The sequence below is a fragment of the Danaus plexippus genome, chromosome 10 (assembly GCF_018135715.1).
Source record: "Danaus plexippus chromosome 10, MEX_DaPlex, whole genome shotgun sequence".
In the NCBI taxonomy this organism is placed as follows: domain Eukaryota; kingdom Metazoa; phylum Arthropoda; class Insecta; order Lepidoptera; family Nymphalidae; genus Danaus; species Danaus plexippus.
This window is the reverse complement of record NC_083543.1, coordinates 5,137,714-5,209,802: the sequence shown is the minus strand read 5'-3', so window position 1 is coordinate 5,209,802 and position 72,089 is coordinate 5,137,714. Positions and strand designations below refer to the sequence as shown.

Below are 72,089 nucleotides of genomic sequence, written 5' to 3'. Positions count from 1 at the left end.
ATTCGTACTTATGTATACAATGTCAGAGTATTAGATGTTAGATGTTAATAAATATCGAATATCAATTTTCTTCATATTTTTGTTCCAAGATTGGTTATAATTATCCAATATTAATGACTCTTCTATATAAAAGATAATTTCGTTTTAGGATATCTTTTACTTATCTGTCGGGCTCTTTATATTATGATTATATAATGTATATACGCAAAAAATATTATAAGAACGAACTTTTAATACACCTTTGATTACAAAAAGAAATGTATTGATAATGTAATAATGTTTTACCAATGGTTGTTTGTTGAATATATATTAAAATACCATAAAAAATTGTTTTTTAATGTGTCTTACAAAAAATTCTAAATTAAAAAACATTAATCACTAACACATTGTCTTTTACGTTATACAACTGTTATGTGCTTATAAGAAATCTCATCAATGCTCTTTTTGTCTGAAGCAAAAAATTATTTTAAAGATCAATAATTATTTATATTATTTATTGATTAAAATGAGATTGCTTTTGAACTACAGTGTTGTGATAATTTATAAGACTTGTCAAATTTATTGCATTCGCGAGGAAAACCAAAAGTTCACAAAGTTAACAATATAAAGACTTCCATTGCTTAGTTAATAATTTAAGTTTAGAACTTTCAATGGCTGCTATATTCTTAACAGCAATATTTTTTATATTATTAAAATGACTAGTTATGACTTAATAAACCAGTTATGACTAGCTAACCCTTAGGTATACCTACTAACTCAAAAAATATTATCACTTCTAATAACTTACAGAAATCTTTTTGATGTTATTAAAATTTGAGCTATGCCAGTATGTTAATAAAAACTCGGTTTAATGTAAAATATATATGAAAAATATTTTATTTTACTGAAAAGACGCAAAACACAAGTATGTCAATATTAAAAACAATTTATATTTATGAAACCGTGACTTCAAAAGGGTAACTTTATTATTAGAGTATTAATATGTTAGGAGATTTGAGGTCGAAGGAAGATTATGTTTGTATTTGTACTAATTCATTATTAAATGGCTGTAATAAAATTTTAGGAACAAATAGTGAAATAAAATGTTTTTTCGAAAAAGATTTATTTCCTTCGTTAATTTCTTCGATTTCCATGTAAATACCATTGAAAGAAATCAATCGGATATAAAATCGGGAAAACTCTTATTGGCAGAGTGACTTAATAGTTTTATCTTAGATTTAATTAACAGCTTAGTATGATACATATACGGGCATCTCATTAAATAACAATGAACACTGAAAGTTAATAATCGTACTAAATCAACAAATCTTCACTGACTTTACCAGTATTTCTCTGCACATAGATTTAATATTTCACAATTTATCAGTTATTCTTCAATTATATATATATTTTTTTGTATTTAAGTACTTCAACCCAGTAGTAAGCGAGGAGATCTTCGTTAAAAATTAAGTAAAAGTATTTCCATGTATCGATCTTACACTAGCATGCAGTAAAATAATTAATATAGCCTAGATAAGCATCTAATACTAACGAAGATCGGGAATTGTTCAAATTAATAATATATTCTGTCTACTGTAAAAAAATCAATATGAACTGAGAGGTTCGTTTATCTTGTTACCGTTATAACTTTCAAAACAGCATCTCACCCAATGAATGACAAACACTTTTAACAGTCTAACACCAAATATTATTAGAACCTTTAAATCGATTGTTATTGTTTATTTTTATATACAAGTTTCACATTTCAAAATATAACATATTAAGATATCTTCATAAAAAAATTATTAATTAATATTTTGTATTAACAAGCTGACGTCGTTTAATTTTAGGCTGCAAGTCTTAATGACCTCATCTTAAAAGGAATGTTACACCGCGTTCTGTTTTGTCAGACCATGTTTTGGGACTGAAACTTAAAAAAATGGTCCTTGTTAAAAAAAACAGAGCGAGAGGGATTGTTTGTAATTTTTCCGCGTGGATTTTTTGCTTCTAACATATTGCTTAATTATTTACAATATATTGTATGTAAGTATATGAGTGTCTTCGATGTGCTTACTTACAGAGATAATAATTTAATAATCTGCCTGAAGATTCCTTTCCTGAAGAAGATTTAATCATCTGTTCTGAAGGAAGTAGTAGGACCCTTTACATCACTAATGTGTTAGTAATCTAAGAACACGGTCATCAAGCAAATCTTTATTTAAGATTCAAGTAAAATTCAATGCCTCGGAGGTTCTTAGAAATTAAATAATTTTCTATTATGATTAAAACAGAAGTTTCTTCGGTAAAAAAATTATAATTCAATATTCAATTCATCATATTTAAGTTACAAAACAGAAAGTTATAAACAAAAGTCTCTAATTTATTTTTTATTTTTTTAAATTTGAAATTATTCTGAAACAAGATAAAAGAGAAGTACAGTATCTTCTTCATCCTGGCAATTATCCCAGCATTAGCCAGGGTCTGCCTTCCTGCTTAAACTCCTCCACTTTGCACGATCTTTAGCATCCGCGGTGGTAAGTCCATTGGCTCTCATATCCTGTTTCACGGTGTCCAGCCATCGCTTTCTTGGGCGTCCTGGGGGTCTTGCTCCAGGGACCGACATATCAAGGCAAATTTTTCCGACGTAATTCTCAGGCCGGCGTGCAACGTGACCATACCATCTCAGGCGACTCTCTTGAAGCTTATCCGCTACGTCACGGACTCCAAGACTACCTCGGATAAATGTGTTACGTATACGGTTCAGCTCGCGTTACGCCACACATCCACCTCAGCATCTTCATCTCCGTGACGTGAAGCTCCTGAGTGTGCCTGGACAGTGTTGGCCAACATTCGCTTCCATATAAGAGAACCGGTCGGATTATGCTCTTGTATATTATTCCCTTGAGCTTGGTAGGTATTCTGCGATCGCAGACCACACCTGTGACCTCACGCCATTTCGCCCAAGCAGCGCTGATCCGGGCTTGGACATCGTGATCGATGCCTCCGGACTCATGCAGAATAGATCCAAGGTACCTGAACTTTTCCGACTTAACGGCTGGTTCAGGACCTATATGGATAGTGCAAGAGTCCGGGCTTCCGCAAGCCATGTACTCGGTCTTCGTCACATTTAGTTTAAGACCACCGTTCTCAAGCGTACCCTTCCAGAGGTTCACTCTTCGCTCTAGCGTCAACCTGCTCTCATCAATGAGCGCTATGTCATCGGCATACATCATCAGCCATGGAGGCTGTTCCTGGATGTTAGCCGAGACAGTGTCCAGCACTACATTGAACAAGAAGGGGCTAAGAGCCGAGCCTTGGTGAACCCCTACTGAGATCGGAAAGGGTTTTGTATCGCCAACAGCAGTCCTAACCATTGAAACGGAATCGCGGTACATGTCTCTAATGATGTCAATATAGGCCTCAGGGATGCCTTTGAATCGCAATGCCCACCAGATACATTGACGAGGAACGCAGTCAAAGGCCTTCTGCAGATCTAGGAATGCGACATGCAGAGCTCTCCTTTTTTCCCTGTATGCCTCCATCAGAGTTCTGATGGCAAAGATGGCGTCCAAGGTGCCCGATCCTGGCTGAAATCCATATTGACATTCCGAGACAGTACACTCTCGGCGGAGCCTGAGGTTGATCATACGCTCAAAGAGCTTCATGGTATGACTCATGATCTTAACGCCCCTATAACTACCACAATCTTGAACACTGCCCCTGCCTTTGTATATAGGGGTAATGTAACTATAACGCCACTGATGTGGCATAGTCCCAGTGTTCAAGACGCGGTTAAAAAGGTCCGTCAGTATGAGCACACCAAGAGAGCCCAATGATTTCCACGCTTCGATCGGAATATCGTCAGGTCCCACCGCTTTCCGATTCTTCATGCGTCGAAGACAATTCCGAGTTTCGTCAGGTGTTATCGGGGCAATAAGTCCAAGATTAGGAGGTATTTCGGTTGGAAGACTGCACGGATGCTGAGTATTTAGCAACTCCTTGAAGTAGCATCTCCATCTCTCCTTCACAGAGGCATGATTACACAGCAACGTGCCTTGGGAATCTTTGACGCTAAGACATTTTGCGATATCTTGCGTCGCCTTATCCCGAGCTCGTGCCAATTTGTAAATGAGCTTCTGCCCCTCCGCAGTTTCAAGTGTATCATATAATGGTGATAACCTATCACTGCGGGCTCTGGCAACAGCCCTTTTACTGGCACGTTTCGCTGCTATGTACTCTAGTCTGTCTTCAGGAGAGTTTGATTGCTGCCACTTCTTAAAGGCAGTCTTCTTTTCACGAATCACCTCCTGCACTTCGTCATTCCACCACCATGTCTCCTTGTCAATGACCCGTCCTCCCTTAGAAAGGTCTAGAACTCGTTTACCTGCTGTGATAATTGCTGACTGGGCTCGATCCCAAACTTCCTGAGCAGTTTCGGTATTAGTCGACAGATTTTGACTCTCAACCTCTGCCCGAAAGCTGGTCTGCATCGTTCCATTCAGCAACCACCACCTGATGCGAGGCTTACGTTTCTCGGCCACTTTCTTTTTCGGGGTAACGACATAGTCCATGACAAGAAGTCGATGTTGGGCCGTCAGGCTTTCACCAGGAATGACTTTACAGTTAGTCACCTTGCTGATATGACACCGTCTGGTCAGCAGATAATCTATTTGGGTTGAGTGGGACCCGCTCTTATACGTGATAAGGTGCTGTGGAGTCTTTTGGAAGAACGTGTTCACGACGGCTAAGTCAGACGCAATACAGGTTCTGAGAATATTTTCTCCCTCTGCATTGCGGCGACCATAACCAAAACCACCGTGTACACGGTCAAACGTTTCCGCAGCCCTACCTACGTGGCCATTTAAGTCCCCCCCAACTATGATTACTTCAGCAGCTGGTATAGCACGTAGAACCTCTTCAAATTGCTCCCAGAATGACTCTTTTTCGGACCCGCTACATCCAGCCTGAGGAGTATAAGCACTGATCAAGTTAGTAATCACTCCCTCGACCAGTACCCGCACCCGCATCAGGCGGTCGCAGCGACGATCAACTTCAAGAAGACCATTCCGAAACTCCTCAGATAGCACTACCGCTACACCAGCTTTACCTGAAGGCGACCCAGTGTATATCAGCCGGTAACCCTGTCCGATGTTCCGAGACTTATTGCCCTTCCAGCGAGTTTCCTGGAGGAACGCACACTGGACCCGACGTCTCATGAGTACATCTGCGAGTTCTCTGCATCGTCCAGTTAGAGAGCCAATATTCCATGTTGCAAAGCGGAGTTTCCTTTGGGGTACTAACGTCTTTAGCCGTGCCCGTACTTGACACGGTAGCCCTTGCCCACTTATCGCAGGTGTAGGGCGATGTGCCTGCGCGTCGTTTATCGGCGACGCCCTAGCCGTACCCAGTCCATAAACTTTTGCAACCATAAGAGTGGCGGGAGTGGTTTTAACGGAGCGACTGCCGTCTGACCTCCAAAACCCCGTTTTACGGGTAAAACCAGGAAAGGAAAAGATAGAGAATGGGGGAAAGAGGTTAGGAAGGGGAATGAGGGGGGGTACAGGACACCACCTTCATGAAATGAGGATAGAGGTATGAAAGTGGTGGCTCGAGGATCCGGGGTCGCGTACCCGTATGCCCAAGGCTAAATATCGGAAAAATACTTAGTAGGACACCCTCTGGATTAAAGTACAGTATATGTAAATATTAAAATAGATTGAAAATTTATTATGTAAAATATAAATATGGTCGAATAAATAAAATGAAATCAAATGTGAAAATGCTGTTATATTTTTGTATTGAAATTAATTTCAATAATAATTTACAACTGACACTTATAATTTTGTCATTATATATTACGTGGTTGTTTTAGAAACTCCGTTACTAATTTTAAAAAATATAAAAAGAAAAATCTGATAATAAATCTGTCTCTAATATAATAAAAGATTGTGTTCATTTGGCTTCAGGACGGGTCGTGCTATTATTATATTTAGATTATGGCCTCAAAAGTACATATTATTTAAGTTCTGGTTAGTATTAGTTGTCACTAACCTTGTGGACTAATAAAAGCTGTCTTGAATTACTTGTAACCGATTTATATTTCTTCGATATTCTATTTCGATATAACAAAAGTTATCAAAATACTTTTTGTAATGAAGGCCTACGCTTGTTGCCTTTACTCCTATATCAATGCAAAAACAATTAATGTGTTTTTGGGTAGTTAATCTGCGATAAGCATTAGAGCCTATTAAGTCTTAAGTGGAAACATGACTCTCTCCATTTTTAAAGCTATAATTTATCTGACAAAATTTAACATCCCTTTATATTATTTTTACTTTCAGTCGTCCTACTGTAATTGTGTGTCAGCTGATTGATTTTCATTTTAATTAAAAAATTACCCCGTGAGTACCATGAAATAATTGATTACGAAAGGTCAAGACCATGTAGAAATAAATTAATTAAAATAATGGTAGTATTCGAAGAACTCAGTTTCATTTAAAAGTGCACACGGAAAAATCTTAGCTATTGATTAGGTTTGATAACATAAATTTAGAAATAAGGTGTTTTTGTGAAATAATAATATATATAGATAGTTTTATATTGAAGATTTTATTATATAAATCGTTTGAAGGTATACCTTTATTAAAGATGTTCTATATATAGAAGATCTTTAATATACTTTATTTGATTACAAAAAACGTTATTGTATTTTTCATGAAATATTTAAATGTATCCGCATGAATGAACTTTCCTATTTGAGCTGCGGGACTAATTATTATGAATTTTTGGCCGGTCAATTAAACTTCTTTAAAGTTAAATCGATAAAATGGAACGGTAACGGTTAATTTTGATTTTATCTATGTAAGCGTTGTTTTGTAACTGAAACAATCTGTCAGTAAAATCGTTTATAAGAAAAAAAATAAACTAAAAACTAAAAATATCATCCCAATAAATATAGAAGGAAACCATGCTTTTATTGTCAAAGCTTGATTTAATTCTTCACTTCCTCCAATATCTCCGTAAATAGCATTGAAAGGATCATTAAGATCGGAGATCGAACGACGAGAGGTCATTCTGAGATTTATTTAATTTATTTGATTTAGTTGACGGCTTTTGGTTGGATGGATCTCGTTATGATATTAAAAGTTTTAATAAAACAAACATATTTTATCGTTAGATTGATTTATTCAATAATTTATATTACTGATATTTAAATTTAACTTGAAAAGAAAAGCGATAAAAATGTTTTTGAAAACCTAGTTTAAAGCTTTATGATATAATAAATGTATAAACATTCTAGATGATAAAAAAACATGGTTATAGTTATTTTTATTTGTTCAAATTATGGTTTTTAATATAGTAACTTAAAGTGCTATGAGAACTCTAAAAAAACTTTGTATGTATAAAATTGTATAGTTGATTTTCTTTCGTTTTCTATATTGTGATTAAAAACATGGTGTATAAATAAAATAAAAAAATAATGACATATTAAAAAGACGCTACTCAAAACATACTTTGGAATTTAAAAAATGTATTTATATTATAATTATTAATAGTCTGGCCATAAAAATTGTTACAAATGCAAATAAACAAACAAAAAATTTTTATACGAAACCTAATTGTTAACTTATTTTTGCGAAAATATATATAAAAAAATATTTTGTGACATCAAAATAGAGTGAGGCGATAAAAAGAACAAATTCTAAGAAATGCTATCCGAAAACAAAAGATTTAATTTCAGGGTATGGAGATCTTGATCAAATAACCTTCTGTAGAAACAAGCGTTCCGGACTTCGTCAGAGCTATAGATTGGCCATCAGCTAGTTCTTATCCTAATTTAATGTAGGATATGTGAAAAGTTTTAGAGATCAAGGCTCGCTCAAAACGTCATGATAATTTGCCGTTACTGAGACAAACAATCGGCAGAAAAGAATTCTCCTATAGAAACAGTGCGTCCTGCTAGTGTTTATGGGACTTATTGCAGCCAAAGAAGGCATATTTTTTATGTTTTTATTGATGTATCAAACCAATACAGTGTAATAATAATAAAAGTCAAGTACAACGAAAATGTTTTTTTTGCAACATTATATAATTGCAAGACTATGATTTATCCTTACCATGTTAGGTATACCCGTTTTGTAGGTGACTATATTGATTTTTTCAACAAAATAAATAGCCAAAAAAATAAAATTTTGTAATGTTTTTTTTAACAATGATGCAACTAAAAGGACTGTTTACTTTTATTCTATTCAGTCATAATTTTTTTGGAACAACATGAAAATTATAACTTCATGAGCTAAATAGTAAAAGACTATTGAACTAAAAATGTACTTTGAGTGAGGCAGATTACAGTAACCACAATAAAATCTTGTAAATTCCTAAATAAAATTATACAAGTAATTGATAAGTCGTAAATTTCAATACTAAAATTTTGTTTTTTTTTTTAGATTTGTTTAAAAACTTCGAACATCATAAAATGTCTGTAAATTAAAGTTTTTACTTTTGAGAACTAATTAGGTCAAGTATACTTGAAAAATGTTCACTACAGGAAACATTCATTACAAGATAATTTTGTGCTTTAAATCTACGGTGATATCATTTCTATACGTCTCCTATGAATAAAAAAATCCGGTAAACAAGATTATTTTTTCTCCCTTCTTAATTAATTTCAATGAAATTTTCGTAAGTAACATTAATTATTTAAATTATTTATTCTTTTATAGTTTATTTTATGAAAATATAGTTAATTAAAAAACGTGCTAGTGTCTGAAATATTCCTATCCTTCAGCCGTACAATATTATATATATCTGTAGTGTTTCTATGCCTTTAAAGAAAATTTTTACACTTTAGATTATGACAGTTAACAAATTGAATAAAGATGATCCTTAATATTAATTAATTTATCTATATATTAATATTAATATTAATATTAATATTAATATTTAGTTTTATATAGAGTTCTAAAAGTAAGAATGCGAAAGTTTTTTTATGTTTACGATTCCAGTCGATTTTCTGATTGCATCTAATTATAATTATAAATAAATTTAATAATCTTGGTATGTTTTTAAACCTATTTTAAATAGTTTTGAATATATTTATTAAAAATTACGAATATATGTCATGATTACATAGATTAATTTTTTTTTGATTATCACGAAATCCTATCGGAGACAATCTTGACCATAATAATAACCAAATAATATTTTAGTATCTACCAGAGTTTATTTTTAACAATGAGAGAGATGTCAGATAATAAAGTAGTCTTTGATGTAATAAAAGATTGCATCGATCGGAGTTCAGGACGGGTCATGCCATTATTACATTTAGATTAGGACCTTATAACACATTGTTTAAGCACTGGTTACTCACTGACAACCCAATCATTAGCAAACCACTTTTTGTCTGCTTGGTTATTGTTACGTCAAAAAATTTGCATTTGAATAAAATAAAACATGAACTTACGTTAAAATTGTTAACAAAAATATTTATTCCTCTTAGTATAGAAAAAATAAATGTTTTCCAATTTTTCAATCCCACTATGAAATGTTTTGTGAAATTAAAATAATTAATGGAGTGAAAAGTAATTTGAAGTCGCTATCAATAATCGATGTGAATAGTCTCCTTCGAAGTTATGTTGGGTATGTTTACGTAGGACAGGTGGGCCAACTACATAAATACAACTTCAACAAAGATAGTGAGAACAACCAATATAACTACGCTGAGCGGCGTTTTAGTAAAGTTTGTCATCGTTCACACCACAAGGTTTGAAAACAATCAGGTAGTTCTACTTACGCTTACATACAAGTCCAAGAATGGCCACTCCCATTGAGGCTTGCCTATCGGATTCAATTCATTATACGAGTGACACTTCAGCAGATTTGCTAATACTTTACTGTAGTGGTGTATATGCTACAAAAGCTCTAGAACTGAAGTAAGGACTGACTATTTCCGAAGTGGAGACCATAACCCGGTGAACAAAATGTAGAAGCCCTCATAGCTGGACGATGGGACGAGATTAGAGGAGAAGAGCAGAAGGTCAAGCTCAGTGGAGTGTTATTGAAGAAACCTATGTCATAACTAGTCGAAAATCACTACTTGACATATTATCATCATAATGATGGATAATCAGAATCAATGGTCCTAAAAATATCGTTCTAATAAATAAATAAGAAAATCAGGTTGTTTCTGCAAGATCTGCTATATAACTGTAAATAACGTTGAAAGGAATCATTAAGATCGGAGATCGAAGGATGAGAGCTCATTCTCAGTTTTATTTAATTTATTTGACGGCTTTTGGTTGGATGGATTTCTTTATAATGTGTGTGTTGCTTTTGAAATTTCGTCTCCCTATTTATAAGATGATAAGAAATACTAAAGTTCAGTTAGTTTTGGAAAATCTTTAAAATACTTTTAATTTACAAACCAACAAGGACTGTAGCCTCGGAAATTTTGATTGCAGCACGTATAAAGAATATAAATATATATTTTTTTTAATTTCTTAAAAGCTGAATATCGTTGTACAAAAATTTTACTTATGAAATCGCAAACCAAAAACGCTATTAGCTTATACTGTATTTATCTAGATACAAAAATAATGATACCTTTATATATCTACATATATCGTTCATAATGATAAAATAATATTATTCGTACTATATATATAATGTAAAATTTGAAGCTGACTAAGCAAATCATTGCCGATACACTTCTGTAGTAATAATAATGAATCTATCTAATAGCATGTCTTAACATGTTTGTATGTCAAATAAGTGTATTGTTTAATTCGAAATAAATGATACGACTAAATATAATGTTTATTTTCTATTTGTCAATTATTTATCTCATGTTTGTCTGGTCCTAACCAAATATTTAGGAGCGAACAAATCTTTGATTTAAGCGATTTCGATGACTTTGTGAAATCGGCAAACCTTTCATATTATTTGTGTGTTAAGTTTCAAATTTTTTTTCGAATTAACATTTTTTTTAACATACCTTGTAATAAAGCTTTTTCAATATATAGATAATCTTTTTATTAATGATCTAAATTTGTCTGATATTACTATTACAGAATGATATTTTCCCGTAATACACATCATATTTCCTACCATTATTGAAGAAGTTATCTGGATCTCAAGTTACCTCAAGTTTAGTTGGTGTTTATAAATTATATCCTAATATTTTTTTATAACATTTCTTTTATTACACAAAAATAGCTCGTGATTATCTAATCTCTATGTAATATTGTTTTACAATATAGGAAATTATTTTATTTGTTAATGTATAATTACACAGTATTTGTAGTAAATGTATGTGAGCAAAAATTGTAAGTCTAACAAATATTCGCAAATAAATGTCCTTTATTAATTAAAGAATAGCAGTTAACAATGACAAAATAATGGTTCTAATGATGTCGTCGTAACAAATAGAAGTAAAATGCTTTTATCGTAAAAGATTGATTTCCTCCTAAAGGTTCTTCAATTTCGATGTAAATAGCTATGAAAGCAAGTTTTGAAATTGATAATCGAAGTTTAAGAAATCATTGTTAGCGTTATTTAGCGGTTTTATTTTTAATTTGCGCTAACAGTTTATAATATACGAAACGATAAACCAAATAAAAATAAGTTTCTATCCCATAAAATAGTAACTTTTCCTGGCTACAAAACAATAATGTTCCTGGACCATGAAGTTTGCAGCATTAGTGGAACTCTGTGGTAAGTAATATTATTATACAACTAATGAATTCTTTGTATATGATGCGTTATCTATTTTTAATAATTACTACGTCTAGAACATCGGTACTTTCCAAGGGATATTTTTTTCATTTTCAAAATATTTTTATGACTTTCTCATGAAAGTGGCATAATTGTTATAAATATAAAAATTAAAGAAATAAAACGTGTTTGACATATTTATAAAATTTAAAAATATCACAAGGAACGCATACCGTTCGCTATATTGTGTTCGAACAGAGCTTTAATTCAATGAAAGTCTACTGCTAACGTCTACGTATGACATATATATTAGTTTTATCGTCTACTTTTGTTATCGGAGGAAAATCTTTTCATTTCCGATAGCGTTTGCTGCTATGAAGAATTTTTTTATTTCCCAGCGATGACACCAGAAACAGAAAAACTTTTCTGCTCGATTTATATGAACTAACAACGTTGCTCAATTATTTGAAGTATATATTTTCTGTGTATTTGAATGTTTATGATATGTTTCACCAATAGAAATGAAACCTAGTAATCATTTCTGAAGATAATTGAAAGAGCCCGGCATTCTAAGAATTCTAATATGTATACCCTCTCATTCCTTCATTTAGGATAAAAGTTTTTTTCTGTGAAATTATTACAATGTCTTATTCATTATATTGAAACTAAATTAAAAAAAAGATGGTTAAATAGAAAAGTTATAGACAAGTTTAAAAGGGACCTGAATATTTTTCTTTTTCTTTATATTTCTTTTTTAAATAATTTAAATGAGTTATTATATATATATATATGTAGTGAAAATAATATTAACAATTATTCATTATCATGAGTATGTAAATATATTAATATAATATTTCAATGTGATTTGAATGTATATATAATTCAATACATCGAAAAACATTTAAATATTTAAATCATATACTTATATACTCGTATATACATTTCCAGATCCAGAGGGTATTTTATACATTTCAATAACTTTCTAAATATTTATAAGAATTTACTCTGGTGTCTTTCAGATAATAAAGTAGTCTTTGATATAATAAAAGATTGTATCGATCGGAGTTCAGGACGGGTCATGCCATTATTACATTTAGATTACGGCCTTAGGATAATATTGCTTCAGCACTGTTTATTTGTGGTTTGTGTTGTACATCGTTACTGCTATGACAATAAACTGATTGCATTTGTTTAATATTTGGATAAAGATTTGAATTTTGATTTTGAATTTAATTAAAATTAATTGAACTGTTTATTAAGGTGCTGTTTCATAATTACAATTACTACTATTGAAAAACAATTCAGTATAAATATTCATGGAGCAAGTACAAAGAATAAACCGGAATAAAATGTATGACGTTTATTGTAAAAACATTTATTTTAAATTGAAGTGTGTACATTATATTATGGCACTTCGTTTCTATTTAAATAGAAAATATTTTAATATTACTTAAATACGTTACTTTTATTTAATTAAACTATGGATAAAATATAGGTACAACAGTAAATTAATGAATACTGGTTGATAAAACACTTAGAAATAAGCACACATTTCCTATATTTGATTATAAAATAATACATTTGACTTTTATTTTTTTCTTGTAGAGAACATATAAGTGAACGATTCCTGTGATAATCTATTGTAAGTTAAAAAAGAAGCATTTTGGTTGAAATCAGCTTTATGTTTAATTGTTACAATACATCTTGATATTCTCATAGAATTTGGTAATACCTCCATGAAAATATTGAAATCTTGCAAGATAAAGTCTTTGAACTATGGGATTCGATTACTTTACATATAATTTTATAAGTACTTTATAATTTTCAAGTAATATTTGCAGATGGATTTTGTGTTGTGTCAAAAATAATATCATACTCATAATAGCTTCATATAATATTCAGTGTAAACGTAAAATTTTAAGTCACGAACACAACGATTCGTTATTAGTGTTAGTTAAATGGATATTTCACTACAATACAGACAAACTTATATTTAAATGAATCATAAATCGCTACTCTCCCCTTTTCCTGATGTACTGACAAGCGTTGCAACAGTATTTTCTAAAGGGCGGTACTACACAGTTTCGTTCCAGCTGATCACTGGTGAAAAGCTCGCAGTATTGGGTTGCGTCAGTTTCTGGGCAGGGGGCGGGCGGTTTGGGGCACTTTCTGAGACGACAGCGTCGACGTCGCTCTCGGGGCTTCGGTCCACAGAGAGCAGGGTCTGAAGCGGGGCAGGAAAGAGGCCGATGGGAAACTCCGCGGCCACAAGTTGTGGAACACTAAGAAATGGTGGATGAAGAGGAGTTGCTGATTTAAAGAATTTCAGGCATAAAAAAAACGAGTACTAATCAAAATTTTGTTTTGTTAGAATAAAAAAATCTTGCTACAATTGTATTGTTGAACGTTATTTAGTAATATAATGACTCACAGTCTAATATTACATAAACGTAATTAATTTAACAAAACATTATTCTTTGGTCTTGACAATAATATTTCATAAAAATTTTGTCGATTGTCTATGGCTTAAAAGATGTGATCATAAAAAAACATTAATTTTCATATAATAAAAGATCAATAATCACACATCATCAGTAAATAATTATGAGTTTTATCATACCGGTGTCCAAGGCATTTCTTGCCAATAAACAGGACAGGATATCCTATTGCAGGGTTGTGTCTTGGCTGGTTTTGACGCTGGGCAGAGAGCGGGAGATACACTGTGTTTGATGAGTTCATGTTTTGTTGTTACACTGAAAGAAAGAAAACTCTAAAGAAACTGTGGTAATATTTGTGGATTTTTATATCAGATTGTTAACAAGTTTGGAGATCTTTATTTAATTTTTATATCAAATTGCTCGTAAAATTTTAGATTGTTGTAATTACTCCAGATAAAAATAATCAATAATTAATTATAGGTTATAATTTTTTATTTATTTTTATTTTTTTATCGTTAAAAATATCTTTTAGAGTTTGATAATACTAGAAGAATACAATAACATTGCTGGCGCTCATGGTTGCAGTATTATATATTTCCTCGACAATCGTCTTTCATTTCGGTATAAAGACCCTATGTTGTGTGTCAGACTTACATTCTTTACAGTATATCATAAATGAAAAGAGTAAAAATACACTTGGCCACATTTGTAATAAGTACAAATATTTCTGGTTTCATAACTTAAATTTAAATAATAGAAGATAATACTTCATACAAATCTAAATTTATCCTTACATAAACTATGAGGTATTAAAAATGTATACGAAGGAATCCATTTTAATTCAAGAATGATGACATAAAGTGAGTGAGAGAGAAATTGTCTACAAAAACGCATATAGAATAAAAGAAGATGAATAAAAATAAAGGCTTTTTAAATATAAACGAAACTTTTCAGCATTCCGTGGATTCATCGTGCGTGTGCCGGGATGATCGCGTTGCAGGGAGAGCAGCTTTAACAGATCCTGGGAATTACGACCTAGGTTTAGGTTTAAAGGGTTTCTCTAACGCGCGTTAAACACTCACCTCCACCCTCTAAGCTCCTCTCTCTACCTAACCAAATTTGAATTGAACCTACTAGAGCTGCCTTCGAAGTACTTTCCAAGAATGAATTGATGTGAGTTCTGGACAGGCCCAAGTCTTTTAGTAGGTTGTAGAGGGATTTAGCCCTTATACCTCTCGCTCCTATTTCTACCGCGTATAAATCCACGACGAACCAATTTCGAGTGAATTCGTTAGTGAGCTCGTAATATTTGTTGACCTTGATGGTATGGTCTTTGGGGATGTTGGTTTCCCAAGGAACCGTAAGCTCTATCATCACAACGCGCTTTTAAATTTGCGAATACATAAATATGTCTGGTCTGGAGGCCGACGCACAAATATCCTCGGGGATTTTGTATTGTTTTTTATACATATCCATCATTATAGTCCAATCCGAAGCCGTTTTAAGGATGGAGCAAGGCTTGAAATTTGATTTTATAGCTCTAGTGCCCTCTCTCACAAAACCTACTGATCGCTCGTTTGTGGTTATTTCCCTTTGCGCTCTGGCTACGGAAAGACTAACCGCTTCACGTATAATTTCCAGAACCCTATCGTGACGACGCGAGTACGAGTATTGACCGCTATCCAGGAGTACCTTACATCCCACTAACAAATGCTTAGCAGTTAGCAAAGCTGGCGACCAATCATGGATTAAGGTGCGCCATTTTAGTGCTAATGGGATACAAAAATCTCCTATGTCTAACCATACGTTCTGCATTTCTAAACTCATTGCATGTATCTTATATTTATTATTCTCGTCTTCATTCTCGTCTTGCCAAATAAAAGACTTCTAGATATCCATATCTTGGACTTTCTTACTTGATCCTCACCCTACTCTGTTATTTTGTGCTCCTATCATAAACTGCTTGTACAATTGAAGCCTTGACTCTAGCTCTGGAGTATCTTCGTCTTTTGGGTGCGTTGTAACGATGTCATCATGGGATTTCCCCAGGATATATATCTTGGAAACTCTCAGGTGTTTATAGAGCTGCGATGGCCTTTTTAGACTCATCCCAAGACTGTTGCGATCCCTTAATAAAGCCGATGAATCAGTCATTAGCGCGAGCCCGAAACACAACTTCAACATTTTTATGACGCCTGCATCTAACTTTGATACAAGGGTTTTATTAAAATCATAAACCAATTTAAACTTGAAGTTAGGTAATTATCGTAGATCCAAGCTTTTTAAACGTTACTGTTTTTAACGTTCTGTAGGCTATCTACTTTGTTGAGATCGTATAAAACCATGATGACGTAATTATAAATTTATAAAAACATTTGCAGCAAATCAGTTATATTATGGTCTATAAAGTCACATACGCTTATGTAGATTCCATTGTACATGCTCCGAATTCACATGAATCATGTCGACGGTTTATATCTGCTGGCATGAAAGCCAGCAAAACTAAATACCACATTACGTGAGAGATTTCACCAAAACGTATTGTTAGTTCGACATTATTCTATTCTAAACTATTACTTTAAATTTGGACATAAAGCGAAGTTGTATAATATACAGACGACTTTTATATAAAATATCATTTCTCTTTGTTTTTTAAAATATAATATTTATTTAACAAAGAAGCTTGTATTGAAATTAAAAAGTTTATTTATACCTTATATTAGAAGGAATACAAAACAGCTGACGCTCTTGGTAGCCATCTTGACCGCAAGTAGAGCTGCATTCTTCCCACTCAGCCGGAGCCCAAACGTTGTCACAACTAGCGATATAAAATTTAATATATTATAGTCATAATGTCTATGAATTTTCATAACATAAAAGAAAGATAAATAGGTAAAGAGTTTTCTTGCATGAATACTAATCATTAATTATTTATAACAACATCGATAAATTATCGATTCACTCAATGATTCAAGGAATGTTTAATTCAAGATTCAAAAAACTAAATCAGTTTTCAGAATAATCTAAAATATGATGTATGTATATGGAAATTTGTTTTTTTTTTTTTCATGTTATCCTTAACATGAAAAAATTTAAATTGTGCTTTGTTCTATTAAGTTATAAAAAGCGATTTAAGGGTACCCCTGCGATTACAATCGCTACTAGTCACTGTTAATTTTTAAGCGTTTTTTAAGTAGTGAAGATTTTTATCATTATAATTACTATATAACGAGCGAGAAATTATAAACTTCAATATTCAGAAAGGTTATCTATAACATATTCAAAACCATAGATTTAAGTTTGGTTTGCTTTTTTAAATTTTCAATATAATAGTATGTATATTCAAATCGGAGTTTTTTTTTATATGGAATAATCAAACCCAACATGAGAAAAACTTCAGATCCAGTAAAAAAGCTACATTACTTTAATGGGAGCTGAATTTTTCTGATTTCCTTTATAATTTTTTCGTAAAAATCGATACTAACGTGTGTATATAGTTTTAATGTCTACTTTTACATATATACATATATATATATATATGTATATACTTACTATAGTACCTAAATATATTTTTACTTATTACTTACATCTAATCAAATCAAAAACATGTTTACTGATTCAATAAGTAAATAATTGAAGTTTTCAATACAATCTACGGTGAATTACAGTTGAAGTTATAATGTATTGTTGAGTGTAATCGTTGTGGACTATAATCGATAAACGCTTCGTAGACGTTCTCATTCAATATTCATTCAATATACTTAATGTATTCGTTTTTCACATGTTATAAAATTGAAAATGTCGGAACTTTTTTTTAACTCTTTTATATAATTTATTACAATCTGTTACTTTTTTCATGACATGAGTTATAACGACTTTTGAGCGTGCAAAACTTGTGTTTGTTGATTAAGCTACAGTGTAGTTTTGTTTATATAATCAACAAATCAATGACTTAATTTATATAAAGGTAACGTAAGTAAGTAAAGTAACACTTATTGTAAGAAGTTCTAGCGCTTTTAGAACAATAATCGACTTAAGCGGGTAACTTTATCCGTTGATTGAAATTCATCACTTCCTTTATTTTTGTATCGTGTAGGAAATGTGCGTCCAATAATATCCATATATATGGCTATCTCTATTACTCACTGTTTGTAATAAAGTTAAGAATGCGTTTCAGCTTTTTCGGAGACGCAATACATTATGCTGTTATGACTTAGTGGTTATGGTTCTCCTAACTCATTATTTTACCATAATATTCTGTGAGATGCTTGTCATATGATAAATGGAGTTACAGTAGTAGCAGTCAACTATAACTACATGTTTAGATAACTTATAGTTACAGATAAAAAAAAAACTGGCCTCCGGCCCCTAAATTGAAACGTCAAATTAAAAAGTTACAGATAATAAAGTCTCTTCCTTCAGCCGATACACATAAATGTCAAATTAAAAAGTTACAGATAATAAAGTGTTTTTCCTTAGGCTTTAGAAATAAACGTCAAATTAAAAAGTTACAAATAAGCTATAGTCTTTTTATTTCAGCCAATGTAAAAGACTAATTAAATTACTTAATTTCTGTTTACCTGTTTGAGTTGCACGTTTCATATCTCACCGGGCCGCATGACTGACCGCCTCGTTGACAACGTGGTCGTACTGCGCGCAATCCACCACCACAAGATACAGAACACGGACCACGTTCGCTCGACCACCTAGAACAAAGATTTGAAAATGGAAAGCATTCTAAATATTGTTATAAAAATACAGTCAGAATAAGAACAGTGTTGTTTGTTAAACTATATTATATTAAGGTATTAAAATTATGAAATCCCAAATAAATGGCAATGATAATAATTGTCATGCTGTCAGATAAATGATATGTTATAATTAATGTTGTCAAACATAATGGGTTTTCATAAGAAAAGAAAATTATTTCGGTATATTATTAATTATGTGTCAGCCATAAAAAAGAAATATGGACATGTAATATTTAAAATCTAAAAAAATATTTTTTTGTAAATCAAAAGATTTTGTAGGAAAAATGTATCTATTTTTTTTATTATTTACTCCGTAACTTACATATGTAAATTTTGTTTAATACTTTTAAACAAAATTATAATGATCTTACATTTTGAAAAAAGAAAACTTTATTGAATTGAATCGAAACTATGTTTTTCGGATATACTAAGCGGATTTATTATTCCATTTTTCGTTGTCTGAGATATTTCACCTCGTTTGTCTATGATCACGGTTGCTGCAAAGTTATCGAAGCGCCGGGAAATGTAAAATAAAATAAATTGAAGAATATAGTCTTATTTTAAATGTGTACTGACGAAATTCTTAGATATCGTTTAATGAGATGAACCAGGACTGAAGAAATATATTTCGTCCGTTCATTATTTTCATTAAAAAAAAAATAACTTAAACAAGTTTATCTTGTTGGAACATTATACAGTAAAGCATTTAATTAAATTTAAACATTTTACATTCAATGATACAGAGATGGTTCTGCCAATAACTGGATAAAGGCTTTGATCGAAGTGTAAATACATTTGAATAATCCGCAAGGACTTAATCTGTTTTAAGTATTATAAACTTTATAAATGATAAATACCTTGACAAGATAACAATAATAAAATAAAAAATAATAAGACCAGATAAGCTTCAGTATTTCTTAATTTAACTAATAAATACATCGAAGTATTTTTGACGACCTTCTAATCACAAAACAATTCAAAGCGAGTATTTTACGAACAGTCTTATGTGATTTTGTAATCAATTATAATCTAAGTACAATTAGCCACAGTGATCTATCCAGTTTGCTATTCAAATGAGACTGAGAGCGTCAGAGATATTCACTGTACGGTAGTAGGGGTATGTTAGGCTCTTGCTAGATAACAACATGTATTACAGCGAAGTGATAGCTAATCTATAGACTCTATTAACTAACATCTACAGTGATATACTTACTAAGATTATTGTATTACTAGTAGATATTTGACAGTACATTCAAATTATTAAGAACCTTTTTTATGTTTAACACTTAGGATAAAGTGTATTTTATTTTTAAATTTAATAGTTTAGTAATTTGTAATCTATTTAATAATTATTTATCAAATGCTAGTCATTGTTTTTGATTATTTTTTTGTTTTTTTTTTTTTTTTATAATAGTACAATGCCTCTACTATAAATAAAATATCTTTAAAGTTATAAGGGAAATATATAAATTAGGTCATTAAATTACTATGCTGAATGTATATCAATATAAACATTCGTATTTTTCAATTTAATGGAAGAGAAACAGTTTCGTTGGAAACTTAACAATGACAGTTTTAGAGGAAGGAGGCTTAAATCTTATTTTCTTTCAATTTTGCCTTTTAAAGTTTTAAGAGGGTTTCAAGGCTCCCGTCTTTGATTTTTCATTGAAAACAAAAAGTTAATATTAGTTCTAATAAAAAGTGTTTCTATATGCCTATTATATATATATATATATATATATATATATATAAGGTGACACAAAATTTAAAACTATGTTTATAATTTGTTCAAATATGGTATGTGGTGATTTGAAGTCTTTAAGCCCTACAGTTGAAGTTAAATAAAAGAAAGACAATTTTTTATCTCTAACAAAAATCAATGTAAAAAAAATAGTAAGCATTATTAGACAGCAGTGTTGCTTTTAAATATATATATACATTTATGAATATATAATAAATGTATAAAAAATAATACTATCACCCATACCACATAAATCTGGATAAATATATTATTTTATAGGTTAAAAAAAGAAATACCGAGAAACGGTATGGAATACTTAAAAACATTAAAGAATACAGTTTAAAAGATATTTGCTAATCAAATAAGAGGCTTCGGCAAAAATTTACATGTGTCAATATTTTTTGTTAAGGTTGAGGAGAAATATATATGATAACAATAAAAGACCCACCTTTATTCATAACATGAATCTTATCAAATACATATTTTTATGAATAAAAGTATTGCTTTATAATATGGTTAGTATTTCATTAGTGCACGTGCATTAATTAATTATAAAATGTTTCAGGTCCTCATAACTCTCCTTGAATGTTCTTACGCGTCCGGAGTCACCTGCGACTTTAATAACACGATCCTGCCGCTACTGAGTATTATAATACAACCATGAGGAGTGTTTCAACAGACAAATTATTATTACTTTAAAAGTAAACCGGTTTTAGTATGACTTTATTTAGTTTACATGATTAATACCACAAGTTGCAATAGATAGATATACATTATTATTAAGATTACAATAATGCTTAGGATCATTCCTTTCAATTCACAATGAATATGACGACGGAAACATATCTATCAAGCTAGTTGTCAGCAGATGAATTCAAAGACGAATATTGTTTGGGACAGTGAGAAACCTTAGCGAGGGCCTTACAGTCAATTGAATAGAAATAAAATCAATAGCCGTAAGTAATTCCTTCCAAATGAATAAACACTGAAGTAGGCCGCTAAATCATCAAGTATGACTCGCGAGCTGATTACTTGGAAATAATCGATTAACAACATCGCCAAATTTAAGTGGGTGTCTTACTTAACAGCATCATTTAATTAGAAAGAATCTATCTCTGCTTATGCAGAGACATGACAGAGAATGTGATTATGCGAATGTGTTGAAAAGGTCGATTCACTTTTCTGACACGTGTTAGTTTTTAAATAAATTGTAAGGGATAATCGTGAAAAATCTACGCTGTTTATTTTTTCTCCACATCAATTTAAACCAAAAATACTTTAATTCTTAATTCTTAATTTCTTTTTATATTAATTGAGACTATTGTTATTAAAAAAAACTCATCTGAGCTTGTATGAATTACTCTGTCACATTGTTTCACTGTTATAATAAATATTTTTACGTAATCTATAAAACAAAAACAGAAAGAATGAATAGCATTTACAAGTTACCTGTACTCCAAAGGTCTGGTACGACCAGCAGGCGTACTGTAGTTGACAGATACTTCCACAGCGATTGTGTCTTCAGTAGATGTGGTCGGAACAGCCTGCAAATAGGACGTCGAACTCAAAAAAATCAATTAAATTGTTCAGCTTCTTACATATTTTAAGCAATGCTTTCCAAATGATCTATTTTTGAACAAAATATTTTAGTATATAGAATGCATTTTTTCAAATTATTGTATTTTTTGATATATTTTGGACGTAATTATGAAATAATAATTTATTTCATATAAATAGTATAATATTTTAAAACTGTGATTATTGAAGAAGCTATATCTGAAATCGTTATTCAAGATAATATAAGATTATTTGATCCACGACCGCTACAGGGCAACAATAAATCTGTATCAACTGTTCAATGTCCAATTTAAGTTACAATTAAACACTTCATATTATTTCGGTTTGATGTAGAATGTACAAATTCTGTTATTGTCTATTAAAAATATACTGTTTTAATAACTTCAGACAAAGTAAAATTTTGTTAATTATAAGTAGATGTGAATCACTTCATACAGAGTCATATATAATCATAATTAACTACACATGTCATGAATTTAATATCCGATGACAAATAGAAACTAATTTCAAAGTATAGGCTAGTTTCATAAAACTAAATTCTAATTAAATTTAGTGTAGCTAAAACATCTGGTTATAATTAATCTTCCCCAGGACTATAACCATAAGACATATCACTTCGTTTCGCGTTACTCGTCACATACTTGGAATCCGTTTTATTACTCGTATCTTTGATACTTCTTACGCCTTCATTTCGTTATTTCCCAAGAGTTTCTCGAAATAATACAGAACTTGAATAGAGAATGTAGTGTCAAGATAAAATGTATAACTTCAAATATTAATACGATTAATATTTGTATCTAGGGTCATATAATTTTAAGAACATAACTTGTTTTTATACAATGCCACAAATGTACAAAAATCATTTAATGAAAACCTTTGAGGACAAAATAATACATAAAATATCTATATTTTGCTATATAATAAATAATTACCATTATCATTAAATCAGTTTGTAATCTTGAAGTGGATGTTATCATTACGTCTGATTCAGTCTGAGTCCATCTCAAGAGACTACCAGCGGCTGCCACTTCTCCTTCGAGCCCGAAGCGTTCCTTTATGTCTAAAACATTGCTATCCACGTCTATGATCTGCAAGTTCTGTGGCACGTAGTACTTTAAATAATCCTGCCCCTGTTTGTGATTGTCGTCTTGTTTATGATCTATCTCGATGGTTCTAGAATGTTTTGTCAGCTGTAGTATTGGACGGTCACGGCGTCGCTCACGTATCGCGATGTTTAATGGTACGGGGGTAGCTATGTGAACTGAGAGCTGTGCAGCTTCGTGAGGTATTACTGTCAAACGTGTCCAACCTTTATAAAAGAAGGAAGAAAATATACAATTAAGGACTTGCGTTACGTGATTTATTGTTATTGTTAGTATTTAAGAATATTTTAATAGGAATAGCAATAATATGAATGAATAATATTACCTTTGCCCAATTGTCTTGTGTATATGTGAGTGTTATTGTTGCAATAACCATCAGGACACCAGTTGCACACCGGATCCGTTGCATTGCACTGTCCCTTGACGCATGTGCCCTGATATAAAATAGTTAACTTTTTAGGAACAATACAGATTGTAACATATATAACCTAAGTAATAATAAATAATCTAAGTTAACATTGAAATGATGATATGATAAACACACACACACACACACACACACATATGTCCATTCTTATTAATAAAAAACACGCATCAATATACATATTTTGTTGAATGGATAAAGAAAAAAATTAATGAATATTATTACTTCTTAAAAGTATTTAACACAGTATATGTATACTGATTACCTGATAGCAAAGATCGTAAGGCCTCTCATAACTACAGGGAGCCCCATCGGGTAGAGGTCCAAAGTTGGAAAGATTTCCACCCGCGAAATCCACACACCACGTCTCACAGTGATTAGATTCTAATGATGTAATAAATTTAACACACATAATATCTTAAACCAACATATTTTAAAAACTTTCTTTAAAAATACGAAAAAAGGAAACGTTAATTAATTAATAGTAGTCTCTTTAATAAATGACGATATCTTAATTCACATATAAATGAGGTTCATTTTTGAAAATTCTTCTATAAACTACTGTAAACAACAAAACAAACACAAAATAAATTCATACAGTGTAAGTGCAATCAGTTTTTTATCTACATTAATTTATAACATTTCTTATTCGTCAGAAACCAGAGCTCAATTACCGTCATCGGTGATTTTAATAAAGCAAGTACCCAAAAAATGGAAAAACAAATAGAGCAATTTTAAAAATAGAATAGGATTATTATATACCATATAGCAATGGGATTATAGTTGTATGCAAATGTAAATGAACATGTTATATTCGTCTAAAATAGGTTAATACTAGCCACAAACCAATCAATTACATTAAACTAAATCGCATTTAGATTGTATTAGCAACTGGGCGTGTAAGGCATGTGATGACTGAATTAATCTGAGGCTATGTATAATTAACCACACAATGTACAGCACGTGTTTAACATTATAAATTACTGCATTACGTAGTGGTTAATTTGGTATCCATTTATTATTGGAACTTGTCGCATCTTGAACGACTTAAATTTAACCTTGCATACTATTGCCTTTATTTTACTTGACGAGAATTATTTTAAATAACTAGCGAGGTAATCTCATGTTTGAAATGGATTAAAGACCATAGTGGATTATATTTTGATTAGCATTATTACCATCAACGTGTAGATGAGGTATGAAATTTGTTGCCTGTCTGGAACAAGCGTCAGCTCTCGCATCCCTGGTACTAGCACAGGGTGCTCCGGTCCAGCACGTAGATACTTGAGACCCCGCACCTTCGCATAAAGTCGAAGTAACCCTGTTGTAAAAAATTTATGTTATTTTACTATGGAGATTTAAATGAGCATCATCCCATACCCAATGTATGTAAAGTCGAAATATGGTTTTATAAAATAATATCAGAGGTTATTTTCTATCCTGAACTCGATTGCATACACATTGTATATATTATTTCTATGACATTGGTTTCATTTTGGTGTAACTGAAAAGGACAGAACAAAGGACAACGAGTTGGCAATGTTATATAGACATAAATAGATATATGTATATGTCTATATAACATTGTTTATATATAAAGAATCCCTTAAACTTACTTTACCCCTTTTATAAACCTATCCTTACCCTTTATATTTGCATCTCCGTGTCCGTGATCGAAGGCCGTATCCACACTCGGTGTTACAATCGCTCCACGGGCTCCATTCCCCCCACTGCGGTGTTTTGGATTCTACTTCCTTATTCTTATTCTCAACAGCATGACCTGGCATCGGCTCACAGACACGATCCACACACCACTTAAATAAGAACACATTTTTAACATCCGAAAAGACATATTTGTTTTCTCAAAAATGTTGATCTTTGTTACGTAAAGACAAGGACGACGTACAAAGAAAAATTTAACATAATTATATATATATGCGAAGGATTTAAATGTAAGTCAAACATAATGAGATAAGAATAGATCTAAGGCACCTTTGGCCTCCATCCAGGAAATACGCCTAACAAAGGGAATAAATTCATATAATTAGCAAGATAATCAGAACGGTATGTAACCTTCAAACATTATTAAGATGGTGCCAAAAACAACAATGTTAAGCTCATTTGAATTATTCTTTGTTTATACTACAGCAGGACATTTTTATTTTTATAATTATGATATCATCGTTTTGAATACTATTTGTATTTTCAATATGCCTTCTCTAAGTCTAGACCTGTGAATCTAAATTCTGCTTACCTAGTTTCTTCTAGATACAATGGATTATAAGTGAAGAACATTTTAAAACTAGTATATTTTTTACGCGTATAATAATCTTAATCGAATAAACAATCAATAGCGAATCATATATGTAATTGTTTATTGAAAATTTCACGGAAACAACGTTGAGATCGATTCATGGTAATATATATTGGTTTATATAATTGAAATTATAATATGAACATAGCAAATACTACAGATATTTCGATACGAATAAATATAATACGAAATTATATATATTTAAATGACCTTAACAAATAGTTTTAGGTTTAAAGTAACTATTATGATTAGTTAGTATAATGAGAACACTTTAGATCACATTTAGAGCATGTTAAGGTGCAGAGATAGCGTGGCCCGAATAATTAGTTACTTATAATTTCATTTAAATGCATCAACAGGAGTGTATAAGAGATTGCACCGTATACATACACATGTAATATGAAATAAATCAGAAACAATTGAATATCGTGTAGTAATTAAAATATTTTTAATACAAACTATTTTATTCATTTTAACAATACAATTGTCATATATTTAGTAGATCTTGATTCTATCGTGTGCTGAGTACCCATTTACTTTTTAAACACAAAGTCGCAAGTGTAACTGCTTTATTTATTTAAGGATGCATTTTTAAAGTTTGAAATATGCTTAGTACTACGTAAAGTTTCAAAGATATTTCATTTTTCTCCTCGAACCACAAATCAACAAAGAAGCTTGGAAAGGGACTTTATTACATTATTCAAAGAAATTGAAACGTGGTTAATTTGGTTCAAGAAATCGTATAAAGAGTTTTTGAAGAAATTGGCGTGTTTTAAATTGAATTTTCAGTGACGATTGAAGACAGACTAACTAAAATTCGTTCAAACAAAGAAAATGAACGAAAATCTATTACAAATTTTATTTTCGTTCATTGAAAATAAAATTTTTACGACTTCATTGACCGTTTCGCATTGCGTGAGTGTATTAAAATTTGAGCTTTGCTTTTATAGTGTCAAGTTTATTACTAACGGCTCAAAGAATCTATTGAGTTCTAAATTATAAAGGTTGTATAGTAAATGTTAATTTAAACATAACTAGATGTGGTTTATGTTTATCAATAATTAATGTATAAGGAAGCCTATAAACTTACAACATCTAAATGACATAAATTGCTAATATATTGTCGTTCTTTTTAGGAACCTGCACAGTCGAATATTGAATAACAACCACATATTACATACTCGTATACGAGCTTAGAAAGAGCTGTAACGTAGGTGATATTTTATCGTAAAAAGCGAATGGAAAAGCATAATAATAATTTTCAAGACGTAAGTCTCCTGAACGTATAAAAAGCTTATTTACCTTAACAAGTTTTAAATTTCAATACCCTTAAATACGTATGTCAAGCTATTTATGTATTAAACTAACGAAAAATGCACAAATTCAATTCCATGAATTTGGTAGTAGTGAAAGAGGTAAACTAAAGTCTGTGCTCATTTAAGTAAGGATTCCAGTCTGGTACGACTAAAACCAATGGATTTTTTATACTTCGTACATGATAGCCTTCTGCATAATCTTCATTAATAGTATGGAAACAAGAATATATGTAATTTTAAAATTATCTTTCATACAATGAAAGTATTCAACGACTGCTTCACATGAGCTTTTTATTTTGTGAGAGCTATAGATTATTTCGTTGGTATAGTAGTATCAATTTAATATGCGATTCACGAGAATTCCACATTTCAGTTTTCAGTCATCGGTCAATTAATGATATCACTGGCTCTTAATCCAGTAATTGTAGGATAAAAGGCTTGAATAATTTTGAAAGATAGCTAAAGTTCTTACACTGCTAGATGTATATTAACTAGACAAAGCTAAAAACACCAAAAGGAAGACTTTCAAATTAAGATAATAGCATTGTAATCGGTAGATCCGTTTGAGAGCTACGATGTCGCAGGAAAACTCACACACCCATGCACGCTTATAACACCCCTCTTTTTGCCCACAATTTAACAAATTGTAATTGTTTTTATAGTTTTGATTTTGTTTAATTATAAAACTACTTACTTGATTTGTTCCGCAAGGCGTCCCTTCTAATGGCGGCGCTCGTTTTGAACGGCACACATGAGGCATAGCCCGATGAGCGCACCACAGCTTGGCACACGCTGACCGTACTTTCACCGACTTACATACTGAGAATCTGCATCAGATGTATAAAATTATTTGATATTAACAAATTTTAGACATTTTCATCCGTTATTGAATATTGAATATTCATATTTCAAAATTGTTGCTTATAAAAGCGATGTAGTAACAGAAATATTTTTCAAAAAGATTTTTAACTATTATTATCGAAGTTTTGAGATGATCCGGGGGTTTTATGGTGTTATCGATTTTTTTTGTATTTTTTTACCTTTAATCTTCAAGTTTAAAACGCATAATGTTTTTTGTTTATACTTATTTAACATCCTATATCAGAGAAGAGTATATAATGGAGTATATTTTTAATCTTTTTAAAATATAAATTTAAAATTTAATAAAACCCCCGATACAAAAAAATTAAAATCGTATCATCCGTTTGACAGCTACGTTGCCTCAGACAGACACATACACACACAGACACGTCAAACTTAAAACACCCCGTCGTTTTCGCGCCGGGTTTATTGCGTCGGGGGTTAATAAAAACTGACATAAAATCGTAGTTTTTCTATGATCAACAGTCAACAGATATTGTCTTAAGATTCTTAAAAACTCTATTCTGTAATTGCTACATGTGGGGTTTTTACGAAATCCTTGAAATTCATTAAATTTACCAATATTTAATATTCGGATTTAATTAAAATAATCTATTAGTAATCGTTAGTGCTACATGTCCATAAAAGTTAGTTTTATTTGCATTAAATCACTCATAGTAAAGTAACAATGCGACCTTAAGCTAATAAATATATATTATTACGTGCTCGCGATAACTGGCAACAATTTCGTTTAAATGAGCTATTATCATATTTATACACATCGATAGCTATTTGTTTCCCTAAAAACCGACATAGTTATTAAATTGCATAATTGAAACGAGCATTTTACGATTAGATATTTGGATATTAAGAGCAAAGTTACAATTCAGAATCAAAAAAATATATTTTTAATCAATTCAAATTTATATTTAAAAAAAAATATGAATTTAAAGATAAGTAAACATTTAAAATTAATCAGTTTCACTTCCATATTATTGATAAATTATGTTTATTTATTGATAACATATCCAAAATAGCTTACATAGCGTTTTTTTAATATTAGGTTTCCTGTCCATAACGAAAAGCAATTACTTTCAGCGACCAATCAGATAAAATAGCAGGCGTAAATTAAAAATCAAAAATAAATTTTCATTTATCCTGAACATGCGACTTTTAGATGTTAATTAATAATCAACCTCAAATTAATACAATTCTTTTCAAACTTATGAAGGTAGAAAATCTAGAAACACAAATTAATACAAAATTATTCGGGTGCTTGGTTACGAATTTGTTTTTATAAAATTGTTTTATGCAACAGAAAATAATAATAACATTGATGTAACAAGTTAATTCAAAACTTTTATGAATTATAATGAGATCTAAGACTTTCGCGAGTATTCATTTAAGTAAAACTAATATATTTTGGATATACTACGCGGATTTTATTATTTTAAAACTACACAAACTCGACGTTTCGGTTACTTTTCAGCAACCGTGATCACGGGCAGACGATATGTGAATGTCTGTCAGTCGGTCCTTGTTATTTATCATCTACCGCCATCGATCTCTTAATTTTCTGGCGTACCGCTCCGGATGTCGGTAGAATGAGCTTACGGTGTCGCGAGGTCCTGCGGTGTGGTCATGGACATAGTCATTAGGAACCCGAACAATACTTTGGGACATACTGTTTATAGGAAACCCACACATATGGATAGGTACCTCAATAGAAACTCACACCACCATCCTATCCAGTTATCTACCGTTGGCAAATCTTTGTTACAGAGAGCCCAACACCTTTGTGATGCTGACCACCTAGAGGCCGAGCTGCAGCATGTAAAACATGCTCTCACCACCAACAACCTGCCCGTGCCTCGCCAGCATCGAAAGAACCACTTGTAGCCACCTACAGTTGAGCGACAACCTGCTATATTACCATATGTGAAGGGAGTTACTGACAGAATAGGCAACATCTTGAAAAAGGTTTCGACCAAGACAAACCACATAAGAAAGTGAGCCAATTCTTGAGACCTATCAAAAGTACCAATTCTCTGCTACAAGCGGGTGTTTACAAACTCGATTATGATTGTGGCTTATCATACATTGGACAAACAACGAGAAGCATTGGTACAAGGGTGAAGGAACACATCTCAGACATCAAAAATAGGAGCGCGTCGAAGTCAGCAGTGTGTGAACACACTATGGCCAAACCAGGCCACTACATTTGGTTTGATAAACCACAAATCCTCGCTCGCGAAGACAGGTACATACCGCGGTTAATCCGCGAGGCTATTGAAATTAAAAAACATCCGAATTTCAATAGAGAAGATGGCTGGAATCTATCCAACATTTGGGACCCCCTCCATAAAAATATAAAATCCCATGTCCGTGACCACGCCGCAGGAGCTCGCGACACCGTAAGCGCATGCTGACGGCATCCAGAGCGGTAAGCCAGAAAATTAAAAAATCGATGGCGGTAGATGATAAATAACAAGGACCGCCTGACAGACATTCACATCTCGTCTGCCCGTGATCACGGTTGCTGAAAAGTAACCGAAAAGTCGGGATAATGTAGTTTTAAAATAATAAAATCCACTTAGTACATCCGAAATATATTAGTTTCATTTAAACTTTTATGAATTGCTTTTATGTTTACCGAAATGCAATCTACATATATAATGTAGAATGAAAAATTTATTGACAGAAGCAGATTTGATAACTGAAAATTCCGATACATCCGTCCCCAGCCGCTTTGCCAATAAAGCCAATTTGTAATTTTTTTTATATTTTATATGTGAAAATTAAGTATTTTCTTTGTAATGGTAAAAAGGTTTTAAAAATAAATAACTTTTGAATATGCATTTAAACATACTTATGTCCGCTTATAACACAAAGAAATATTCCTACATACCTACATTTATAAAATAAAACAGAAACATTCAGTCAACTTCCTCTAAAAGTGACAACAAAGTACTTCATTTATAAAAATAAAGTGTATTTTAATTCTGTTACGTCATATTTTTAAATCCAAACGATATTTTCACTACAAAATGCACCGCTTCAAATTAAAAAGGATTAAAATGGAGTTCTTTTCATAAAAGTTGGTTCAACTGTGATATGTCTGTCCGCGTGTATACAATCTGTTAAAAAGGCAGCCAGTACACGTGCCATGAACTTTCAAATAGTTATCGTAGCTGCTCTCCCTTTGTTGATATGTGCACATTTCGCTAAACTATTTAACATGTACTAAATAGTCATTACATACGAGTTAATTGCACTTTCAACTCGGTTTTTCTATCATTTTTGATATTCAATTAAAAATACACTAATTCGATGTCTGGCCGATATTATGTAGCAAGAAAAAAAAACATTACAAATAAAACTTACCCTTCCCCAAACTCGGTACGGCACTGTTCATCCATGGTAAAAACATAATTATAAAGTTCTTTGGCACCACCTAATTCAACACCATCATCCTGACTTCGCTCATGAAGGCACCACCACTTCCTAAGCAAGGAATGAGTAGTACATAAATACTATACTCCATATTAAATTATCACCAGAATTGCAAAGACTACTTTAACACTAGACATCATTTATAGATAAGCTATTGAATTAAATCATACTTAGACTTCTCGTGGAACTGTTCTCGTGAACACGAAGACCATGCGTAATTATGCAGCGTCGCCAACACTGTTGGTGCCATCACTGAACCTCGGTTCCCTTCGGACTCGCACTGTTCATCGCTATCGTGTGTCAAACCCAATCTGGACACATTAATAAAATTTATTCACAAAGACTTTAATCATGGAACTTTAAAAGATGTCATCTTGGAAAATTGACGTCACAAACCGATCCAGAATATTCTATAACCCTTTCTATTTGGATGCTTCTATATAAAAAAATTTGCAGTAATTGAAACAATTGATCCTGCTAAAAGCATGATTATAAACGTACATAGTACTACCCAGAATATCCGTTCGAAGACTTAATAATAGTAGTTTATATTCTATTAACGCTTAATATGGAAGTGCTAGAACATCGGGTAATGTGTCTTCACTATTAGAAAATACGCTCGCAATACATTTTTGCATGAATTACAGCACCATTCAAGCAAAAACATAAAAACAAAGTCTACAGATGATATGAATAAGATTCAACAGTTTAAAAATAGAACATACAAAATTATTAGTTTTCTTTGTTTTATTGTTAGCTTAAACATAATATAAAAATATTTTAATTAATCGCATACGTATTAAAGCAACTAATGCAAATTCTATATATACATATGTTATACCTGTTGAAAGTATAATTGATTTTTGTTCACCTAATCATGTTAATATATTAGGCAAAATGAGTTGACTATATAAAAAGCAGCATCAGTAGTTCATAACACATTGTACCTACTTGTTTTATATTTACAATAGCGATAGTTTACCTGATAACAATAATATAAAGATATGATAACATATTCCAATTCTATTTTTGTCACTGTGGTTCTATCGGATCAAAACACCTCAGCTTCTGAATAAGTATTAATTTTTTTTTAGTGTACGTTTTAATTTAGCGAGGCGGTATCTTTTGTGTGATATTTATCAATTCGCGTCAGGCGCTGGCGATTGGCCTTCGGCTTCAGTACATTTAATCATTTGATATGAACATGTCTGTGAAGCATTGTCTCTTTTGAAATGAATCATCGTCATTAATGATTTTTATTTCTTAATTAATACAACGTTTATGTTTTTAAGTACGTAATTAATATTTATTTTTACTTCGAAAGTTTTCCTTTCATTTGTGATAATTAAGTTTATTAAGTTTAAAAGTTTATTAAATTAACATTCATATATTTCATGTTACATAATTGTTTTGATTGGTTCAAAGAAATAATTATTAATTATATTAATAATATATATTAGTATTTCAGTTGAACGTTTGATATGAATATATTTGATAAGATAGAATATCTTATAAGTATCTATTGAAAGGGCTAAATCTCAGCAATGAAAAGCCTTTGCCCCTATTGCAAGGGTTGGAAGCGCGGAATGCTGTGATATCTATTGTTAAATTCGTGGATGATTCTACTAAAATTATTTTAATTAAAATTAAAGTAACCTTATATTAAAATTTTATAAATAAACGACCTCGAAGAATTTTTACTAATTGAATATGATCTTTATAAATGTAATACTTGTATTTTAAACAAGCTTTATATAAAACGATTTAAATAAACTCGTCACTAGTCTTAATATGTTTATCCTAGTTCTGGAAATTATTTTTATTGTACACAATCTCAAACTTTTATGCTGAGCGGACTACGTAATGAGATCCTTTCTTCCTAACAGCTAGAATAAATATAGAATAATGTTTCCTTTGTGTTCAAGCTTCTCTATTTTCATATATTATAGTGTACTAACTAATACGTTACGATGGTGAATTCCTATTATTTACACACACGCACGTAAATTGACACACATAGATTGATTGAAAAAAAAATATATTATCATTTACACGTAGAAACGGTTACCATTTCCATGGTGTAAATTTCCAATACATTCTTTAATGCATTTGTTTCTTTATTAGATTGTATATTAGATTAGAGTATTTTTATTCCCCACTCACCTACTCCTCTTTCACTGTGAAGGTTAAATCGAATTGTATGCCTAAAATTATTTAAATCTGAATTACTCCAATAAAATTCGGAGTTTTTTTTGTTTGCTATTTATATTTATACCCACCCTATATTTATAATATTGTTTGGGCTTAAACTATAATACAATAAAATAACCGGCAAAAGGTTCAACTCTTCCTCTAATAACGTTTATATATTAACGAAGAGACCACAACTCCCAAGAAGCGTGTGACAAGATAGTTTAGACAAATTAGAAGTAATTTATATTTGTGAGATCCCAGATGAATACCGAGTCCCATTTGTTGAATTATCTGTACCTTATATTTATTATAGCAACTAATATATCATGTCGATAATGCATTACGTATAAAACAAAAGATAATACGGGGAAATGAAAATTGTCATATATATGATTTAATTTATTACATAATATGTGAAAGCAGAAGTCTCTGATCACTGTTTCGAAATATATCGCTTTACGACGGAATAAAACCTTTACGTGATAGATCGTGGTTTCAGTTCTGTTACGGAATAATATAGTGGAACTACAAAGAATATTTGTTTTACAAGAGATTTATATCGCCTTGGAACAAACTTCCCGTATATTTGTTTAATGAGTAAAGAGTTTACAAGGGGATTTATTTTTATTATTCGTCATGTTTTGTAAACGTTACATATTAAGATTTTTGTTTAAAATTAACAAAAATGTCAATAATTTTCTTTGTTAAATTCATAATTTTTATCTTATTAATAGGTAATAGAAACATAAAAAATTGGTTCGTTTGAAATTAAAATGAAAATATTTTTTAATCGAAGTTTTCGCCGAATCGTCTAATTAACACAATGCAATGAAGTTAATTACTCGTGTGAACAATGTTAGATGAATGTTCCCTATTTCCATCATTGAAAAATAGACTCTATACCACACATATAAGGTCAAAAGTTAGTAGTTTGAGTAATTGGGATATCTTTATAAGCGGAACATTGTCAATTTTAAATTAGTACTACATTAAACTGAGTATCTATGTGTGTAAAATATGATTTTAAAGCTTATTTAAATCCGATATAATCTCGATAATTGCTTTTATTTAATTAAGTTTTTATTTGTATATGTTTTCAAATTAAAACATAATGAACTCACGTCATTATAAATGACTATAACCTAATACTGTAATCATATTCCAGATGCCTATCAGACAAAGTTTATCGATCCATTTTAACGAACTTGAACATAGTTTCAGAAAATCATTTTTATATCTATTCATTCCATTTCATTCGCTGATTGAAACATTTTTTTTCTATTCTTATAGACTTAACATAACTTTATTTATAATAATGACGTTTATTTATTTATAATACACATTTACTTAAACATAACTTTATCAGCATTTAAAAATCTCTTTAGCTACTTATGTCGCATATAAATTTGATAAAGTACCACAATTTTAAGTCACGCCACATAAACAATAGTCACCTTATAAAACAGTCGTTATCAGTGTCTTATAAAAAGTTTGTTCTTTAATAAGGTTATGGAGATAAGCTTTTAATTATTACTCATTACATACAGCGATATACCATTTTAAGTGGACAGTTTCTAGCGCAGCCTTTTAAGTATATCATTAGTCATAAGGTCGCCATAAACCTGTATAAGGTCTGCATGGAATTTGTGCGAATTGTACTAAATTAAGGACTAATATCACAGACAATTTAGGATATACATCTGTTAAAAAAAAATTAATTAAAATTAGAAAAAATTATAATCGTAAAAAACATTAATTTATTGCAATACAACTTGCACTATTATCGTTATATTTAAACGAAAGAAATAACAAAATAATTATAGTCTTTATAATATAATATAACTTAGAAATATATTATTATAATAATTTTAAATAATATCTACAGCTCTTTCAAGAACAATTTGAGTAATGCAAAAGTAATAAAAAAATACAATCCCTTTAAAGGCTTCAATGGTCAACTAACGTCGAAATTAAGCCGAAAGTCACATTAAAGATAAGGCGTCTTTTCTAAGGCGTCCAAAGGCGGATTTGCGTCCCAGAACCGATTAGTTCCTTTACGATGAACCTCTTATAATTTCGTACAACTTCAAAGCAGACCGAATGCTTAAATTTAATAATACGCTACGAAAAGCCCGAATTAAAAATCAAAGCAAAGCAGACAATGTATGAAATACGAGACATCGTTCCAAATTTAATAGTTTTAACGTACATTTTACAGCCGATAGGAGTTTTTACGGTCAATTAAAAAATCTTCAACCGCGATATTACTCGTGAAATTAACGACTACAGCTGTGTTAAAATACATTCTGTCGACGAACCTCCGCTTTGTTGTAGTTGATAACGTTATCATTACCTGGAGTTTAGTTTATATGTTAAAAATATACGATAATTTAAAACATCTGACGTCATTATTTATGTAGATATAATCTATCACATCTTAACCCGACTGCTGAACACCGAACATCAAAGCTTCCGAAACCGAAAATTAGCTTATTGAAATTGTGTTTGCTAAGTAGCCTTTCGTTGCGTGTTCAATTCAATCAATCGTATCGAAATTGAAGAGATCTGCATCTTCTCACAAGTGAAACGGGTCACGGCTGTTAAAAATCTATTGCAGCATATAAATGTCATACAAGTGATGCTATTCGAAATAAAACAGCTCATAAACGGTCCCACAAATCCATATATATATAGTACATAATGTTAAAGTGACGGAATGTTATCTTTATCCCAATGTCAGTTTTATTGTGGATGACGTCAAAGTTTAAGTATTAATATTTTGAAGTTGATGTCATATATTTCATTAAGTTTTAATAATAATACACATAGCGACTGCTGGTTATTGATTTTTCTTGTACACAATTATTGTGATGTAAAATAATAGTTCATCTTTTTTTTATTTTTGTTGTACATAAATATTATCATAAATCATACATATAACGATCAATCAAATAAATTCATACAACGTGACCAAAAAAATCTTCTTGAATTTTTTTTTTGTACAATTTCTAAGCAATAAAAAAAATTAATACGTTACACGTGTCCAAAAAGTCGAGTTTACTGACATTATTGAATTGTGATCTGTAATCAAGACTTGTTTATAAAACACTCGAGTCAATGATGAGTTAGCAAAAAATGTTGAAATTCTAGGAAAATTGTGTATGCTATTATAGTTTCCTTTTAAAGACACTCTTTCAAATAGAAAACGTATGTATTATATATAATATTGGTCAGTTTTGTGATTAACGGTAGAAAATATGAAATTTAAATTGAGATCCAGAAAAAAATATTATAGAAGAAGCTTTCATAAGATCACAACAAAAGATATATTTTTATTGGAGCAGACATGGCGTGGTTGTTTGAGCAAATCGAGTGCTAATTAAATGGCTACCAAAGGAGTCTTTGTTGTATACATCACTTTGAACGCAAACCATTTACAATGTAAATGTTCATTCAAGATAGCTGTTTATTACATTGTCTTGCTAAATTAAAATAATAAACAAGTGATCTTAAAACTAGTTAAAAGGAAGTAGTTATTCAATCTAATTCGGGTAAAAAGACAGAAGATTTTCAATAGCAATAAAAGGATAGCAGACGCTGAAATGAATTAGATGTGTTTCAAATTCTTTAAGTTTAAGGAATAAACCATAATTTGATACAACTATAATTAATTTCTTTTAAAAATATGAAAGAAATATTAGAAGAAATAACCATCTTTACTAAATCAAGCGAATTCGTTAACAAAGTTTATAAAATTCAGGAGAAGTCATATTTATATTTTTCAATATCTAAATTTCTCACTTACTTTATAGCAGGTTTGACTTTATATTTAATCTCAAATTCTAATGATATGATCCGTTCACATTCTAGGATACTTTGAAAGACTTTACTTTGAGCAATCAGTCATATTGACATGTGGGGTCGCAGAGCTCGTCAAGTGTATTTTTAGACAGCAAAAGTTCTTGGATTACCTTCGTGACCTACTTTAACGCTCCTGACTCGGTAAAAGAACAAACCGTCAGGCTTGAAACTTATTATTTTCACTCGATATGATAATTTAATGTTAAAGTAAAGCTCTATTTTATTTATATTTGATGACATTAAAACTACAAGCAAAAAAATAAATATGCAAAATAATGTTATATCACCGTGTCATTATTGTAAATGAAATTCGTTTACCTTATAGACACTTTACATACATACCTGCTATGATGACATCAATAAAGGTCAACAAATGTGCTGAACTGCGCGTAAATATTAAATTCATAAATGTTCAATGTGTATTCGATAAAATTTACAACACGACGAAGATTGTATGACACAATAAATATAGTATATCAAATATATTCGTCGGTTTATATTTTTTTAATATAACTTAATTAGAAAAGAAGATTTAGGTAAATAAAGATCAATTAATGTTGATTACATATCGTAATTTAATTACGAATAGTACAAGTTATCCCAACGGGATGAAAAAAAAATGTAATCCAATATACGAGAGGTCAATACGGTAATATAGTTTCATTTATACATTGGGGTATTCTGTTCTATAAGGTTGGTATTTTTATAAATTGTAAATATCAACCGTCCTTAGTGAGGCGGCAAGGGATCCCTATTTATTATTCCACGTGTTGAGATGTTGAGGTGAGGGGAACACAGCTATAAATAAATTGTGTAACAGTTAACGAAACATATTTAGAAAACGCACTCGATTTTACATTTAGGATAATAAATGTAATGAAAATGAATTCCATACTTGTAAACAAAATAACAAATAAGTACTTACGAATTCACTGATATCGAGGAATAATGTCATAGAAGAAAAAGAGAAAGACATTTGATTTTCTACTAATATTTTAAATTATATTTTATGTGAGAATGCCTATACGTGCCTATCATTTTTATTTCCTCGCAACTTACATATGTGTTAATGACACAGGCCAAAATTTACAGCGATATTTTTTACCGCTAACATCCGGGTTCGCTGACAAGCTTCGGGAACCAAATATAATGTAAATTATTAAAACACTTACAGATGTCCCAGCTCGTGAGCGATGACGAAAGCACTAGTGAGCCCCTCGTCTCTGTCAATAGCAGCAGATCTAGTCCTGGTGCAAACTCCACCAACGGGGGCGAATCCCGAAGGTCCCCCTAACTGCGCACGTGTTAGCCATACTGTTGCATCCCAACCCGTGCTATCTAAGTACGTAAGAAATCATAAATTTTTATATGCATATAATATTTTTATGAATAATAGCTCCTCACTAAAATTAATATTCTACAATTATGATAATAAAATATTTTATTTTCATTCCATTAAGTAAGGACGCTAGAAGTCGACTTGCGAATAACAAAAATTTAATAAAACACGCTCGAAACAAAAACGTTGTAGGTGTAGTCAAAATTATTTAGCATAAAAACGGTATTTTAAACATATATGTATTACAAAATAGTAGTAGCCCGTTGTATTCAGATATTCGGTACTGATAAGGAGTATCGGAAACACATGACGTGATAAGAGTTACAATTCTATGCAATTCGTGTAATGTTTTATGTATCTCATACCGTTCTTATTAATTTTCATTGATTCATTGCATCGTATCTATTTAAATAACTGCAAAGCAATGTCAAATGCATTCTTTTTAAATTTCCTGGTTTATTTATCTATTCATACAAACAAATATGGTTATTTTTTTCCTTATATTCGATTGGAATACAAAAGTATATATACATATTCGAAACAATTTGATACATTTAAGTGCAATGATCTTTAATTATAATCGCATTATGGCTTGCAAACGACTTCGATGGTTGGCGTGTAGTAAATAAATCACATCAATTTTATGCTTTTTGTAATATCCGATGGACGTTGAATCATTTACATTAAACTGAATCTTGTTTAAAGTCGCCAAAACATTTAGGTATGTGATGGGAACATTTTTATTTACAATACATAATGTAATGCCTTTAAAAACAATGAATGAAAATTATTTAGATGAGAAAGCGACGTATAAGAAATTGAGTTATTTTACAATATTGAATAAAGAATGTTTTCTCACCAGCTGGTAGCTTCATGAGGTGTCGATAGTTCCATTTGTTGACTGCCTCAAGTGATTTCTTAACGTTTCCATATTTGATCACTGAATCTTTCTCCTCATACAGAAACAGTTTGTTTATAACGAGCGTCATGTTTGAATCAAGGGAGTGGTCGTTAAAGATGGCACTGACCTTTAAAGTATTACATAAATTGTTTAAGTTACGAACGAGCACTTGTAATTAATTGCAATACAAGCATCGTATCACATGTACTTACAATATTCATTATAGCTAAGATATAGTGTTTCACTCGTTCACGTCCATGGAATTTAACCATTGTGTGGTCGGCAACTATGGCTAGCTCCAGCCAGAGGCCTTTACCACCTGCAAATAATATTTTTTTTTTATAATACATTACTGCTTAGTAATTTCTTCACCGCACTTACACACCTGACACTGGTCTTGTAACTGGGAGCATGCTTCTAAAATAATCGATGTCCGACTGATAGTTTTGTCGAGGATGAACATGGGTGGAAGTTTTAGGTCCATCTTCCTCGAAGTCGATGTCAAGGTCAGTCACTGTGTCCCCTGTGAGATTGTACATCGCTGGCTGTTCGGACACCAGTACATCACGACGTCGTAGAACATGACTCCCGTCCGGTCTATTCGGCTGCAACACAAAGTCCTCGCCGCGAACCTGCAGCAATCCATACAGCTGGCCCTCACATTCTGTCACCGTAACTGTTGATTCTTCTTCATACAAAATACGTCCCTTATAAAACTGGCACTGGTTGTAATACGGCGATCGAATCGCGCGATTCTCCTGCAATTCCAGATGCCAGCCAAGGATATGCAGATGATGTATACTTCTTGCGTGTCTCGGTAGCCTGATATGGGAAGAATTCGGTAGTAGGATGGGATGCGGCGGTGGTCGCCAAGCGTGCAGGGTCGCTATAGTAAGGAGAAGCGTCGTAGCCCCCAGCCAGCGCGTCATCGTCCGCGCGCCGCCGCGGGCTTCGCCTCTCTGGCTGGCACATGCCACACTGCGCTCACGCATCTACGCACATGGCGGCCGTCTTGCCGCACGGAAGGTAAACGACTCCCCAGTTTATAGATTGCATTGAAGCAGTCAGCTCCGCCTAATGCGTCACTAGTAAACAAAGGGCGATGCCTGCCTTTTACGCTTCAGACTTAGTATTTTGTGATTATAGTATAAGAATGGTAAGTTTATGGTTTAAAATATACGTCACATAATGTACTATGTACCACTTTGTTGTTGTTTTATAATTAGTTCAAGTAATTAGGAGTCGAAATTTATTAAATTGATTGAATTTGTACAAAAAAATCAATATGTATTAAAACTTAATCTTAAAATTGGACTATATTATTTAAATTTATACTAAATTGTTACCTCTCTTAATGGACGATTACAAAATATAACAAAAAAGACAAAATGACAATGTTTTCTCTAAGCACAGCTCGTTATTAGTAGTGGGTTTATTATCATCAAATCACAGACGGAGGTTATGTTAGTTAGGTGACTGACCGGAATATTGTAAGTAATGTTAAGTGAAGGCAAATTGCTAATTGAAATGTAAGTCCATACTCGTGTTCATTTAAAGGCAAGTGCTTACGGGACGAATAATGCAATATAATTTATTTATTCTCGAATGGAATGTACGTTTTGAATATACGGGTTAATTTAAGAGCAGACCTTCTCTATGGAGTCATGATTTTACTGCCTGTGTTCATGCCCTAAATGGCAACGTGTAACTTAGGAGCAACAAGTTAAGAAACTAGATGCATTAGGAGTTGATGAAAAAGTTGTCGCTCTTTCCCATAGACTTGCATTTGTTGTTCATTGACATTACTATATTAGATGAAGTTCAATGTACATATTTTTTCTTTCTCTGTAATTCAATGTTGATGTCACAATTATATAACTTAAATAAATTATTCTCATAGAAGATTTCGATCCATTCAAGATAAGCTAAGGATGTACTAGCACATAAGCTTAAACTCACAAATACAAACTCATCTCAAGTTTAATAAGAGGTTTAAAGACAAAACTTACCTTCTTACATTTTAATAAATACAAGTTTGTAATAATTTTAACTCATTAGGCACTTAGGAAACACGTCTTCTTATTTGAAAACAGTGCTCTATTAAGTAATCAGGACATCGTAGCCCGTAATTACAAACCGGCATCCTTTATGTATGTACAAAACAAACATACATACAGACACATAAAAACATATTTTGCTGTATTTATTAAATATCTATTATATTTATTTAAATATTAATATGGAGGTTTTACTTTATCTTTATAACTATTTGATTTGGTATACATATTCTTCACGTTTTTGTGACATGCAAATTTATGCAAATGGACTCATGATATTGTCAAACAAACGACCAGATTTAAAACAAACATCTGTTTAACAACATGTGTGTTTAACAGAAATAATTTTATTGACCTTCTGATTAGTGCGACCAAATATATCCAAAAAATGTGTGTGTGTGTGTGAGTTTTATTTTTTTTTGATTTTGAAATAAAATATTATCAAATCATTCCATTTATTATTTAATTGAACACTGATTAGAATTATTAGCATGATATAATAGGGATTTAATGATCTTAACGCCAGACGTAGATATAGTTACTAGATAGATAGACGCCAGATAGAATTAACTCTCAAGGATATTTTATTCATTTAGTCTCAAATCACGGTAATAATACGAAGCATATTTTATATCTCAATAAAACATTTGTTGGATAGAAAAAATGTTTTACAACAAATGATTGTATCAAAATGTCATTTATGTTTTTGCACATATATGTTAATTCTCGCAATAATTTAAATGTTTTCAAAGGCTTGAATAAAATTGTGATAATTTTATGTTAATCGGGATAATAACATGTGTTGGGTCTCCAGTATCTCTGTCCTTTATCCTTATCTATCTTATGGGATAAATATAGTGACGTATTTTCGTTTAAAATATTTTAAAGAATTATTGTAATTAGTGATATGTACATATAAAAATTACACACTGCACCTTCTGTGACTCGTTATGCTAACATAATAAATTAAAAAGATATTTCTCGCTGAACTTTGAATGAAAATGGATAGTTTTATCTTTATTCATACAGACAATTCTTATAAAAGATGTATTTGGAAATCTCCAAAAATTTTGATTATTTTCTTGATACCTTCAATTTTCTATTAGGTAAAATTATATTTATCACATTTATAAACAAAAATAATTACAATTAAACTAAAATGATTTTTTTATTTATCATGAACACTGAATTAAGAATATATCAAATATGTTACACTAGTTTTAAAAGCCGTTAATTTGCTAGTACGCACGAAAGCTTAATTTTATTTATATGTATTATTGAAATTTCAACGCAGACGTAGCAAAACAGTGAGTGCACTATACGACGTCTTAATCATCTGAAAAAAAATTTGAAGCTTTTAAAGAAATTGAAAAATCGGTCAACCGTAAAAACATCTTACAAACAGCACTACGACATTGCTATGCATTAAATCACCGTCACTAGTTTTATTTACTCTACATTTTAAAAAGGAAACCTAAAGTATAAATAATATTAAATAATACAATTTTTTAACTTAATGTAATTAATTAATATTCAGTCTAAAATTAAATAAGTTATTGGAGTCTTCAGACATCATATTTAAATTTTAAAAAATGTATTTCTTTTCCAAAACGCGTACATTTCCGTATGCCTCTAGAGACAGTTCATACATCCCTCCGCCTGTTAGACCTATCGGCTTGTGGGCCCTTAAAAGGATCAGTAACACCGTGGTTCGAACTCTCGGAATTGTTACAACAACCTCTTCCCATGACGAAAAATATACCGCCTCACCGACTTTAGTACTCTGAAATATTAAGATATGAAAGATTATTTCGCAGGTAATTTAATCTATAAAATACAATTCCATGCAACACGCGCATAGGGCGAATATGAAACAATGGACAAATTAAGGTTATTATAAATCACTTTTTGTTTTGTTTGAAAATATTGTATTATTAACTTGCTAAGATGACGATTCAGTATTATATCTCTAATATATAATTATGTATATATATATATATATATATATATATATATATATATATATATGTTTTTATATGTTTTTATATTAATTATTTTATCTATAACTTAAGTAAATAAACCTGAATTTTTAGATCCTCGCACCGTTTACACATGATAAAGAAACTCAACATGTTGTACCCCAAATACAAAAGGCTCATTAGCATTTTCGAGACATTGACGCTGACAGTCTAAAAAAACAATTAAAAGTCTAAAATACAATAAAAAGAAAATGTTAATTTAATTTTCTAAAATTTTTCCTCAAATACCATTAATTTTATTTCAAATTCACGCTTTTATAAACATACTAACTGACACAGACTTCATTCACTGTTCAATAAATTTAAAAAAAAGTTATTTTATGTGTAAGAAAACATACATCAGCGAAAATATATTGCGTATATAAATTATTATTTCTTAAAACTTGAAGAAGACTAAATAGATAGATATATTTGTATGTTTATCTACAAATTCATATTTACTGTAGCGATTTGGAATCCGATGGAACATATAAGCGTCGTGCTAACTGCCACTTGGAGCAACATGGGAGTGCTCAAAATGTCTCTCAGCCTTAAAGTGTTACTGTAATATATACAAAACGTATATCAATTTAATATAAAACAATAAAAATCATAATTGAAGTATATTTTCTTGTTATTTCTTAAAATATTCTTCTTATAAGAGTAATGAGTCGATGCTCGATTTAAAGAAAGGTTGAGAAGAATTCACGATTTAGGGAAAATAGGGTAAAAGACAAAAGCTGTATTTTTCATAATAGGTTTTTCATAACTACAATGGCTACATAACCCCAATGTGTTACGGAAAATTAGAAGTGAGTTAAGCAATATACAAGCCGGAGTTACCACACTAACTTTATAATGAATGTATGTTGATCCACTAATCTTCCCAGCCTCTTAATATATTTCTGAATGAATTCCTCATTAAAGTATATAGAGTCTAGTTGTTCTAAAACAGTTACACAATTTTTAATATTAATAATATTTTTTAAACTTCGATAGTGATTTTAGACAAATCTTTTTATAAAATAAAATCCAATGTTATTAATACCTTTTGAAAACCCCTTCTTACAATCTATCAGTATATTTTCGAAGCAGTCGTTCAGGATGGCGAATTGACAAATGAGGTGCACCAAATAGACTTGTATAACGAGATCGTGCAACATAACGAAATAAGCTATGTACATGAATACAATGAATGTAGACATGTAAGTGACCGGATACAGAGCCGGGGTTCGGTAGTCGAAAGGCAGACTAATAACTATTATAAGGTTGTAGTCCGCATCATCAAACAAAGGGTAAAAGAACCTAAGGGAAAGAAATAAAGTTACATATTTTTATAACACAAATTTCCATCAGATTTGTTTATCTTACCAGAAAACGAGGGTGCATGTTCCCAAAAATATAAGTAATTTAAGCGATTGCTTGTTTCTTTTTCCCCATGAATAGAATATATCTTTTCTTTCGTCCGTTGCTATATCCAGATTTGTTGAATTCATTGCTGATGCCAAGTATTTGAAAACTTTCTTGTTTTCATTCTAAATTTTGAATTATTTAAAAAGCGATTAAATTTTGACAATTTAAATACACAATTTTTAAATTTTAATATGTTATTATTTACTACTTTTTACTTTTTACTTATTTTAATATATTATTATTTACTACACATTTACAATTTTTTCTTGCTATATCAAAAACTTTTTATCAAATACATGTTGTAATTGTTATTTGGTTTATGTACCAATGGATTAACATTTCGGTTAAATTCAAGATTAGTTACGAATAATAGTTCAGATAAAACTTTATTATAGTTTCAACTAAAATCAGAGGAACTAACAGACAGGACAAATAGTACCTTTTTGGTTACGATAGATATTTTTTTTTATTTCATTAAATTTATTTGTGTAAATGTTCTTACCATAGTTTTGTATTTGACATATGTTCCGATCTGTATGAGTATGACATTAACTCCTTCTATGATATCATCAAGGCTGCTTGACATAGTAAAAAAGTGCCATATCTCGAGAATTACAAGTAAAATTAAAAGTAACTTCACAGTTTTACTATATATAAGGTAGGTCAGCTTACGGTCCACAAGAGACATGCCTGAGAAAATATGTTGTTGAATAATTGCTTTATACGTACATATGTATTACAATTATGCGTTTACAATAATATTTTTAAGACAATTTTTTTTCATGAATTTGCTCTTTTTATTTACAATATTGAGTATCAAGCTAAATCCTATTTTCTCTTAAACTTTATGACAGAAACTTTTTCTGAGCAGGCGATTATCTCTTATAACAAAGAAATAAACTTTTCTTTGGCCCTTTGTGCAATGATGTGATGGGATATGTTCAATTAATAGTATCTAACAAAACTTTTCAAAGAAAATGTCTATTCAGATATATCATTCACAGAATACAGTAAAATTTATAAAAAATGTGTATTTTTAAATTGAAATTCATATTTACCAGCCAGGTAAGTTATTCGGTATAAATACTCGAAAAACAAAATTTCATAATCTCCACTTGCTGATTGTAAAGCCTTTGTGTCTGTGAGATATTTCCAAATCCTACCAAGTATTTTCATTTTAGATATATTTTATTTGTTATGGTCAAGAACTGTCTAGGGTTTCAAAGCTAAGAATCCTCTTTAAATAGTAATTTATGTGTGTCCATTGCTATTTAATTCTTTTTAATATTTTTACATAATGTAACATGTTTTTGAACGAGTACTTGATCGTAATCACTTTAAATCATCTCAGTTATTAAATATGATTAAAATTATAAATGTCGACAAAAATTTTTAGAGTGTGCATTGAGGAATAAAAAATATGTCGCTTATTAAAATATTAAAAAAAAAAACATAATATAAAAAAAAAATATCATCAAATAAATATAATTATATTAAACCATATTGTAACGTTCAATGGAAATAAACATTTAGCCAATGATTTTGTAATTAAAATTCTATTCTGGTTAACGATTTAGGTCGATTTAAATTAATTTTCAGTTAACTCGCTGACTTCGAACAGAAATTATTTATACGAGTCAAATGTAAAATAATTATATAGGAGTTAATACAATGGCTTATACCTTTAAATCATAATGAAACGGCTTATCGGTTATTACAATATTCACGTGGGACCATTTCAATAGTTAAATTCAAAATTTGATTACATAATATTATTTATTGATTTTTTTTTTATTATATTCGATTACTGAAATCTCCTGAGAACGGTTACAGCTGAATATGACGTCTTTATTAACTGTAACAGAAAAATATAGAACAAATTATAATAGCAACAACTTTAGTTAAATTTGATTCGTCAAGAAGATAATGTTTTTATAATTCAACGAAAAAGACGTGTAAAACAAAATTAATAAGTGGACATATCATTGCTTCTTTTTAAATTCTCACCGTGGTATAAGACACTAGCGACAGATCAAACAGTCCGCCAGCACTAAGTACGAGGGGTTTGCGAGCTCGCATCACAGCGAACATCAGTCTGGCACGAAGACCCTTCGTCGCCATCAAACCATACTCCCATCCCGAGCAGTAAATCGCTTTGGATATGTTTTCACTCTAGAATATAAAGATTGGTTTGTCACATATTTTGATAAGTTCCATTTATCCGCCATAACTTTCTTTTGTAAGTCTTTGTTTCTTTACAATAACGAATAATGATCAATGACATACAATTATATATCCTTGATGTAATAAGATTTAAAACAAATATTATGCAATTATGAGAAAAATTCTAAACCTCACAAACCACATCAGGCAACTAATGATGTCATGATTCTTGTGAGATCTTAGAATTTCTCCAAAAATTATGCAGACATTTTCACAATATTTTAATTCCTTTGAATAAGACAAATTTTCATAATACCCATACGAAACTAGATGTCAAATATAAAATACATCTTATAAAGGATTGCAGTGGTAATTTGAAGATTGAATACATTTCAATGTTTTAACATACAGTGAACTAACCTGAAATTTTATTTCATCACACCACTTGCAAAATATGAACAGCTCAAATAAATTGTACATCAAATATAAGACACTCATGAAAAACTTTACATTGCTTTTTCCAGCAGTCTGCAATAAATTTTTAGTAAATCAATAATAAGTAAGTAATGTTACATATCAGGTAGTGATTGTAGCCAAATTTTATAGGTAAACGAGTTGGTTAGAATAAGTGTAATAAATATATAACAACGTATGTATTCGATGGTAAATAAAAACCAAAGTATAAAAAAACTGTAACAGTTGAATTTTTTGAGGAACCAAGTGCAAAGACTCGCTCTTTTTCACCAACCCCAAAACACTTTCTTTCCTGAAATGAGATCTGTATTAAAACTTGGGATTTGCTTGGACCAAATATTTTGCCGTTGGATATATTTTTTAGCACAACAAAAGAATATAACCATTGTGTTCTACGAATAATGTGACACTATTTAATTGGTTGTTTTTTATTGTGAGTAATAATATTTACTGTTAAAACCAATTAAATGCCGATTAAAATCAATCATTTATAGAAAAAATAACCGTTCGTTAATAAATTTTCCTATCGGAATTAATAGGTGGTTTCCACTCGTCTTGTCACGTTTGCAATTAATTTATTGGTAACTGATATGGTTGCTACACATTTGTATTCAAATTATAATTGATCTTACCCTCGTGGCTTGAAAGCTAACAAAGCAAATGAGCATAGTGCTTGCTGCCAACTGTCCCAACATGGGGATACTTAAAGATTTTTTTAATTCCATAGTATTGCTAAAAAGTAGATATACAATAAATACATTTGTGCTTATTTTATGATAAAAACATATTAGCCTATTTTCTTTTATGTCAAGGGTTTATGTTGGTTTTTTCTTTATATTTTATATATAGGAAGCTGTGTATACTTGAATATGAAAGCGGGTCTAGTTACTGCCAATATTTAATAGATAACATGTAATTAGTAATAGAAATATGATACTTTAAAATTAATTTATGTTGCTCCACCAAATCGTTTAACCGCTTCAAATATCTCTGTCTAAACTTCTCTGTCATTAGCAGTTTCGTACGCTCAATTTCTGAAAAGAAAATTTGGTATTACCCCCTATCTAGTAACATAAGCATATGAACAAGTATTCGATAAAAAAAAATGTTTTTTAATAATTCCTTACTCTGAGTTTGCATCGTCACGATGCATACGGAAATTTAATAGTCTTTCATACAGAAAACTAGCGTTGGTTATTGAATGAGAAACGCGCAAAGCTTTATATGTACCGTGACGACACAAACTTGGACTAAACTTACTGATATAACTTACTGTTTTCGCTATCAATACAGTCATCGATAATTGTTTCAAAACAATCAGCCAATATAGTGTATTGGCACAGCAGATGCATGAGATGGGCTTGCATTATGAGGTCGTTCACCATAACGAACAGAGATGTGAAATTAAATACTATCAACACGATGAAATAGACTATCGGGTACCTGATAGGAGTATTGTAATAAAACGGTAGACGAGCTGATATCATTAGGTTATAATCAATGTCATCCACTAGGGGATAAATGTTCCTGAAATTAATTATTGTTGTATAAACAAATTTAAAAAGAAGATCTTTGTAAATTTTGTTATTGATACTGGCTTTATACATGTATGTACTTAGATTTTTTTTTCTGTCGCTGGTGACGGTGGCTATAATAACTTATTTTGTTTTGTAAAGAATCAAATCTAACTTGTTTTAATTTAAACAATAACTAATTCTAATTATTACCATAGGATTACTTATCATTTGAAAAGTAAAATATATTTTTTTTAGCCACCTTTGATGTTTATACAGATGTATAGTAATATGTGTTTATTTTTTGCACTAATAAAGTGTGTTTTTATTTTTTCACTGAAAAATTATGTCGCTGAAATGCTGACACTTAAATAAATTTATTTAATTGAATATGAACAAAAAGAAAAGTGAATAATTAAATAAATAGCAACAAGTATAAAGTTTTGATGGTCTTTTTTGTTGTCTAATGACGATTATATTTCCTAAACTAAACATTACTTTTCTTTTAGTCCGTATGTTGGAATGAAGATGAGACGTGACTTCAATGAACTTTGAATATATTGCCAAAAACAAAAATAATATATATTACCACATCCCTAAGGTGCAAAATCCTAAAGTAATTAGGAGTTTAACAAACGTTTCGTTTCTTTCAGCCCAGAAATTGACCAACTGTAGCCGTTTCTTAGTCGACATATCGAAATACGGTGACTCCATAGCGGATGCTAGATTTTTATAAATCCCTAAGTTAGTCCTCTAGAAAGATTTTGTTTTTATTATAGTTAATTATTTGACATTTTATTTCAAAGATATTATAACATTTTTACCATATTCTTGTATCTGTAGAGCGCTATAAAATGCATGAGTGTTACATTCAAATTATCAATCATATCGTCCAATCCTGTGAATTGACTGACTAACTGCCAAGCTTCACAAAATATAAGAAAACCAATCGATAACTTCATAACACTATTGTAAATATAGTAAAACAACGTATCGTCTAGTATTGCCCAACCTAGAATAGGAAATAAAGAGGAATAACTCGCTGGACTCAAAGTCTGGAAAGCTAAATCCTTTACCAACATTTAAAGCGCAATAGCTTTTTAATATAAAGGTAAAATTACCTGCGAAATACGTTATACGATATACGGACTCGAAAAACAAAGTTTCTAGCTCTCCACTAGATTGTTCCAAAGCTTTACATTGAGTAAACTTAGACCATATGTAGTAAAGGAAACCCATCTTTGAACCTACCGAACTCAACGATCAGACAACATAAATAACAGAACGTTACCTACATATTTGCTAGCGTTTGTAGTTTCTGTTTGTTTTCGTTATATTTAACCGATCAATGAAGTCCAAATAAAAGATATGTTTTGAAACATAAATTTGTTATTGTTCTCGACAAAATGTAAGGGATATTACTTATTACAAAATTTTTAACACCATAATGTGTAATAGGAAGTTATAAAAAAATTCATCGACACTGTCACAAGGAACAAGTTTTGAAAAAACTTATTAAATAAACATTTTACGTCAATAATAATAGGTTGCGAGGCCACAAAGATTTAAACAGGATGAACAGTTATTTGTCTTTGTAGCAATGCAAAATGGAAATGTTTCCTTTTTGTCCACAAATAATAATTAGAAGGTGCATTAAATAATGACCTTAGCTATTAAATCTGTTTGATCTGTCCGTAAAACGCAGGCTAACAGCGATGCCAATCAAAGCATATAGAATAACTGAATTATTAACACAACAACTAGATTAATAGCTAGGTGGAATAGCTGATGACACATGAGTAGTACTTTTTGAAACCTTTAAATGAAACTTAGGTTTTTGGACATTATAACGCGCTTTTTTTTAGTTACACTTTCATCTCGTCTGTCTGACTGTCTGATGTCTCGTCTGATTACGGTTTCTGTAAAGGAATCTAAAAGTCGGGATTAATTCGTAATAGAATAATATAAAACATATAGCTACTCTTATATCCGAAAAACCTTTGTTTCAGATATCATTTAGGTTATAGTAAGTATCAAGTCAGATTTTCAGTCTTTTTCAAAATCCCTCCTCAATAGTATTCCGACTACAGTGTGATTAGTATTTGTATATGAAATAAGTTTCATATATTTGAATAAAATTAGTTTTATTTTAGGTCTTTAGTGGGAGTGATTATAATTATTTATATGTATCATAACTTTATTATTTATAAATAATTTTTATCAGACGTATCTTTACCCTTGACTGAAACTATGGGTTTCCGATATACCACACATATATTATATTAAATGTTACCCAAACACATAGAATACTTAAAGATTTTGCATGACATCTTTGAACAGGGGCCATATTATAAATTCATTCACATGTGTGCTCGTGAAAATCTTACACACATTATCTCTGTTTACGATTCAGATTATTTGGAAGTTTGAATTATTTTTTATATCTTGTAATAAGACAGTGAGACATATAACTCCCTTATATTTAATATTCGAAGTGCCTACCTATCTAAAATATTTTAAAAAGTCATTATTTTGCGGTCATCTCATTAACCTTAAATACCTTTATCGATTAATTATTATAAAGAAAGCACAAAAAAAAATCTTTGTTGTTCTTATGTTCTTATTTTTTTTATATAACCCAAGCTCAGCTAGAGCTGTGGGCTGTAATCAGACAAAAAAAAAGAGTGTTTCTTTTAGAAAGATATAAAGTATATTATACTTTTCATAAATACGCATATCGCTAAAGAAATAACTATCAAAATATACTTTTTACATTTCTAGTAAGTTCCCATAACTAATACAAATAATCATATTCACTTGTTCTCCACCGAAAGAACACAAGCGAGCTAAAATAATTTAGAAAGTAAACTGTAATTAATTATATCTAGCAATCATCAACGGACATTTATATTTGTACAGGTTTAAAGTTACCAAATTAAACAACTGCCGATACAGCAGGATAATTCGTGCCTGTATGAATTTCAATCACAAGTCGCTTGCCGCCGACGTTTTGGATTTCCCAAAATAAATCAAACGGCTTACATATTTAAACGTCCCGAGGCTAAAATAAATACTCGCGAGTAAATATTATTGATGTGAAAACAGCTGCGATTTATGATACGAAATTAAAGCTTTGAAAAAATAATGCGGTGAAGTAATTCTGTTACTGTATAGGTTGTATATGTGCTTTTTAAAAGTGTTTTTTTTTTTTAACCAAGAATAGAAACAAAGTGTAAAGATTGAGTCTTTTCTTTTTTTACCCAAACAATTATTTAAAAACTTTAAAAACGCATTCGTGAGTGAGTGTCTTTTTCAACACATATAAACTTTTAGACGCGTGTACTAAAGTGACTATAGATTTTTTTTTTTGAAAAAAAAAGGAAAAAATAAATAAATAGTGCAGTTCCTAATTATTCGAATTTCAAATCCTTTTGTATAGAAATATGTTCCGAAAACTAAGAAATGTGTATTTTTATGAAATTTTTACTAGTATTTATCTACATATAAATGGTTATTTGAACGAAACATGGCCCAATCCTCTTCATAGTATGGATATAAGTGTATTGATCGAGCGAAACAAGGCTGTTTGCAAAATTAAAGTAGATATAATAGAAGGGAAGTAATCTCGCTGAGTAATAATCGTTATCAGAATGATCGTAAGCGTTTTGGAATAAGTGATCATTATGAGAATATGAAATCTTTAGGACCTTATTTGGAAATAGATTTTATTTTAGCTAATCCCATTTTCAATCGTAATTGTAGTCGAAATTTAAATATTCAAAATCCTTATATAATTCTACAATCTTCAACTGAATTCCTTCAATTAATATTGACCTACATTCTAAATATAAATACCGGCTGTCAATCCCCATTTCATCATATTAAAATTTAAGTTTATCAAGTATATAAAAAAAAAATTAATTAATTCTACAAAGAATACGTAATGTAATATTATCTAATACACAGAAGTCGCAAACAACATAGTAAGTAATTTTCTGTGAAGCAGATGCTTACGAAACTTGAAATATTCCTCTTAGCATATATTACGTCTAGTTGACGTCTTCAGACTTAGTAAGTCTCACCTCACCGAGTAATTTTCCCTACAACTTTATGCGGAACTAAACGCTTATCGCAGCTTCATCCGGTGTAGTAATATGTGACGAATAAACAGCGATATTAGACTCTATTGTTCTTAATTTAAGGTTTCTTAAAAAACAATTCAGTAGATTTTTGGGTGAAACTAAATAGATAATCATGTACTTCGCATAAAAATTCATTGGGAAGAAATAAAATGATCGTTAACTTGAAAGCTATTTAATTTTACCTAACTATGAACATAAACTTGTTTTTTTTTTAACATTTCTTATAACTTCTCTTCTCTATCATATAATCTAAGAAGTATTTCATGTAGATGGTACAGTTCTGAACTAAATATATGTAGATGCAAAAATAATATTTAATATGCTGTAGACAATATTACATAGTACAATTTTTTACTTTTGAGAAAGATACTGAGATACAGGGATATTTAACCTGAAGTGAAGGCCAAAAATCCTGTAATTATCTTTACAAAAAACACCTAACATGGTACAGATAAAGCGACATTTATTAAAATTATGAATATATGTTTATATTAATAAGATTATTAGGATGTTATGTTTTTTCTTATTATATTATATTATATTATATTATATTATATTATATTATATTATATTATATTATATTATATTATATTATGAGCAACATTTCTAACAATACTTTCTCTTTAAAATAAATATATATATATATACATTTATATTTTATTATACCTATCGTGTGATATTTTGTCTTCTTGTGCACATGTATATCTTATATCTAAAATACATAACTTATCTCTCAAACATGATATTATTTTAATAAAACTTTTCAGTTGTCTATTTTAACGTGTTTATAAAAGAAAACTTTTTATTCTTTCATCTTAGGAGTTTTTCAAGCTCCTAATATATTACAATAAATATATTTTCTTTTTAATAATACCCTAATATACAAATACAATGTAACTAATAGCAAAGTTTTGAAATAATGTTTGTGTTCACTGAAATTCAGTACACTTATATTATCTCAATATACACAATCAATAACAAATACTTAAAGTACATTTGGGTTTTCACAAAGAATGATTAATATCATACCGTTGTCAATACTTTAATATCTGTAACATGGCGCCGATAAACTTATGGCGGAGATAAAAATTTTCATCAATTTACAATAAATTGTATCACATTTGCCATAACATGAATGTTTTATTTATTTTACAGATCAAGATAGGTAATCTTAGTGGCAGTAAAAGCGGCCGTTGCCGCCAACGTGGCTGCCACAGCGACCACGGCTGCTGTAGAACCTGTGACCTTGACAGCGAAGCCCATGATGACGGAGATGAGGAGTTGTGCCACGAACACACAGCTGCTGACCACCGCTACATCTGTGCCTATCCCACGCTCCTGGCCACTTCCACCGCCTTCGCTGTCCCACTGAAAGAAGAAATAGTAAATGTTATCCTTAATTTAATTCTGTCATAGTGTATTATTAAGAAGAACTTCAAAGACTAAAAGCTGTATACATCTGTATATATATAATACACTTATTATACGTAAGGTGAGACCGTACAGATTTAGACCAAATAATATCTATTGACTTGAGGCATCTTAACTAAGAGTAGTATTGTTAATTTTAATGATCTCAATTATCTGATATTAATTATGATCAATGGATACATGATACTTAATAATAATTCGTATAATAACATGAAATCCTTGACTATTTACATATTATATTAAAACTACAACTTCTTTAGTTTTTGCTCCTTTTATTTATTATTCATCAAGTAAGAAATACAAACTAATTATTCGTATACACTAGGCAACAAAATCCCTCAACATGCAAGATCCCATAGTAATATGAAAATATTTACCAAAAACCTATTTCATCTAATAAAAAAAATAACGAAAGAAATTATTTATGAGTTGTATGTACGATTCCGTAATAATTAATGTCTTACCATGCCAGTGGCGTGATAATGTGCAACCAGTAGATAAGGCATGGTGAAGAGTGTGGAGTACATGATGCCAGCTGTCCAACTGAACAATAGGACGGCCGCCCTCGCCCTCAGCAAACACAGCATAAACATGCCACAGCTGTACGTGCAAAGTCCCCCCACGTATACCTTTTTTGCCCTACATATAAAAATTATTATAAATTATAAAGAGGTTTTATAAATATTAAATTCTTATTGTATATAGAGCTAAGCTCCCAACTTCCTATAATTCCTCTTCAAAATACTTGATTAACGTTTTATTTAGTTATTTTAATCGGCTCTTTAGAATGTCTGTTTTGTGTATATCTTTATTATATTTTAGTGTAAGTATAATATGTAACAGCCTTAATTTTGTAGGAATCCGATTGCTTAAAATTTTGTGTTGCTGTAAGTATTTAAGACTCCATCGCTTTCCTTGGTTTCCTCTAAGAACAATGACGAGGTTAATTTCTGAAGGTGTATTTAAATCTGAAACCTTTTAAGTGCAAAGTCAAGGGTCGTCTGATCTTATTATGAGGAAATACTTGCACTGCCAAGTTGAAGGGTAAGTAAGCGTTTATATAATTTATAATATTCAAGTACTTTTTTCGAAATGTTCCTGTTTTGTTTAAAAAGACGATATGTTTGTATTTAAGTGTATAGATGAGTCTCAAAACTATTTTCTTGAAGTGAAATCATAACAATCATAATTATAGGACTGAATTCTAAACGTACCTATAAGAATTATTCGTAAAACAGCAGATATATTTGATACTTTTCCTTTGACATATTATTATTCTACATTTCTATTCAATATTGAATGATATAACTAAGTGTAAGGCTTTCAAAAGATTACAAATAATTAATCGTCTTTACCCTAGTTTCTTAATGAGTTTTTCTATAATTGTCGAATAACAAGCACAGGATAGAGAGTACATAGCCATCCCCCAGCAGCCAAATCGGACACCCGCTTCATAATTAGTTCGACTTTCACTGCCCACGGGTGCCTGTAATTAATTTACATCACATACAGAATTGAGCTCCTTAGATATATTATTTTGGTAGGCTTTAAAAAATGCAATTGAAAATAAAAACACAGCTTTGTTTACTTAAAAAGAATTCATCTTAGAACAACTAGACTAAAAATTTTCCAGTTACAAAATTTACTTTGAATTTACCTTTATTAATAAATCAAATAGATTATTTTTAAACATTTAAGTTATTGTTTTTCATAATTCCAAATCAAGTTTATTCATTTGTAAGATTTGTGAACTGGTTTTTATACATTGCACAATGTTTAGACACATCCTCGTAAACGTCTGTATACGTTAGTCATACGGATTATCTAACGGCAATATCTTAAGTTTTAATATATGTAAGCTAATCCCTTAAGACCTCATTATATTAAAATATTTACTATGACTGATTCATCTTACGGAGAAACTGAATGAAGTATGTCAACAGTGTAAGTCTTACAAGATAAACTGTATGAGTGCTCCATTTCGGAAACGTTGAATTGGTGTTGAAAGTGGGAAAACTGATAAGTAAATAATATTATTTACTTATCAGTTTATATATATATATATATATATATATATATATATTCACGTTAAACTTACAGCCGGATTTCCACCGAAAACAGACTCTCCGACGAAATCGGTGAAATACAAAGAGTAGCAGACGTGAGCCATCCAGCAGAAGAGATTTGTAAGACACACGACCCGTAAAGATTTTGGCATCTGTATAATGGATTTGAGGTAGTGTTTCAGAGACAAAGGCTCGCCGTGCCCTTCGGGTATAGTCAGAGTAAGTTGGTTTGGGTCCTAGAATATAAATTATCAAAAGCAATAAAATTTTTGCTACTTTCCTCACGGTTCAGTTAGTGAAATTTTTGACCTTATAAAAAAAGGGGTACCCTTTATATGGTCAGGAATGTATAATATTTTGTAAATAAATATTTAAAACCGCCTTCAAAAAACCACAAATTTTACATATTTTATTTCTAATATAAAATATCGTTTTTATATCTCGTACATAGCAAGATAAACAAAAGTATTTTTAATACAACGAAAATGAATACTTTATTTTTTCAGTATAACCTATGTACTAACTATTAATAAACGTTAATAAAACAAATGACATTGCACAAACTGCTGCAAAAATTTTGTATTTGACTTTAAAGCTTAAAAAATTATTTGACAACTTACAGGAGAAATTTCATCAGCTGGTTGATCGGGTTGATTTAAAGATCCATACGAAGCATTTTCCTTCTTTAGTCCATCTTGCTCTTCTCCAAACTGATTTTCTTCTTCGTCTTTATCGTTTAATTTATTATAGTTTTCTGTCTCTTTGATTTCTGACAGCGGTATTTCCTTAAAACTGGTTATAGTAGCCGATACGCATACGATAAAAATTATAGTGATTAGAAAGAACACAGCTCTGACATGGCCACCGAATAACGCTCCTGTAACACATAATCTAGCATTTTTACAGGATATAAACAAAAGTTTTTTTTTTTGTGTCCATGCAAATAATTTTTAGAGAGTAAAACTAATCTGATGTACTACACGTGTTTTATTATTTTAGAACTATACACTCCCGACGTTTGTTACGTAATCTAAAGAGTTAGATGTGATTATTTTTATAGAAGTTTTAGTCGCATATATTTTATTCATTTTTATGTAATATTAATAATCTCTTCAACCATAAACTTATTCATTGATTAAAATTCATGTAAATCTTACCAAGAGATGTTTCGTCCCAATTAATACCACCAAGGGCGTATCCCATGAAACCGCCAAGGCCGGCCATTACGGTAAAAGTACTCAGACCTTTAGCGTGATCCTCTGTAAATATAATTGATGTATTTAATTATAACAATATTCTTATCATTCAGGACAGTCACATTAGTTTAGTTTTAATTTAGCAAATTTTTACTAAAAAGTACGATTAAATTCTTAAAATAAATAGACAATTTTCGTTCCAACGGCTTATATTTTTGAACTAATAGTAAGATTTTTCTGTTGTATTGTGTATTAATGGGATACTTCTATTTAAACAACCAATATTACATTTCAACTAGCTGCTGCCTGCGGCTTTTCCCCCATATTGAACCTCGTTTGAGATAAGCGTTAGTATCCTTATGAGGTTTCATTCGATTTTTCAAAGGTCTACTTCAGATACTAGGCTTTTTTGATTAAAAAATTGGAAATTTACCTCTTATTAAAACAATTAATCAATCAAAAATCATACATGATACGGTTAAATTGAGAACTTTCTCTCTTAAAGTGGATAAAAGCAGAAAAGTTAAACTTTATAACATTACCTACTTGCGGATGAAATTGTCATTACAATCGCTTCAGCCATATTAGAGATTATACGATGTTCCGTCACATAGTCAGACATTTTTTTAAATAGCAAGTGTAATGGAGTTAATGTATATATTTTCATGTGCGTTTTGTGAAAAGTTGTTAATATGAAATTACAAACAGACGTTTCAATTTTATTTTATATATATATATATATATGTGTAATTCTCTTTAAATTATATTAAATCCTCTTTGGGAACCATGAATATATCTGTTCCGTTTTTAAGATTTGCTTCGTGACTATATTATTTTACATTTTTCTCCGACGTATCGAGTGCTTCGCGATAACCATGATTTCCGGTAAATAAGCATAAACCAGAAAGTCATGGTTATATACAAATATGTTCTGGCACAAGTCTTAGATGTTAATTATTAATAAACATTGGGACAACTGGCAATAAGGTCTCAGCAAAATTAACTATAAGTTCATAAGTTTTTGTATACGAAGCTATTTATTTAATTACAGTTTTTAACCGTCCCATGGGAACTCTTCAATTTATCGAAAACAAAAGTATGTTACATGTCGTCTAGGATACCACCATAAAAAAATTATCGGTCCAGCCGTCTCGGAGTGGACCCATATAAATAGACAAACAAACGGATAAACAAAAAGGAATTAAAATATTTCTATTTCATTTCTCACATCCACCTGACTCAGTTTTAACATAATAATTTTTTAATTTACAGAAATTTTACCTCAAAAATTTCATTATATGTATATAGATAAGAAAATATTTTTGAAGTGGAAAAATCATTTTTTTCAATATGTACAGATAAATATTTGTTAATACATTTAATTCACTCACAAATATTAAATCTTTTAAAATATTTGTTTTGCTATGCTTTAAACATGTCAACAAAATATTAAATTAAGTTAATAATGTTAATTTAAGTTAATAAAAGATATGTCTTTCAATTTTATATCGCTTTCAGAGATAACTTTCCCATTTATCAGTTACTATGCTATTTTATATCTGTAAAACTTTTTACCGAGCGCGACTCACCCACCGTCTATTTAAAACCTTCTATTTTATATTCGGATAACATTTTCATAATTAAATAATAAGTGACAATAAAATAAGAAGTATTTACTACACCACATTTATATACTCAGAAAGGATATGTCGAAGCCGTCTGAATTACATAAGAGAAATTAAAAACTTAGTAATGGCAACATCTAAAACATTCTCTTCAAAGTATAATTCATCTCTATTTTTATATCTTTTTATTAGATTTAAAATCATAACAGCGTTATTACAATTTTATCAAAGTAAAATTCCTAGACACTCGATAAAGAAATTTTTTATAAATATAGAATTATCATATTTTTCGTCTATATAGTATTTATCTCCTTTTAATCTTCACATCTCATGCATAAATTATCTCTTGTCTGATTTATTTGACATATTACTATAGTCTATCATAAAAAAAATATATATATATTATGATTCAACTCATTTATTTAATTCCATTTACTTCTACGATTACAATTTTAGGCCACATCAGAAAATACCTTTTCATAAAGTTCCACTTAAAATAATTTTAATATATTTACTGTGTATCTCTCCAATTATTATTCGAATTCATTAATTTTATATTTTCAATTCATTAACTGCGTAATAGATGTTTACAAAAATGAAAATAATAAATTCATATTCTAATATCAGATCACATTTTTTTTTTGTCACCGGATGGAACATTATTTTAAACATGAACAATAATAATAATGATAAAGACAAAAGTAAATGTCGTTGAGATAAATCAATCACAGTGAGATAAAGTCACTTGTTTTCGGCAAACTAACAACCGACGAGTCACGTGGTGATGAGGTTTAACAAATATTTAATGAAACAAACTAGGTCCACACCCCATATCTATTAAAGTAGGTTAAGAACGCCTTATTTTCTATTGTAATAAAAATAATTTTAACCTTCAAGTTGCTCCAATATATTCACCAGCCGTTTGTGTTCCGAGAATTTTTTTATATTTTTATCCTTTTTCGCTGAAGCAGTTAATCGTGTTTTTTTTCATGTTATGTTTTCTTATAGTATTATACTGTGATTGTTATCATACATCCATGAATAAATATATATATTAATTGACTATTACAATTCCATGATAGTTTTTTATTAAACCCAAACAAACAATTTTGTAAATGATGAAGTTATAAATTCTAGAGAAAAATATAAAACTAAATTTAATTGAAGTCATAAATTAAATTGCGTTGTTCGTTGGAAATCGCATATAATCATGTTATATAAACGTACTTATTACTTTACTATATACATATATAGTTTATTATAAAAAAAGCCATCATTACATTCAATATAATGATTACATTTAGTCGACTCTAATGAACGGAGTGCAATCAGCATAAGTAAACAAGATTTGAAAAAATAAATTACGTCTAGAAAATTCTATTTTATCTAGTTGCATCTCCGGAAGATGATTTTAAATTGAGTAAACTTGCTCAAGCAAACATTATTTTATTCTAAATTATTTAAATCAAGTCAAGGAATGATAAATACATTAGAGTAGGTTATCAGAAAATCCGCAATGTTAATAGCATAAAGAAATACAATCTGACCTGGAACTGTCACATCGAGGAGATATGCTCGTGCGGGGCTTTGGCATGCATCAGCATCGAAATCCAGTAGCACTGTTCCTAAAACTGTGAACAACACTCCCCAAGGATGATGATTATTCCCTTCCACCTCAAGGACTGAACTTCGCGGTCCCAACACCGAGGGCACAGCAGTTTTGTTAACAAAGACCTCGTCTCCAAAAGCATAACCAATATCTTCTCCATTTGGCACAAGAATTAAACCTAAAAATTATATTAATTTAACTTACTGCTTAAAGTAAAGCTATTTATGAAAATAAAAAAGTTTCTAAAATAGATCATTAAAATTATATTTCAGAATATTTATTTCTATCACATACCCAAAAACACTCCAATAGACATCAAAACAATGAAGGGTCTCCTTCTTCCGTATTTTGATTGGCATCTATCGCTAAGAGAACCGAGAAGTGGAGTCATAAAGAAGCCTATTAATGGAGAAAGCGCCCATACCAGAGTCATTTGCTGATGTGGCACTCCAATTTGAAGAAGGGTGGGAGAAACGAATGCTGTTTCTCCAGCATATGCAAATTCTATTCCCATCACAGCTGCAGAAATTCGGGTTAATTCGAGCCTATTTTTTCTCCTGCAAAATAAATATTTAATAGTTTTTTGTAAACCAAATACAAAATTTGAAGTACCAAAAATGTAATAAATCAAGTAATATGTTGTGATGAATATTATACTATGAACCTATAGTGCTTTATTATTTATAATCAAATTACAGTGGCGCGCATGTAATTGGATTAACGAATACGTTACATTGAGAAATAGTAAAGTATAGACACTTTACGGATTATTATTTTTATGTGAAATAAAAAATAATATGAAAACCTATCCACTAACCGAGACAAAAATTTTATGCTTATTTACATACCTGAACAGATCGCTGTATTCACCTTCGCGAACAACTCTTTCAGGAGCATCGTCAGAATTAGGTATAGCAAACAGAGCCTCCCTGACAGTCCCTCGCACACCTTGAGGATGTTCCTCCTTCCATTGAGACCATTTCTCCTTACATTTATCCCTAGTAGAATGCAATCTACCGGTAACGCCCTGATATTCGTTCAATTTATCCACCATATTTAAAAGCTGCCAACAAACCCGATTATAACTTTATAAAAAACTTTGTAACTAGATGCATGTTGAGAGGAGTTGCTAGTTGGTCGTCACTGTTCGGACTGGACTGCGGAAGGGGCCGGAGGCGCGCGCGCCGCCCTTGTTCATGACCGCCCGCCCTAGTCACGCTTTAGTTTACAAGGTATAGAGTAACTAGAAGTGATAGTTTCATACTAAAGATACGTAATATTATATTTCAAACACCATATTAGTTACGATTGTGTAAACAGTTAATTAAGTATTTACGATTAAAAGATATACTGTCAAGACATTTAGTTTACTTATAATTTACATTATTTTCTTTAGATAATGATTGAATTACTATAGACAAAATTATAATTAATTTAAATTTATTAAAACTGTGACATATTTTTTATTAAATATAAATGAAACCAATTTAGAAAAACACAACAAAGCTAACAACATTTATTTATAAAATCATAATATATTATTAATTTTTTATAGGTATAAAGATAAATATTTTCGCAGTAATAAAATTCTTGTCAAAGCAGATTAACTGATTAAATTGAAAGTGATCAAAGATCGGTTACTTCAAGGGTTTTTTGGTTATCATAAAGTAAGCGATGGGAAATTTTTTTTGAATTTTTGTCAAGATAATAACGCAGTCACAAGTGGACATCTTAAACTTAGATACTTATCACAAACTTAACCACAATAAATAAAATAATCCTTGAAACAATGCAAAACCTAAAGTATCATTTGCGCCACAAGATTTGAAGATCTTTCTTAGTTTTAGAGCGAAAAAAGGTGTGAACAACAAAATAGTAAAACGGTTATTTCAGGTCTCTTCCATGTAAACGGGATCGTTGTGACTCGCTTCGCGGATTACACTTATTGCATCCCAGGGGGCGTCAGATTGTTTTCTTAAAGGTCCTATATAAATAAACTGATTATTTGATCTTATTGCTTCTTGCTACCATATAACAGTCAAATAGGATTTTACCGATATATTAAATGGTTTGTTTTGTAATCTGTAGGATATCTACTTGTGCATAGAAACATTCGTCGCCTTTCGGCTCCTTTAGTATCACTTTGTCGACTTAATTGATATATATGCCTGTTATTTACATTAACATAATATATTTAAGGTTTAAAGAAGATAGCTTAGCTGGAAATAGGTTTTATTTATTTAGAAAAAAAACTTATAACATGAAGTTTTTTCGGCGATCAACCTTAAATATCATTATAGACAGATGTCATTCTAGATCATGATTTTTCTTAGTTCAGTTACATATTAAAATAGAATCATTTTTTTGCACTTATTTTTTTATTTTATCCACGAAATGTGTGATTCAAAATTCTTTATGTTCTAACTTGCCTAAGATGTTCAATTCACAAATGAAGAGACGCTGTTATGATCATCGCAAAATATTTGCATTTTACCCTACGGCGATTTTTACGTAAGTAAAATTACAATAAATTTTTTAAAGAATATAATATTACTTTATATAGACCCAATGTAATTAATATATACCTTTCCTTTTATTAAATATTCGTATTTCGTTTAAAAAATATAAATGTGTTTCCATTGGGTAAAAAAAAAAGATCTATTTTTATACCAAATCCGCTTCAAATTTATCTCATTTTGAATACATAAAAATTATTACAGAATAAGCAAATATTTTTCATCAATTTAATACCGAGTGTTTATAAGACACACGATTCTCACAATATTGTTCCCTCTTAAAACCGTTAAATCCTATTCAACATCATACACAATTTATTAGCTGTAAATTACAAAGCGATATTTACATGTGGATTCGTTGTTTAAACTTGAATTGTATTAATTACAATGGTTATAGACAGCAAGGCTGTGTTCATCACGACCCACGCTGCCACCCTTCGTGACAGTACAAGATAAAAATACTCCACAAAGGAGACTTATTTGAATACCTTTGTAGCCATAATTAAATACTGAATAAGATACTCTACGCAGATTACAAGAAAAGTATATGATTATGATTGCTTTTCCTCGTCAATTCAATCAGAAGCATTATTGCAAGCCGAAAATGAATATTAATTTTGCTCCTCATAATTTCTTATAACATCTCAAATCACTTATCTATCACTAACAAATTAAGATAATATGTTTTTTAAAACATTTTCACGGTCTCCGTGGCCTTGGTTGTTTAAATTTTGTTCCAAACTTCGTAATCAACCTCACCAATCAATCAACCGGTGACAGCCGCCGTCTTTGCTCTTGATAACAAGCAGACTCTCTTATCGAAGCCATATGATAATAGTAACTGGGCTCTTTAGACGGATTTGTCCTAACATTCCATTACTTCGTTGTCAGAGTTGAATTCTGTTGCTTACTTAGGAGCACATCTTTAAAATTTAAAAGTCAAGAAGGCTGTTTAAAATTACTGTTAATATATATTTTTGTAGTTTCTTGCTCTGACCCATGGTATTTGGTTGATCCTTTTCCATTCTTTAATGAATGTTTTAATATTAATCTAAAACAGGCTAATTATAGTCATTTATTCTTTTTTCCAAATAAATAGACGAAAAATAGATTACTTAAACATTCTTTGATATTAACGTTTAGAAATTTCAAATATAAAATTAACTAAAAATAAGTATTAGTCCTGTCCAATACACTATGTTGCGTATGAATAATAAAATTCAAGATGAAAGCATTTTTTTCAATGATAGACATCACATACAATTTAATTTTCTTTTAATTACCTTCACACTTGAATTGTAGTTAAGAATTTGAGATATATTAAATGAGGTACCAGACTATGTTGTGATGATTTATTAGGGAGTAGCTCTCGTTTTTAGAAAAAAAATATGTAGTCTAAAGGATTCAGCCAAGAACTAGACATTGTCCGAATTCTATCAAGTCTCATTATACGAAGATATTATATACTTATAGATATGTCAATTAATATAATAAAGTCACTACAAAAACATTTTCTCTGATTTTTCTTTTTCTTTAATAATTATTACTAAGAAAAATAAATAAAAGGCAAGTACGAATTTTTTTTTTTTGTATATTTAAAATAAATAAAAATATGATGCTTTAAATACTTTCAATATTTTATTAAATAACTTTAGATCACACTCTTAGATAATTAAATAAATTCTTAGTCCTTACGAACGCCATTATTTGCTTGAAGTTGATAAGTACTATTATTTGTCATTGACAAATAAAAAATAAGAAAACGGTAACTGTCACATTGTTTTGTATTTGTTTAATAATTTAATTTATTTTAGAATTATTATTGGAATGCTAAGATTTATCATGTAAATAATTAATTTAGGTTTAATGAGTTTATTTTTATAGTAAATACAAAATTTATTTTTTCTGCTCCCACAAAAGAAATAGAATTTAAATAAGACTGAAGATTTCACATACGTAGAAAAAGTATTATATAGTTATAAAATAATAAAATAAATCTTAGTATTCTAAAATCCTTAGTTCGATTTAGATGAGAACACGCGAAAATATATAAAATACCAAATTGTATAACAAAGAGTTCTTCGTAAAAAAAATTACGCGTGTATATAAATAATAGTAGTGGGACCTAGATTTATTTTAAAAAATATACATAGAGATGACAATAGAGTTGAATTTGAAACAAAAAAATAATAATCCGGATAAATTAAACTGTAATAAAATACATGAGGTTAGCGTTATTCATAGAAGACTTTAAAACTAACTAAGCGTTGTTAATAAGATCAACGGCTGACGGGGCTTCATCAGTCATGTCTAAATGAAAATACACACACGTCTGTATAACCAAATCATAATAATATAACATTTTAACATAGTTTTTGTATGTTGTACATTTATACTTGTACGTAAAAATGTTTAAGATGCAGTTATCGTATAGCGATGTAGATTATTAAAATTATTAAAATCATTTTTATTAATAAGATATTTAATTTTTTTTTAACTTATCTGTTAAAATAAATACCAGTCTCCTTCTAGTGTACTATAATAATTATCTATAGATTTTGATTGAATGTTTACAACATGTTAAAAGGAATTTTATTTAGATAGTTATTAAACGTTCATAAAATATTTTAGAATTAACTCATAAATAATCGAGTCGTTCAAACTTACGGTATTTATTTATTTTTTTAATTCATCACACTCAAATCAAACATTTTTTTTATATAAAAAAAGTTAAATCAAGGTTTTGATATAAAATATAATTGTATATATAAAATCGTGTCAATAAAACACATTGTAAGGCTTTAACGGAGGTGTCGATAAATTGGTAATAAACATGCCACGTAATAACGGAGGGTCGGTGCAGCCGTTGTTGGAATAATAAAAAACCTTAAAGGAAACAAACAGTTCTCACCTCGACCTCTTTCCATGTTACGACATAAAATTTCCTACACACTTACATAACATTAAAAATTATAACTAATTTAATTATGTATACACACCCCGTTGCTTTACAAAATATATACACACCCATATATATTTGATCTTACCAATGTAACATTTGCAATTTCAAAATAGTATCAAAATGAATACGGAAAATTGAAAATATTTTTTACATCTCATTATTCCAGTATTCCGTTGGTCAGTTCCCAAGAGCAACTTATTATATACATATGTATGTGTATATACCTGAGCGATAATCAAGATATATTTCATTTCCCTTATGATATTACTAATATATGTGTCAAAGTATAGTGTTATATGTTATAGGAGGGGTTTTAAAAAAATTGTTTTTAAGTATCCATTTTGTCATGCCTATATAAAATTTAAGTGATCTTTTGCTTGAACTAGTGTTGCTATTCGTTTAAATGTTAATTGTATATTTGAAGAAGGAATTATAATAATTTATAATTTTTATATTTTACATAGAAATGTGAAGGAGAAGGCTTTCCATTCCGGAATGATTTAATGTTATTGTGACGCTCTTGAGGACATCAATTGTTAAATTCACGGTATGTCGAAATCGTTCCCAAAGGTCGCATTAGCGAATGTTTTGCATACAAATATATGTTAAACCAATTTAATGGGCAACGATATTTATTAAAAAGAAAATTACATAATATAAACAATATACATACATGAAAACTTATGTATATACATTATATTTTAGGCAGCATATTTTCAAATGCTATAATTCAATTAAATGTAAATAATTTTATTTCATACAATGAATAAAATACTATATTACTTTGTCATTAATTGTTTAATTATTATAAAATAATTGTAATTTTAAAGTGTCCCATCGTTAAACCATAAATGTGTGTATTACTAGTTATAGATTAACGGCAGTTACAAAATTTATACCACATATATCGTTAATGATGAGATTAGAACACATAAGCGGCTAATGTTTTCCCTTAGCGATTTCTATACACGGTAAGTAGGCGCACTTGACCGACGTAAAGCCTTGCACAGCCTTGAGCCGTGTTACCCATCGTACTCTTTGCACGAGCGTTAAATAGCTCCCATACTAAACTTGATTTATCCCGCTTGTTCAGTACTAATTCTTGTTTATGAGGAATATAAATTATTCGCGGACGTAATTATGTATACATCTTGAAGTAGTATTTTGTTAATTGGGTAGAAATAGCTTATACAACAATTTCATAAGCCTTACTTACTCACGGAAAATGCTTCGGCACCATTGTGGTTCTACATCCAACACAAGCGTAAAAATTTTAATTCTGACACACGTTGAGCATTGCGACTAAATACATCCAGATAATATAGATAGATATATTCTTGATGCAATCCCATTCCTAAATTGAAGAACGCGATGCTTCCATGTTCGATAACCCTATTCGTCTAAACATTCTCCTAGGAATAGTTAATGGAAGACGCGATGAGATCTCAGTCATCTCAATGATCTAGAGTATTTTAGTTTGATGTAAACAACATTTTAAAATACGCGATACAGACAATTAAAACGAATTTATTTAATTTTGTACTATTTTTATAATAACTCTGCTTACTAAAAATAAAGACTTTGTAATGGTATTAGGAAAGAATTACAGTCAATCCTTTATGGAGTTAATGGAGTGTATAAAAAAGTACGTAGACATCTCTATCTCGTTATATATCGGAATTAAGAAAGAACCCCTATAATTATGAACGTATTTGTATATTTTTTTATGAAAGACCCTGATTGCTTTGTAAGGTCGTGTATGTATTTAAATCCAAGGCATCAATCATAGGGGTAAAAATATTTATGAGATATTAACAATACTTTATTGTCGGCTAATTTTTTAAACTCTATAGACTCTATGTAGCAATTATTTTATGACCAATTGTTATATAACATATTACATAATTGCAGTCAAAGTTATATTACATAACTTTGACATCAATTTTTCACAATTGTTTCGAAATATCTCTAAATAATTTAACAATATATCATTGTTTTGAAAAGTAAAATATTTTATATTAAATGATGTTAAAAAAAATTTTAAAGCAATTATTTTATTTTCTTCTTCCCGGGTTACTTATGGAAATATTAGTGTCAATGTGTCAATGTTTAATTATTTATTATATTTATATTCTATATAAACTATTACAGCAACGCTGATAATTATTTCTAAACCTTCTTTATTTTATTTGAAATATTTTTAAAGTAATATTATATCTTCTATTTTCGACATTAATGATTTTAATAATATATATTTCGATATAATCGTAGCATTCTTACATTCATTTACCCATTACTTTAAAAAAGTAGGAACGAAATAAAATTTATGTAATTTAAATTTCGCCACATTACAAAGTGTTCACTAAGCAGAAATACATCCAACCTATACATTTAATTATCAAATTCATATTTACAGAAATTTGCATATGGTTACCCTTCCCTGATGTAATATCCTGCTGCTTTTTGTTATATTAATGTTTGTCCTTTCAGCTTCTTAGAATTAAATGTCAGAATCTTATACAGTCAGATTTTTCTTATATTCTTACTTCAATAAGATTTTTTTTGAGTACGGGTTGTTGGCTATAGGATGGTAAACATGAAATATCCTTAGACTTATTAAATGAAATAAGGGTCGGTAAATATTTGAATATTGTAATAGATTTTTTCACCACACCCATAATTTATGCTGCCACTGTCGTTTTTTTATTTCGCTATATTATTATTATACATAACAGGCAATACATTTAATTTTACAAATGCAATACTTTCTATATACATATTTCGTATTATTTAATATATTTTTAATACCACTTCCAATGGATATATAGAATATAAGTTGTCCCATCAGAATAAAGATAGCAGAAAAAAAAATTAAAAAACAAAAAATCGCGTGTCTTTTTATTTATAGCAAGTGATTTAATTTTATTGGTAGTACAAATCGCCTTAGCTGCTCGCTCATTAAGCGTCCATTTTACCGTTGCTTCCCAGGAGACACCTTAGCGATGAAATACTTTGTTTGATTACAACAGTGACATTTCAAATTAATTGCATTTCGAGAAACACGTGGCATAAATTATATAAGGATTTTGATTTTTATTGAGTTACTTTATTTAACGTGTCAGAGAAATGTTATAGATTCTTTCGTGTTCAGAACTAAAATACTTTGTTGATAATTTTTTATAAAAGTATAGAGTTATTATCTAAGAGAATAGTCTAGAAAAAAAAAACAAAAATATGTAGATTTCAGCTGGTCTGAAATTGAAATATGAAATAGATTTTTGGGGCGATAACTGATATTGATTTATCGGACTCGAAACTTTACTAATACAATGACATCTTATAATATTCCGTATGAATAATACTATATCTGCAACTTACATTCAGAGTTTCATATAAAAATAACAAGTTCAAACTAAATTTAATTTTCTTTCCGGGAGAAAAATCCGTATATATTTTTTATATCAAAATATATGTCGTTGTTAAATATATTTCTGTTCAATCACTGTAATAGGCTTTGTTCCAAAGTAATTGAATTGACCTCTGAAACGTTAGCGAAATTACATTTCTAATCTGTCACAATATATTACGAAATTAATAACTTTTTTATACTTTAACATAATTATTTTTAATATAAAGGGAAAACTTTTCATATACAGATTTATTTCATTTTACAAATGCCATTCTTTTCGAACCCTTATATTTCCTGGTGTCGAAGTATATATATGAAACCTTATAATAGAGAACTCACTATGTGTATTGTGTTCTGATATCACATACTACGCTACCACTGATATAGCTGACAAAACAGCTCCTTAAAACAGAATAAGCAATTAGAAACAGTGCATTAAAAGCTGGTGTGACGTATAATTTACGTAATATTAAGCAAATGAGTACGGCCTAGAAGTCATGCGAGGAGATCGATGGTCACTTGCCGTCTAGATAAGAGGAGATGAGCGATCGACCGACCTTATCGTTATCAGTGGAAGGAATCCTAGGCAGGAGCCGGTAGTTATACGACATTCGGTAAGAAGCCTCTGCGGGCGACACGCGACCCTTGAGGCGGGCACTGCGTTTGCGCATTCGTTGCACTGTGAGGTGAAGATGCAATATCGGTAACTCATAAGTGATTCAAATCAGCCGGACTTTTATTAAATTTATTAATAGTGAAGTGAAAACAGTTCGAAAATGGGTGAGTTGATTTTTATTTTAATTATTTTATTAACTTTCCCAGGAGGAAACTTTACATTAGTTGATTTAAAATTTAATAATTAAGAACATATTTTAAATAATTTTAATCAATACTGCTATTTATAAAATGTAAAAAAAAATATTGAAATAATTATATATGTTATATATGTAATGTTAACAAAAATATATATGTCAATGAGTTTTAAAATTTTTCTGCAAAATGAATGTCACTGTTAAGTCAAGTTCAACAATTTTGGGATTCAATAAAACTCAACAATGTCCGCGACCCATTCTTGTTAAGATAATGTTAAACCACACGGTTGTCAATCAATATAAGACAACATCTCGAGATTATTTGTTGAGTTATTGTATCATCTGAAAAAAAGACATCGCATGACTGACTAAGACTGATTTTAAAATAAAACGTGCCAAATTTTTTTTATTATCAATGACGTTTTTTTTTTTTTATTTTAGCAAATTTTGCTCATTAATAATTTATGAATATCGCTTTTGTAATGTCTTGAACTTTACTCATAATTGTTCGACTCTAGTTTATAATTTGACAGCTGAAAAAAAAAGATTTTTTGGAGATAATAGAGTATATCTATGAAATATTTTTACTACGTGATAAATTTTCTTTTGCATTATAGTACTTTAAATAATAGTGAAGTAATTTTTTTATGTCACAGTATAGTTTATCTTTTGTTTAGAAGCATTTTATTTTTTTATAGTATATAAAACCAAAAGAAAA

At 30.3% G+C, this 72,089-nt stretch overlaps 5 protein-coding genes and 1 long non-coding RNA gene across 7 annotated transcripts in view; 2 read left to right on the top strand and 4 right to left on the bottom strand.

The window, feature by feature from the left end:
• Positions 1 to 13,036: 13,036 nt before the first annotated feature.
• Positions 13,037 to 40,994, bottom strand: LOC116766755 (A disintegrin and metalloproteinase with thrombospondin motifs 1-like). The gene is made up of 17 exons (XM_032656843.2): positions 40,350 to 40,994; positions 40,177 to 40,283; positions 39,923 to 40,091; positions 38,897 to 39,062; positions 31,841 to 31,981; positions 31,602 to 31,721; positions 28,051 to 28,183; positions 25,371 to 25,540; positions 24,905 to 25,047; positions 23,992 to 24,110; positions 23,628 to 23,736; positions 23,132 to 23,508; positions 22,071 to 22,165; positions 18,710 to 18,835; positions 16,843 to 16,947; positions 14,312 to 14,444; positions 13,037 to 13,973 (listed from the first exon to the last, which is right to left on the bottom strand). Exons 1-17 carry the CDS (start codon positions 40,954 to 40,956, stop codon positions 13,704 to 13,706), a joined length of 3,090 nt encoding a protein of 1,029 aa, XP_032512734.2. The 5' UTR covers positions 40,957 to 40,994; the 3' UTR covers positions 13,037 to 13,703.
• Positions 40,995 to 43,235: 2,241 nt separating this feature from the next.
• On the bottom strand, positions 43,236 to 46,757 carry LOC116766848 (odorant receptor 13a-like). Its single transcript, XM_032656972.2, has 9 exons — positions 46,511 to 46,757; positions 45,955 to 46,142; positions 45,411 to 45,574; positions 45,088 to 45,344; positions 44,892 to 44,985; positions 44,502 to 44,601; positions 44,103 to 44,210; positions 43,640 to 43,804; positions 43,236 to 43,357 (listed from the first exon to the last, which is right to left on the bottom strand). Exons 1-9 carry the CDS (start codon positions 46,626 to 46,628, stop codon positions 43,307 to 43,309), a joined length of 1,245 nt encoding a protein of 414 aa, XP_032512863.2. The 5' UTR covers positions 46,629 to 46,757; the 3' UTR covers positions 43,236 to 43,306.
• A 452-nt stretch (positions 46,758 to 47,209) lies between these two features.
• LOC116766849 (uncharacterized) lies at positions 47,210 to 50,858 on the bottom strand. Its single transcript, XM_032656974.2, has 9 exons — positions 50,725 to 50,858; positions 50,428 to 50,615; positions 50,193 to 50,356; positions 49,363 to 49,616; positions 49,027 to 49,123; positions 48,722 to 48,821; positions 48,036 to 48,143; positions 47,460 to 47,624; positions 47,210 to 47,307 (listed from the first exon to the last, which is right to left on the bottom strand). The coding sequence occupies exons 1-9, from the start codon at positions 50,840 to 50,842 to the stop codon at positions 47,257 to 47,259; spliced, it is 1,245 nt and encodes a 414-aa protein (XP_032512865.2). The 5' UTR covers positions 50,843 to 50,858; the 3' UTR covers positions 47,210 to 47,256.
• A 3,774-nt stretch (positions 50,859 to 54,632) lies between these two features.
• On the bottom strand, positions 54,633 to 62,939 carry LOC116766985 (proton-associated sugar transporter A). Its single transcript, XM_032657129.2, has 9 exons — positions 62,521 to 62,939; positions 61,967 to 62,229; positions 61,611 to 61,850; positions 58,400 to 58,501; positions 57,863 to 58,119; positions 57,275 to 57,478; positions 56,532 to 56,662; positions 55,641 to 55,815; positions 54,633 to 55,113 (listed from the first exon to the last, which is right to left on the bottom strand). The coding sequence occupies exons 1-9, from the start codon at positions 62,724 to 62,726 to the stop codon at positions 54,895 to 54,897; spliced, it is 1,797 nt and encodes a 598-aa protein (XP_032513020.1). The 5' UTR covers positions 62,727 to 62,939; the 3' UTR covers positions 54,633 to 54,894.
• On the top strand, positions 55,810 to 59,766 carry LOC133318985 (uncharacterized). Its single transcript, XR_009752702.1, has 3 exons — positions 55,810 to 56,220; positions 57,277 to 57,461; positions 59,490 to 59,766. It is a non-coding gene; the product is annotated as an uncharacterized LOC133318985 (long non-coding RNA).
• Positions 62,940 to 64,076: 1,137 nt separating the features above from the next.
• LOC116767017 (synaptic vesicle glycoprotein 2C-like) overlaps positions 64,077 to 72,089 on the top strand; it is a 13,949-nt gene continuing 5,936 nt past the window's right edge. Inside the window, exon 1 of one of the 2 annotated variants that reach the window (XM_032657160.2) lies at positions 64,077 to 64,183. In XM_032657160.2, the coding sequence (XP_032513051.1) occupies positions 64,138 to 64,183 (46 nt within the window). In that variant the 5' untranslated portion in view covers positions 64,077 to 64,137. Of the gene's footprint in view, positions 64,184 to 71,155; positions 71,340 to 72,089 lie in introns of those variants that run through there. The other variant, XM_032657161.2, reaches the window with a different exon arrangement.

Coding starts and splice junctions, on each gene's coding strand:
- LOC116766755 (XM_032656843.2), bottom strand. CDS start 40,956: ATGCGTGAGCGCAGTGTGGCATGTGCCAGCCAGAGAGGCGAAGCCCGC. Junction 31,982..38,896: donor GCTCACGAGCTGGGACATCT/GTAAGTGTTTTA, acceptor TAATGTGTCCAG/ATTGGGTTTGACACACGATA. Junction 25,541..28,050: donor CGCCTTGCGGAACAAATCAA/GTAAGTAGTTTT, acceptor TTCTTATTTAAG/TGGTGTGTGGATCGTGTCTG.
- LOC116766848 (XM_032656972.2), bottom strand. CDS start 46,628: ATGAAAATACTTGGTAGGATTTGGAAATATCTCACAGACACAAAGGCT. Junction 44,602..44,891: donor CAACATACATTCATTATAAA/GTTAGTGTGGTA, acceptor TATATATTACAG/TAACACTTTAAGGCTGAGAG. Junction 43,805..44,102: donor GCGAGGATCTAAAAATTCAG/GTTTATTTACTT, acceptor TTAATATTTCAG/AGTACTAAAGTCGGTGAGGC.
- LOC116766849 (XM_032656974.2), bottom strand. CDS start 50,842: ATGGGTTTCCTTTACTACATATGGTCTAAGTTTACTCAATGTAAAGCT. Junction 50,357..50,427: donor TCTACAGATACAAGAATATG/GTAAAAATGTTA, acceptor AAATCTTTCTAG/AGGACTAACTTAGGGATTTA. Junction 49,617..50,192: donor TTTTGCACCTTAGGGATGTG/GTAATATATATT, acceptor AATTAATTTCAG/GAACATTTATCCCCTAGTGG.
- LOC116766985 (XM_032657129.2), bottom strand. CDS start 62,726: ATGGTGGATAAATTGAACGAATATCAGGGCGTTACCGGTAGATTGCAT. Junction 61,851..61,966: donor GTCTATTGGAGTGTTTTTGG/GTATGTGATAGA, acceptor TATAATTTTTAG/GTTTAATTCTTGTGCCAAAT. Junction 56,663..57,274: donor TTTTCGGTGGAAATCCGGCT/GTAAGTTTAACG, acceptor AATTAATTACAG/GCACCCGTGGGCAGTGAAAG.